Source organism: Dryobates pubescens, chromosome Z, assembly GCF_014839835.1.
Source record: "Dryobates pubescens isolate bDryPub1 chromosome Z, bDryPub1.pri, whole genome shotgun sequence".
In the NCBI taxonomy this organism is placed as follows: domain Eukaryota; kingdom Metazoa; phylum Chordata; class Aves; order Piciformes; family Picidae; genus Dryobates; species Dryobates pubescens.
In genome coordinates this window covers 97,248,987-97,310,546 of record NC_071657.1, presented here as the reverse complement: position 1 = coordinate 97,310,546, position 61,560 = coordinate 97,248,987, and the positions used below count along the sequence as shown (strand labels likewise).

Here is a 61,560-nt window from a genome sequence, read left to right as displayed (position 1 = left end):
CAGAGCACAAATGACGCAACTGGGAGTTACAGGACTGAACTCAAAGTAACCTGACTCCCGGCTTGCTTGCAAAATGGAAACATACTGTGTACTGGCATCACAATGGCTTTCCTTTTAAGGTAACATTTAAAGTCATTCTGTGAGCTTGGTCACTTGAGCCTGGTCAGGGGCCAGACAGGTTTTTGTGAGGCCAGACCTGCAGAAGCCATCCCCCAGCACTCAGTTTATTACCCTGAGCACACAATTTCGGTTCTGGGAACCAAAATCTCAAATCCCCTCAGAAAATGGTCTTCAGGATTGTGTCTGGAGCATCTCCAGGATGCATCTAAGCAGCAGGCGATGGCTAAAATAACTAGTGAGGAAGTCTGGAGCTGTGGGCAGGAGCTTGGGCATTATCTGGGGACCAAGAGCCCTGCCATCTTCAGCTCTCAGCAGCACAGCATGGCCTCTCTTGTAACATTTTTTATGAGCTTTTCTGGGCGGCCCTGGGCAGTCCAGACTACCACCAGCATCCCAGGACCCATTCAGTCCACTGGGGCCATGCCAGGAGATGGCAGCAGCATGTCACCTTTTACAGCTGGATGGACTGAGTGCTCCAGCCACAACTCCTACCCGTGGCTAAATTATTCACAGTGGGTTTTCAGGTATTTCTTTTCTGGAAGTTTAGCAAGTCCCCTTGGCTTCTCTCCGGCCTCTCCCTTTGTCAGCAAAAGCAGTGACCCTTGTTTCATGCTTCCATCACCTGCTATCCTGACTGGGACATTGCGTCCTGACCTGCGGGGTCATGTGGGTCGGCGTCCCAGCGCCCTCTGACACACTTTCATCAGTCGGAGCTGCACAACAGCCAGTCCACACAGAGCAGGCCGGGATTGTCGATTCCTTGTCCCTGCGGGCTAACTGGATAGGATTTGCTAACAGGAAGCCTTTTCTCACGCATTGCTGCGGGATGACTCACTGCGCCGCACCATTCAAGTCACTGACTTTGTTACCCCTGTGTGTTTCTGTGCACTTTGGGAACAAGCATGGGGCTTTTGAAAAGCATTTCTGAATCAGATCTGTTCAGCAAAACTCTTCCTGCTTGAACAGAAGCAGCTTTTCCCCCTGCTTTTAAGAGGTGCAGCGGCTGCCCGTCGACTGCAGGGTCACAGGGACCACCTCAGCATGTACATTTCCTCTCTCTGCCACCACTGCAGGACTCAGTTATGGGCGATGCCAGGGTTCTATATGTGTATTAAGACCAGGGGGGGTGCTGTTATAACCTGTAAACCATAACCTGACTGCCGTTTATCATGGATTATGTGATGCTTAGCCTGTGTCGAGTCAGACAGGGAGGCCTCCCTGTCTTCCTCTCCTAGACATTTGTCTAGACGAGCACTTGCTGATAGCCCCAGGACAAAAGCGGGTGCTCAGAGCACAGCTCTTTCAGCAGGTGCTTATAAGTCTTACTTTGCTGCATGCAGTTTTACATAGAATACATACATAGAATACATAGAATAAACCAGGTTGGAAGAGACCTTCAAGATCACTGCATCCAACCCATCAACCAATCACCTGTTTGCTTGGTATCTTCGTTGTTGAAGGGAAACCAGTAACACTGCTGTGTGTCTGTGTCAGAGAGACTCATCATTTTAATTATTACTATAAATTAATGCCATTTAGATAGATAATGCAAAGATACACAGCTATAAATTAAAGCAAATTGGATCTTCCACAAAGCTACTGGAGACTGAAAGAACACCTCCCTCGTTTCTACAACGACCTGAAAGGAGAATGTAGCGAGGTCAGGGTCAGTCTCTTCTCCCTACTGTCAGATGATGGAACCAGAGAAAATAGCCTGAAACTGTACCAGGGGAGGTTTAGGCTAGATAACAGTAAAAATTTCTTTCCTGAAAGTGGTCAGTCATTGGAATAGGTTGTCCATGGAGACAGTGGAGTCACTGTCCCTGGAGGTACTCGAGAAACATGTAGACATGGCACTTCAGCAAATGGTTTAATGGCCATGGCCGTCTTACACTGACAGCTAAACTTGATCTTAGAGGTCTTTTCCAACCAAAACAATTCTATGATTCTATGAATAATTACATAAGTATGAAAATTAAAAGAACTCAATTGACCCTTTAAAATGAGCCTGAATGCAGTGCAGGGAAAAGGTCAGACTGTGAGAGTGCAACATGTACAGTGATTTAAATTAAAATGTCAGCACAGAAGAACCAAAAAAAATAACAACCCCAAGCACTGCTAGCGCACCACCTTCTTTAAAGGAAGTGGAGCTGAGACTCATCCACAAAAGCTGGGGTACACAGAGATCACAGAATCACAGAATGTCAGGGGCCAGAAGGGACTTTAAAAGATCATCTAGTCCACCCGCCCTGCCCAAGCAGCATCACCTAGAGCAGGTCACACAGGAACACATCCAGGCAGGTTTTGAATGTCTCCACAACCCCCCTTGGGCAGCCTGCTCCAGTGTTCCATCACCCTCACAGTGACAAAAATTTTCCTCCTGTTTCCATGGCACTTCCTGTGCCTCAACTTCCATCCATTGCCCCTTGTTCTGTCATTGGGCACCACCAAGAAGAGCCTGGCTCCATCCTCTTGGCACTCACCCTTTACATATTTATAAACATTGATGAGGTCACCTCTCAGTCTCCTCTTCCCCAACTAAAGAGTCCAAGCTCCCTCAGTCTCTTCTTGTAAGGAAGATGTTGCCCTTCCTTAAACATTTTCGTGGCTCTGCACTGGACTCTTCAAGCAGTTCCCTGTCCTTCTTGAACTGAGGGGCCCAGAGCTGGACACAATACTCGAGATGCAGCCTCACCAGTGCAAGTAGAGGGGGAAGAGGACCTCTCTAGACCTACTAACCACACCCCTTCTACTACACCCCAGAATGGCATTGGCCTTCTTGGGCACAAGAGCACATTGCTGGCTCATGGTTAACCTTCCATCCGCCAGGAACCCTCAGGTCCTTTCCCCTTCACTTCCCAAACCTATACTGCTCCATGGGGTTGTTCTTTCCCAGGTGCAAGACCCCACACTTGCCCTTATTGAACTTCATTCAATTTCTCCCTGCCCAGCTCTCCAGCCTGTCCAAGTCTCGCTGAATGGCAGCACAACCCTCTGGTGTGCCAGGCACCCCACCCAGTTCTGTGTCATCAGCAAACTTGCTGACAGGTCGTTGATGAATGTATTGAATAGTGCTGGTCCCAGTACTGACCCCTGAGGGACTCCACTAGACACAGGCCTCCAATTAGACTGTCCCATTGACCACAGCTCTGACTGACATCACTCAACCTGTTTCTATCCAGGGAGAAACTTGATTTAACCAGCAATATCATTGAATTGAAGAAGTCAGTCCTTAGAAGGATGAACCTTAGTGGTGGCCACAAGCTGGAGACAGTGCATCCAAGAATTTATCTGAGGACATGGCAACAAAACCCACTCACCTCAAAGCAAGCAGGGATTTTCTTTGCACACCTATGCAGCACTGCCAGCTCAGTTTCACTGAATAGTGAGCTACCTTCACTCCTACCTTAAACTTGTATCACGAACCTGGACTGCAGAGCTATAAGCTAATTCAAGGCTGAGGCAATTTTGCAGCAACTTATGCAGCAGTTTTGCACTGAGATAGTTGCACAAACTAATGGCATGAGGCAATTGTGAGTACTTAGGTGCATGGGGTGGAGGAAATGGGAATGCTCACAAGAACAGTGAAGAGGGATGAGGGCAACAGATGGGGTTATCTCTATTGAAGATCATCTCCCCCCTTGTAGCCCAATGTATCAGGAGATGTAGTGCACAGATGTAGATTTAGGATCATCCTTTACTTTATAAAGAGAATACTTCTAGACAAAGAACCAGACCTATGTGCTAGAAGAAATATGAAAAGTAGCAAAATCTAAACTCCTGTGTGTCCATTGTCACCCAAGATGATTCAACACTGTGCTGCTTCCTTCTTCTCACTGCTCAGATGATGTGAAACCTTGTTAGTCTCCTAAATCGAAGATACCTTTAATCAGAATTGTCAAATCAATTAAACCCTTCTGAAAATAAAAGTAAAAGCAGAAGAGAGAAGCAAACCCCATAGCCTATTTGTCAGCCCAACTCCATTTGGAGAAGATGTAAGTTCATAGGAGAGAGAAGCAGACAGCAAAGCCAGAAAGCCATGAAGGCAGCTAGGGCATTTCTGGGCAGTATGCCAGTTATGAAAAAGTTTTACATTAAAAGCAAAGGGACTGTGTCCCACTGCTTAATTCTTCCCGTCTTCAAGGGATTTTAAAACATATTTTGTAAATAAAACCATCTGTTGCTCATAAAGTATTAATGCTAGTTTAAATTCTGCTCCTAAATGGGGGGAAAACAAAGAAAGAAACAAAACAGAAACAAAACCGAAAAAAGCAAACAGGGAAAGGAAACAGTAACTAAGACTTCTCCCAACTCAACCCCCACCACCACCACCACCCCTCCAGCTAACCCCTTGGGTTATAGACAGCAGCAGAAATAAATAAAACCATCTGTAACTCATGAACTGTTGATGCTAGCATAAATTCCTACTCCTAAACCGGGGGGGGGGGGGGGGGGGGAGGGGTTTAGAAAATAAATAAATAAATAAATAAATAAACACAAACAAACAAAAACAAAACCCAAAAAGGGAAAGGAAAAAATAACTAAGACTTCTCCCAACTCAACACCCTCCCCCTTCCCCCCAACCCAGCGAACTGCTTGAGTTATAGACAGCAGCAGAAATGCAACCTAGAGGCCATTCTCAGGCCTAGTAGATATATGTGCTGTGCTCATTTGGCAGAAGTAAGGACCAGAAGAAAATTCCCATTGCAATGTTCTAAGTGGGAGTACCAGAGTATTTGCTCTGATTATAACCTTATGCTCCTTTTTTTCTGACTTCCTATTGTGCAATCTTCCCATGATTACAAAACATGTTGCTTCTGCATGAAGATCCATTAGCCATGACAGTTACTCATGTAACAGTGAAAATTCTGCAGAAGTTACCCTTGGCTAGGTCAGCCCTGCACTCTGTGGATACCAGTGACAGACTCAGGAAATCTCAACAAGGCTGCTTTTCTGAGAAGCATGTACTCACTTCAAAGCTTCGGTTCCACCGAATTAGGCTCTGAAGTCTAGATAACACAAAACTAGCTTAGCAGGCTTTCAGCAGTGATAAAGCACTTGCAGCTCATCAGTTGGGGTCTCAGCAATGCCTGGAAATCAAGGCTGTCTGAGAGTTTGAGGAAAGTGCTGATGGCAGACATTAAAACTTGAAAGTGTTGACCTCATCACTCAACAGGAGTAGTCAATGGTTAAAAAAACCGCAAACAGCCAACCAAAAATACCCACAGCCAAACAACTTTTGAAATACAAATCACCATGTTTTAGCATACTTTCTTTGACTTGCTTGAACTGGGAAACAAAAGGGCCACTTCAGCCTTAGATGGACTGTTCTGTTACTGAGCACCCACTGGGCTGCAGGAACTCTCCCAGTATTCTCATGCCACAGCAAATCAGCAGCAGGGCAAACCCTCTACCCTGCTCTATGCTCACCCAGATAACTCAGGACCTTGGGCACAGATGTTATCAAGCTACAGTTGGGACACCTCAGGGTAGCCCGCAGGCTAAATCATCTCTCAGATAAGATGGAATACGTGACTGATTTGAACCTGCTCCCCGCCCTGGTTTGAGACTACTCCCGTTTCTGTTTGGGGAGAACATTTTCTACAAATGCTTTGTCTTTTAGGAGCTGGAGAGAGCAGAACATAGGAACGGGCAGCATGAAATAGACAGTCTGTATCCTGGTTTAAACTGAGTTCGGGTGGGAAACATACACCATAGGTACTGACATCTGTTTGGACTGTCTATTAAAATTTCTAATTCAATGGAGGAACATGTTAGCTGAACGTCTGCAGCAACTTTCCGACTGTCAGTCTTCATGTTAATTTTCTGAGTTCAAAAGACCTAGATACAACACTGGTTTGAATTGCACAGTGAAGTGGCAGTGAAGTGACTGTCTACTCTTGGGGGGAGTAAAAAAAAAACAGGCACACAGATTAATCAGAGGACAGCCCATAAAAAGGCAGGCAGATTAAATGCAAGTTCATTAGAATCATTACATTTTGTCAAATGCTTCTCCAGGTACGTTCAAGGAAGTGGTTAGATTATGTAGGAATGAAATTAGAGAGGCAAAGGCCCAGTTGGAACTGAAGCTGAACACCTCTGTGAGAGACAATAAAAAGCAATTTTACAAATATATCAATGCTAAAAAGAAGGGCAAGAAGAACCTCCACTCCTTACTGGACCTGGAGGGGAACATGGTGACCAAAGATGAGGAAAAGGCTGAGGTCCTGAACGCCTTCTTTGCCTCTATGTTTAACAGCAAGGTAAGAGTCCAGGATGAGTGGCCTCCTGAGCTGGGTAATAGGGTCAGGGAGCAGTGTAATGCCCCAGAAATCCATGAGGAGTTAGTTCAGGACCTGCTGAGCCACTTGGATGCTCACAAGTCCATGGGACTGGATGGGATCCATCCTAGGGTGCTGAGAGAGCTGGCAGATGAGCTGCCAAGCCGCTCTCCATCATTTTCCTCCAGTCCTGGCTCACTGGAGAGGTCCCAGATGACTGGAAACTGGCCAATGTGGTCCCCATCCACAAGAAGGGTCGGATGGAGGAACCTGGAAACTCCAGGCCAGTCAGCCTGACCTCAGTGCCAGGGAAAGTGATGGAGCAGATTATCCTGGCGGCAATAACTGCACCTGAAGGATGGCCAAGGGCTCAGGTCCAGCCAACATGGATTTAGGAAGGGCAGGTCCTGCCTCACCAACCTGATCTCCTTCTATGATCAGGTGACCCGCCTGGTGGATGTGGGGAGGCCTGTGGATGTAGTCTATCTGGACTTCAGCAAGGCCTTTGACACTGTCCCCCACAGAAAACTCCTGGCCAAGCTGTCAGCTCGTGGCTTGGACAGCAACACTCTGTGCTGGGTTAGGAACTGGCTGGAGGGCTGAGCCCAGAGAGTGGTGGTGAATGGTGCCACATCCAGCTGGCGGCCAGGCACCAGTGGCGTCCCCCAGGGATCAGTGTTGGGCCCCATCCTCTTTAATATCTTCATTGATGATCTGGATGAGGGGGTTGAGTCAGTCATCAGCAAGTTTGCAGATGACACCAAGTTAGGAGCAGATGTTGGTCAGTTAGAAGGTAGAAAGGCTCTGCAGAGGGACCTCGACCGACTGGACAGATGGGCAGAGTCCAATGGGATGGCATTTAACAAGTCCAAGTGCCAGGTGCTGCACTTTGGCCATGGCAACCCCATGCAGAGCTACAGGCTGGGGTCAGAGTGGCTGGAGAGCGGCCAAACAGAGAGGGACCTGGGGGTGCTGATTGACACCTGCCTAAACATGAGCCAGCAGTGTGCCCAGGTGGCCAAGAGGGCCAATAGCATCCTGGCCTGTATTAGGAATAGTGTGGCCAGCAGGAGCAGGGAGGACATTGTGCCCCTGTACTCTGCATTGGTTAGGCCACACCTTGAGTCCTGTGTCCAGTTCTGGGCCCCTCAGTTTAAGAAGGACATCGAGACACTTGAACGTGTCCAGAGAAGGGCAACAAGGCTGGGGAGAGGCCTTGAGCACAGCCCTGTGAGGAGAGGCTGAGGGAGCTGGGATTGTTTAGCCTGGAGAAGAGAAGGCTCAGAGGTGACCCCATTGCCCTCTACAACTACCTGAAGGGTGGTTGTAGACAGGAGGGGGTTGGTCTCTTCTCCCAGGCAACCAGCACCAGAACAAGGGGACACAGTCTCAAGCTGTGCCAGGGGAGGTTTAGAGTCGAGGTGAGGAGAAAGTTCTTCACTGAGCGAGTTGTTCGTCATTGGAATGTGCTGCCCAGGGAGGTGGTGGAGTCACCGTCCCTGGAGGTGTTCAAGGGGAGATTGGATGTGGCACTTGGTGCCATGGTCTAGTTGTGGGGTCTGTTGGGACAGGTTGGACTTGATGATCCTTGGGGTCTCTTCCAACCTTAGTTATACTGTGATACTGTGAAATACTGAAAAAAAATAACTTCAGATAAATAAGGAAAATAGGAAGAAAGTAAAAAAGACAACAACATCAAAAAGGCAGTATTTTGCTTGGAACCTCCCCCTAAGCTATCATGCTGGGAAGCACAACATGTACACAAAAAAGGTACGGTGAATAATCTGTAATAAATATGCCTAGTAAATGTCATGACTAAGAATGCCCCTGTACACTGCACTGGTTAGGCCACACCTCCAGTCCTGTGTCCAGTTCTGGGCCCCTCAGTTTAGGAAGGAGGTTGACTTGCTGGAGTGTGTCCAGAGAAGGGCAACAAAGTTGGTGAGTGGTTTGGAACACAAGCCCTATGAGGAGAGGCTGAGGGAGCTGGGGTTGCTTAGCCTGGAGAGGAGGAGACTCAGGGGTGACCTTATTGCTCTCTACAGCTATCTTAAGGGAGATTGTAGACAGATGGAGGTTGGTCTCTTCTCCCAGGCAACCAGCACCAGAACAAGAGGACACAGTCTCAGGCTGCGTCAGGGGAGGTTTAGGCTGGAGGTTAGGAGGAAGTTTTACACAGAGAGAGTGATTGCCCACTGGAATGGGCTGCCTGAGAAGGTGGTGGAGTCACCATCACTGGAGATGTTCAGGAGGAGTCTTCATAGGGTTCTTGGTTGCATGGTTTAGTTGATTAGGTGGTGTTGGATGATAGGTTGGACACGATGATCTTGAAGGTCTCTTCCAACCTGGTCTATTCTATTCTATTCTATTCTATTCTATTCTATTCTATTCTATTCTATTCTATTCTATTCTATTCTATTCTATTCTAATGGTTCACAAGAAGAATGCTTAATGTTGTCAGCGCCATTTACAGATGTCAACATTTGTATACAGAACAAAACAATTGCTTCAGGTATGGTCTACTTTTGAGCCAAGGGCAGCACATTTTCTGTTAAACACACCATAAGACCTCCACCCCCTGCCCTCTATTTAGGCAGTTGCAAAGGGTGTGAGGAACACAGAAGTATCGTAGGTTGCATAGTATGGAAAATATGTTACTCTGTTATATCGAAGAGTTTGTGGTATTCTTGTTCAAATAATTCAAAATTCTGTGAACATGAGGTTAAACTCAGGCAGCAAAAGACTAAAGATCTGGTTAAGTGAAAAACATGACCTAGTAATAATTCACCTACAGGTCAGAAAATAATTGTTTGCGTGATATGCAGAAGTATGACAATGCATCAACACCATCTAGGAATTATGCCACAAGCTGGTATCTATGAACCTTGCAAAGAGCCCTGCACTTGAGAAATTAAATTTTCTTTATGTAGGGGTAGAAATGGGCATTTTTCAGAGCAGTGATGGTGAAATGAAATACAGTCTAGGAAAACTGCTCTCTGGAAATAATGACAATGGGTGTTCCACTAAAACACGTGCCAAAAACTGTTAGAAGTATTGTAAAGTCCAACCTGCCATTGCCACTTGAAATGTGAAAATGGAATAACTGCCCAAATACCCAGTCTATTTGTGGATCCCTCGCAAAACAGGATGACATGACTTCAGCAAGGCTCTTGATACTGTCATCCCCAAGATGAGCGGGGTGCATTGGTAGCTGGCTCAACAACAGAATTCAGAGAGTTGTGATCACTGGCACAGAGTTCTGTTGGAAGCCGGTGGCCAGTGGTGTTCCCTGGGGATCAGTACTGGATCTGGTTTGGTTCAATATCTTCATCAATGGCCTGGATGAGAGGACTGAGAGTACCCTCAGCAAGTTTGTTGATGACACTAAACTGGGTGGAGTGGCTGAGATCCCATCAGGCTGCACTGCCATCCAATGAGATCTGGACAGGCTGGATAGCTGGGCAAAGGTGAACCGCATGAAGTTCAATAAGGACAGGTGTAGAGTCCTGCATCTGGGGAGGAACAACACTAGGCACCAGTATAGACTACAGGTTGTCCTGCTGGAAAGCAGCGCCATGGAGAAAGACCTTGGAGTCCTAGTGGATAGCAAGCTATTGCTGAGACAGCTATGTGCCCTTATGGACAAGAAAGCCAATGGTATCCTGGAGTACATCAAGAAAAGTGTGTCCAGCAGTTCTAGGGAGGTTCTCCTGCCCCTTGACTCTGCCCTGGTGAGACCACACCTGCAAAACTGTATCCAGCTTTGTCTCCCTAAGTCAAGAGAGACAGCGATCTGCTGGAAAGAGTCCAATGGAGAGCTACAAGGATGTCTGGGGGATCTGAACATCTCTTCTGTGAAGAAAGACTGAGAGAACTAGGGCTGCTTAGTCTTGAGAGAAGGCTGAGGGGAGATCCTGTTCGTCTATCTATGTATGTGACAGTTCCACCTCAACACAAGGAGACAATTCTTTACAGTGCCCAGGGGATTTGTGGAGCCTTCTCCTCTGAAGAAGTCCAAAACCTGCCTGGGTGCTTACCTGTTCAGCCTGCCCTAGATGATCCTGCTTTGGCAGGGAGGTTGGACTGGGTGATCTCTGGAGGTCCCTTCCAACCCCTCACTTTCTGTGATCCTGAGGTATTTCTAAATTAATATGAAAATCTAAAATGTCTAAATGGTGTATTTTTTAGTATTTATGTTTTGTGGGTTTTTTTTCTGCGTACTTTACACAATAAGTTTGAAAGATGAAACGTGAAACGTCAGGAGGACCAACTCTGAATGCTAAACAACCAGGTCCAAGAAGCTGGTGTTCTAAAGCACAGGTAAAAGGCAGCCCTAATATCTGAGATACGCTGAGCCCACTCATTTGCATCACCCTCTTTCAGTCAAAATAACAGACAAGGAAATCAGAAGTAGGGAGCAGAAGGCAGAATATCAATAGAGAAGGAATTAACATAAGAAAGAAAAGCGTGTTATTATTATACCTCCAGAAACATGGAGATGTTACATAGAATACATAGAATAAACCAGGTTGGAAGAGACCTTCAAGATCATCGCGTCCAACCCATCAACCAATCCAACACCACCTAAACAACTAACCCATGGCACCAAGCAGCCCATCAAGTCTCCTCCTGAACACCTCCAATGACGGCGACTCCACCACCTCCCCAGGCAGTCCATTCCAATGGGCAATCACTCTCTCTGTATAGAACTTCTTCCTAACATCCAACCTAAACCTCCCCTGGCGCAGCCTGAGACTGTGTCCTCTTGTTCTGGTACTGGCTGCCTGGGAGAAGAGACCAACATCCGTCTGTCTACAACCTCCTTTCAGGTAGTTGTAGAGAGTAATAAGGTCACCCCTGAGTCTCCTCTTCTTCAGGCTAAGCAACCCCAGCTCCCTCAGCCTCTCCTCGTAGGGCTTGTGTTCCAAACCCCTCACCAACTTTGTTGCTCTTCTCTGGACTCGTTCCAGCAAGTCAACCTCCTTCCTAAACTGAGGGGCCCAGAACTGGACACAGTACTCGAGGTGCAGCCTAACCAGTGCAGTGTACAGGGGCAGAATGACCTCCCTGCTCCTGCTGGCCACACTGTTCCTGATGCAGGCCAGGATGCCGTTGGCTCTCCTGGCTGCCTGGGCACACTGCAGGCTCATGTTCAGTCTACCGTCAACCAGCACCCCCAGGTCCCTCTCAGCCTGACTGCTCTCCAGCCACTCTGACCCCAGCCTGTAGCTCTGCATGGGGTTGCTGTGGCCAATGTGCAGAACCCGGCACTTGGATGTGTTCAATCTCATGCCGTTACAGGGAAACCCTACCCAAACCACCAAGAAAGAACTTTCCCTTTCTAATGATCCCTTAATGGCTGCATTTTTTTCCCCCCTGAATCAAGAGAGTGTATCTTTCATATGGCTAACAAACAACTGCTAACCAGGGCCCAGGATGTCTCTGTATCTATTTTCATATCTTGTGATATTAAAATAAATACCGAGATTGAAGAGCGAGGAAAACAAAAAACCAAACAAGCAAAAAACGCTGCTGTGACCACCAGTGACTTCTGAATCCTAGGAAACAGCAACACAGCTGTGTGTGAGAATTCTGGACCCAACCAAAGCTGCATCTCATGCCCATTTCAGATCATGATTTATCTCAGTAAGCAATGGCTTTTAAGAACAAACTTCCATGCATTTTGACTAATCGCAGTGGGGCTAGGAAAGTGATCCCACAAACCTAGCAAGGGGGAAATCAATGTTGCTGCACAGCGAACGTTTGCAGAAATTGTTTCCTCATCTTTATTGGAAACTAAACAAACATTGTTATAAGCAGTTTCCAAACTAGGGATGGAATGCTTAAGTGCACACTTTACACCGTCCTCCCCAACACAATGCAAGTAATGACCAATATACCCAGGCTAAGGCTCAGCCTCCTCTTTCATGCTGGGCAATGTATTAGCCATACTCCCACTCCTTTTTCTGCACAGAAAGGAAAGACTTTATTCCTATGCATATTTGTCTCTCCTTTTTCTATCCCCATGACTCCTGTAGCTTCTTCACCTTTAAAGCTAAAGGATGCAGTAGGAGTTACATGCAAACATAACTAGTTATGTGGAAACAAAATTGGTGACGTCAAGACTTTAAATGCTGTGAAAATAACCTGAAGTCTTAAGATTACTATACGCCACATGTGTCATACTGAACACCCCCTTTTAGCACTTTTTACTTCAGATTTGATTCTCTGTCACTGTTTTTTAACCCCCTCACTTAACAGACTAAATATTTCGGCAAAAAAATCCACAGGAAGTCTCTTTTCTGCTGAGGAAAAAAAAAAAAAGTGTGATGGAATTTCCTGCTCAATTGCTGCAACATTGAATAGAAACCACAAGTAGTTTTATGATTTACCAAAATCATTAAATGACAAAAGTTACAGTGTTCATGTAGAAATCTCCAACCCTAAATCAGTTACCAGAGGATATCTGGGGATATTTGATTGACTTAGTGTTTTTTCAATACCTCCCAGAAAAATAATTTCCTACATATAAGCTCTGTGCTTATTCCAACACAAGACCCTGAATTTAGTTAGTTGTTTTCTGGTTGTTTTTTTCATTTCAAAGTATCAAAACCTCATCTGGGAAACACAGTGTTAAACTGAGGGAAATTAGAGGAAAGTGAAGAGGAAGATGAGAAGATATCTTGCAGTAAAGAGTTTTTTAAAGCAACGAACAGGAGAGACAAAAGCAGCACAAAATGCAGAGGATGATTAAAAACACAAGAGAAAGGGAAGGAAACAACAAAGCCACCATGAGTCAAAATGTGCATAACTCAATATGAGATACACAACTAATACACTCTCTCTAAAGACAGGGAAACTATGAACCAAAGCACTGGTTCAAGAGTCAGGTTGTGATAACAGTTACTGAAATCTACCAAGTATTTGTGAAACAGGAGGAACACTATACATTAAGCGAGGTGTAAAACAATAAAGGGAAGTAAGAACAGGAAGGTGGCTCTAATCCATGTAGATTAAGGAAGGATTTGGCAGATCCTGGCTCTGTTCAGGTCAGACCATGCGGGAACTGGTTGCTTGGGAGAAAACAGGTGAGCTGCCTGCACTGCTGGGTTCTCCAACAGTAAAGGCCAGCTCAGTCTAGCAGACTGATATGAAAGAATTAAGAAGAAACAAGAAAAGCTTCCTTTGCCTCACTACTGGCACATCTATCTGGCAAGAAAGCAAAGACAATCAATAAAACCACACCACAGTAAAAGTGAACCTTTACAGCTATAAACACAGTGCAAAATTATCACTTATCTGTTCAAAGGTAGGGGCTTTTTTTAGCCCAAATTAACTGAAATCAACCAGCAATAGTGACAAGATCTATTTCACAGGAGGCCTTTATGAAGGAACGTCTTCTCATACTAATAACCTGTGGCTGGCCTGAACATGTCTAGTGTCACGTAGGACTGTCCTGTAACACCTTGTTGAACAGGAGGTAAGACAGTTGACTGGCTGTTGTGTCCCTTCTTACTGTGTTCAGAAATAAGAAATTCCCTTGTTTTAACAGAATTTTTAAGGTATGGATTGAATGGGGCTCTTTCATTGCAATCTTCCAGCTTTAAAACTTCTTCATTTTCATTTTCTTCATTTGTAATTGAAGTCTCTTGGAACTCACATAGATCATCTTCCAGCATTTCTGTAGGTTGGCTTTCCTTCACTGGTATCAAAGCTGAATGCATTTGACTTCTGTTATCTTGATCAGTAATTATATAAGGCATGGAAGATGAAAAACATTTAGCAACTTCATTTTCTTCATTATACAGTCTCTTTTTATCTCCAGTAACCATGCCTTTTGTATTAATATCAATATATTCAGAAGCATGGCTTTCACAATTGATAAGCAGAGCTCCTTCCTGGATTCTTTCAGGAAAACAATATTCCAAAACACTTAGGTCTTCAGAGTCCATGGGTTTATCCTCAGGTATTCCTTTCTCCAAAAATGAATTGTTCTGTCAGTATAAAGGGATAAATCAGAAAGTGATATAGGTATAATATATATATATATATATATATATATATATATATATATAATATAAAAATAATATAAGATATTGCCATTTGAGCTGTTTTGACCCTTAATTTTAAGTGTATCAATAAATAGTTCCTATGCATTTCAGCTGGGATGCAAAGATATGTGAATGAGCACTGAAAAGGGCAATGTTATTCTGCCCATTTCTTAAACAATTTCATATTAGGGTTTTCTGTGACATGTCAGTGAAGGCTCAGAATCAGCCTCAGACTGCTTCTATCTTTTCTGCTCTAACCAGCCATTTTCAAGATGAAAGTTTAAAGCCCATTCTCCACAGATTACACTTTCAGTGTAAACCTGATCAAATCTAGTTCATTCAAATAAACCTAAAGACTTTAATAAGGAATAAATATCCAATAATAAAAAGGGTGGAAATGTTTATACAATATATACCAAGTATTATTATATGTTACACTATGGTTTTTGCAGAGGAGGGAGGAGATACCCAGATGTGGGAATCTGAGCTCAACAGACTCAACAACCTGAGCAAGTTTAACTGGCTTTATTTGATAAGCCATACTTTTAACCACTCACCAATCACTTTATAACTCCAAATCGTTATGCTTAGATATCATTTAACAATTAAATTAATATATTTTATAAAGATGTATCATCTTTCATTTGAAACACAATGAAGGACATTTTATAGAATTTAAACAGAAGAACTAAGCTCAGCATTTTTTGGTGTTTTTTTAGTCATAAACTGGCTATCAGAGAAGGACTTCTCTCCACTGATCCTTTTTTTAATACACAAAATTGCAGTTATTACCATGGAATTATCAAGAGGCCATCCCACTGCAATGCTTCCCACAGGATTGGGTATATCAGGCCAGCAAACTTTTTTAAACCTATCATTGAGAAAGGAATTTTAGTGAAATGGTGAGAGAAATAGGTGATGAAAACCAAAATGAACAAATCTTCAGAAAACCCAAATATTGCTAGAATATCAAGCTTCCCCAAAAGGATATCTTTCCTATATTAGGACTGTTAGTACGTATTCATTTTTATTACAAAATATCTTAACAAGTAAATCTTAGGTTGCAGAGACATTGCAGAAGATTTACTAAAGCACAAAAGTAATTTCTCTTTTTTCAGTTGTACAGCAGGTCAAATAATGGCACACCAAAACAGGGCTGAACACAAAACCACTGGTGAGTATGTTTCAGGGCTGTTCTGTGGCAAAAAGTCACCTCAGATAACTGCTCTAGGAAAGTGTCCCTAGCACTACACTACTCTGGAGCTATGCTGAGTTCTTATGCTATCAGCACATAAAGGATGCTATCTGTGTCCTATGGTTGCCCAGTGCAGCAGTAAACAGGAAACAATATTAATCACTCTTTAATACTGGGTACATATGCCAGTGAATGAAAAATATGCCATAGCCTGACTTCTCACATTCCAACCTGACCTACTCAAGAAGATTATAAACACTTAACTATGTCTCAAAGTATTCTGTAGAAGCAAGACATAGCTTCTTATTGCTGTATAAATTCAGAATATACAACACAGATCAAGATGTAAATGAGGTGTATATTACTACTTCAGGTATACTTACTACCTGATGCTTCACATGATAAGAATCTTTGTTCTAATAACTTGTGACACCCCAAATGGTTAAGATTTTTAACCTTAATTTAGGCTTCAGCCAAACAACCTTTCACATGAAAGAAAAGCACACTTCATGACCTAAAAGCACCTTCACAGCCATCTTTGGAATGTTAGCATATCCCCATGCTCTGAGGAAGCAGTTTGCTAAGAGCTGGCAAGGAACATCTGTGACAGCAGAGGAAAGGATTGTGAACCATCTATAGATATGGATTCATACTCATGGATCAAGCATCCAAATGCTCTCACTGCTGTAATTTCCAGCTTATTCAGGACTTCTTTAGAGCACAAGGGAAGTCTCACCAATTAACAGATATTAAGCTAAGTTAAGCAATAAGGGTTACATGAAATGTGTTTTAGCAGTGCAGTAGCAGATATATTGAGAGCTCTTGAGGAGCTTTACTTTTGGGATTATGAAGTTTTCAATAACTGACTTGAAGAATGCACCTCTCACATGACAGACCATGCAACTGTAAATGGCATGTAGCATTTCCCCCCATAAACTGGCACAGGTGATAGACAAATCTGATTCCCTTATTTCTTTTGCTCTTATTTACTGCACTTCATAAAAGTAATAATTTTGTTTGTTTGTTTCGCACTACAGCTCAATAACTGCAAGTGTAAAATAACCTGTACACTTAGTTATTCATGAGTCCTGTTGCTCATTTTATTTTCTTAATGTGACATTGGTTTGGAACCCAGCAAAATGAAAGATGTATTAAAACTTGCCTTTTACAAGTTAAAAATGATTGACTGCTTTCAGTTTCAAAAGGCAGAAAATGTACTCACGTGTTTTTTTTCAAAATGCACATTATCCAAAGGCCCAACAGAGACAACATGCTTAATCCAGTGGGCAGAGCAATGAAAAGAATATCTTCTTTATCTTTAGAGGGGGAAAAAAACACAACACCACAGGTGTTTGCACTTGCTTCATGTTTTCCCTTAAGACAGCTGCACTTCAACACCCAACTCATCCATATAGCATAAAGAACGCTGTCAAAACTAGCCAGAATTACTCAAAATACTGCATGGCACTTATTGCATGATAGAATGGAATGGAATGGAATGGAATGGAATGGAATGGAATGGAATGGAATGGAATGGAATGGAATGGAATATCACAGTATCACAGTATAACTAAGGTTGGAAGAGACCCCAAGGATCATCAAGTCCAACCTGTCCCAACAGACCTCACAACTAGACCATGGCACCAAGTGCCACGTCCAATCTCCCCTTGAACACCTCCAGGGACGGTGACTCCACCACCTCCCTGGGCAGCCCATTCCAATGATGAACGACCTGCTCAGTGAAGAACTTTCTCCTCACCTCGAGTCTAAACCTCCCCTGGCACAGCTTGAGACTGTGTCCCCTTGTTCTGGTGCTGGTTGCCTGGGAGAAGAGACCAACCCCCTCCTGGCTACAACCACCTTTCAGGTAGTTGTAGAGGGCAATGGGGTCACCTCTGATCCTTCTCTTCTCCAGGCTAAACAATCCCAGCTCCCTCAGCCTCTCCTCATAGGGCTTGTGCTCAAGGCCTCTCCCCAGCCTTGTTGCCCTTCTCTGGACACGTTCAAGTGTCTCAATATCCTTCTTAAACTAAGGGGCCCAGAATTGGACACAGGACTCAAGGTGTGGCCTAACCAATGCAGAGTACAGGGGCACAATGACCTCCCTGCTCCTGCTGGCCACACTATTCCTAATGCAGGCCAGGATGCCATTGGCCCTCTTGGCCACCTGGGCACACTGCTGGCTCATGTTTAGGCGGGTGTCAATCAGCACCCCCAGGTCCCTCTCTGTTTGGCAGCTCTCAGCCACTCTGACCCCAGCCTGTAGCTCTGCATGGGGTTGCCATGGCCAAAGTGCAGCACCCGGCACTTGGACTTGTTGAATGCCATCCCATTGGACTCTGCCCATCTGTCCAGTCGGTCAAGGTCCCTCTGCAGAGCCTTTCCACCCTCTAACTGACTAACATCTGTTCCCAACTTGGTGTCACCTGCAAACTTGCTGATGACTGACTCAATCCCCTCATCCAGATCATCAGTGAAGATGTTAAAGAGGATGGGGCCCAGCACTGATCCCTGGGGGACGCCACTGGTGCCTGGCCGCCAGCCGGATGTGGCACCATTCACCACCACTCTCTGGGCTCAGCCCTCCAGCCAGTTCCTAACCCAGCACAGAGTGTTGCTGTCCAAACCACGAGCTGACAGCTTAGACAGCAGTTTACTGTGGGGGACGGTGTCAAAGGCCTTGCTGAAGTCCAGGTAGACCACATCCACAGGCCTCCCCACGTCCACCAGACGGGTCACCTGATCATAGAAGGAGATCAGGTTGGAGAGGCAGGACCTGCCCTTCCTAAATCCATGTTGGCTGGACCTGAGCCCTTGGCCATCCTTCAGGTGCGCAGTTATTGCCGCCAGGATCATCTGCTCCATCACTTTCCCTGGCACTGAGGTCAGGCTGACTGGCCTGGAGTTTCCAGGTTCCTCCATCTGACCCTTCTTGTGGATGGGCACCACCACAAGAATAGAATAGAATAGAATAGAATAGAATAGAATAGAATAGAATAGAATAGAATAGAATAGAATAGAATAGACTAGAATAGAATAGACTAGAATAGACTAGACTAGACTAGACTAGAATAGAATAGAATAGAATAGAATAGAATAGAATAGAATAGAATAGGACCAGGTTGGAAGAGACCTTCAAGATTATCAAGCCCAACCTATCATCCAACACCATCTAATCAAGTAAACCATGCAACCAAGCACCCTATCAAGTCTCCTCCTAAACACCTCCAATGATGGTGACTCCACCACCTCCCCGGGTCAAAATCCAAGTATTTTGAGTCCTACAAGACACTGCTACTCAGCCAGAAAGGCAGCTCATGGTGACACTTCTCAAGATATCTCAGGAACAGATGCACTGCAGTTCAAAATTTCCTTTACTAAGGAACACAATAATTCAGATTGGAAGGGACATCTGTAGGTCACCTCATCCAACTCTGAAATTAGAATGAGATTGCTTAGGATAATGGCCACAACAACCCATTGCAGTGTTACAGGCTGGGGTCAGAATGGCTGGAGAGCGGCCAGGCAGAAAGGGACCTGATTGCCAGCTGATTGACAGCCAGCTGAACATGAGCCAGTGGTGTGCCCAGGTGGCCAAGAAGGCCAATGGCATCCTGGCCTGAATCAGAAACAGTGTGGCCAGCAGGAGCAGACAATTCATTGTGCCCCTGTACTCAACACTGGTTAGGCCACACCGCGAGTCCTACATCCAGTTCTGTGCCCCTCAGTTTAGGAAAGATGTTGAGTTGCAGAAATGTGTCCAGAGAAGGGCAACAGGGCTGGTGAGGGGTTTGGAGCACAAGCCCTAAGAGGAGAGGCTGAGGGAGCTGGGGTTGCTTAGCCTGGAGAAGAGGAGGCTGAGGGGAGACCTTCTTGCTGTCTACAACTGCCTGAAGGGAGGTTGCAGCCAGGTGGGTGCTGGTGTCTTCTCCCAGGCAGCCACCACCAGAACAAGAGGACACAGTCTCAGGCTGTACCAGGGGAGGTTTAGGCTGGAGGTTAGGAAGAAGTTCTATACAGAGAGAGTGATTTCCCATTGGAATGGGCTGCCTGAGGAGGTGGTGGAGTCACCATCACTGGAGGTGTTTAGGAAGAGACTGGATGGGGTGCTTGGTGCCATTGTTTAGTGGATTAGATAGTGTTGGATGATAGGTTGGACTTGATGATCTCAAAGGTGTCTTTCTATTCTATTCTATTCTATTCTATTCTATTCTATTCTATTCTATCAAGCCAAACTTTGAAAGCCACCTAGAATGAAGAGTCTACCACCTCTCTGGGCACCTATTGTAGTCACCTAAAACTGCTATATAGTGCTATTTTTACCTGTTGCTACAAAATAAACAATAAATTCAACTAGGAGATAGGTTTCAAATACACAAAAAATTACACTTACTCTGACTGAAGCAGTGCTACCTCCCAAGTACCTACCAGAGGTAGGCACTAACCAACAGTGACCAGACTTCAGTATAGTCTAACTTACCTTACATTTGACTAGGAAAAATTAAATTAGCTTTGACTCCCATGACAAATTTAAGCATAGATCATGCACACTTTTTGCATTTCAGTCTGGCTACTGTGTCAATTTATGTATACATTGAAAACATTCTTACAGAACCTGAAATTAGGAAGTATCTGAACTTCTGACCTGCAGACATCTTGGTAACATCTACCTAAATCAAATAGTAAGGAAATAGGAAGAGGTACTTTCCCCACAACACAGAAGAGATGCTATACAATGCACATGTATTCTAGAGCTAGGATCTCAGATGGAAATGTGCTTTTTAGTAAGCTGTTAGGCACCCCATCCCATAATCAACAGCATACAAAGTGCTGTTCCCACAAAGATTCATAGTATCCCACAGCTTTACTGACAGCAAAATAAATGTTTTGGGGTTTTCCTGTCCAATCTTGAGGTTTTCGCCTGTGAGGTGATCAGTGAAACTGCGTTGCAACCAACTGGTTTGGGTAATTTTTCCTTCTTCTTTGGCTTAATGCTTAAAAAAGCCAACCAACCAAACAAAAAACCCCAACAACAAACAACAAACCACCACTACCAAATGCCTCATAAAAATGCCCTATGTTTCTCAGTCCTAAAGCTGGTTTTAAAATAGTAATAAGTAACACGGAATATTACTTACCAAATTTCAAAGTCTTGAAGGTTTTTGGCTCTCCACTGGTTCCACCAGCTTCATTGCTTGCCATGATGTAGACAGTATATTGTGTATCAGACTTTAAGGACTTCAGTCGGTATTGCAGAACATCAGAGTTCACTGTTTCATCTTTTTTTGGAGAAGATATTTGTCAACAAACAGAGAAAGAAATGGAATACTTACTTAGCATCTTTTATGATGGCAGACCATAAAGTATTTTAAAGAAAACTTGAAATACAAAGCCTTATCAGTGCATATGACAGGGAAAATGTAAACTACCCAACAATGCTTTTCAACGCTACTCAAAACATTTTTGGGGGAAAAAAAAAAACCAAAACCACAACAACCAAAGAAACAAAAAAACCAAACCCCCACGAAACATAACAAAATAAACCCAGCAACAAACCAAACACAACCCCATGATTTATTTGCATTTAAAAATAAATACTTTCTTTTATTTTTTTTTTTTAAGCTAGTATTACAGGTAAGCCAATTATGACCTCCTGTAGCTTATCACTAAAAACAGCGTATTGAGAATTTTATTTCCAGGAACCTAGGCCCAGAAATTACCAACTTAATGTAGTTGCAATAGATGCAATCTACCAGCACTGGGATATCGCTCCAAGAAAGTCAGAAGAAAGTAAAAAGCAGCAGGAAGTTTTTTCACAGTTTCAAAATGCTTTGCTGCACAGAATTCAGTGTTTTCAATATCTTCTGCAGTGCTGAAATGAGCATGAAGTGCTTCACTCTTGCATTATTTTAAATTATAGGTAATTTAAAATAAAAATGGCAGGTATTATAACATTCTGCCTCAACAAACAGCATTAAAAGCAAGGCTCAAAGTATGAAATTAAAGTCACTGAAGTATTTGCACACAGTAAAAGTCAAAGCATGTCATCATTCACTTTAGGCAAGAATCACTCGGGGAACAGACATACTGCAATATGCCCAGGGATTAAATTAATGTAGTTTCTCTTAAATCAAGGAAGGGAAAGTGAAATTCTAGAATTAAAAGGCCATCACTGAAGTCACCCCAGAATAAACTCCCTGTTCTGTTCTTATAAAGAAGACCTGATATCGAAGAAGCCTCAAAAAAACTCACTAATATAGTGTGGCTTTGCCATTTAAAGTTAACACCCTTGACTTGCTATTTAAAATCCATTTCCTAAAGAAACTAACCTGAACCCCTAAAATGGGCACAGTCTGCTTATACATTAGGTGCAATACATAGAATACATAGAATAGAATACATAGAATAAACCAGGTTGGAAGAGACCTTCAAGATCACCGCGTCCAACCCATCAACCAATCCAACACCGCCCAAACAACTAACCCACGGCACCAAGCACCCCATCAAGTCTCCTCCTGAAAACCTCCAGTGATGGCGACTCCACCACCTCCCCAGGCAGCCCATTCCAATGTGAAATCACTCTCTCTGTATAGAACTTCTTCCTAACATCCAACCTAAACCTCCCCTGGCGCAGCCTGAGACTGTGTCCTCTTGTTCTGGTACTGGCCGCCTGGGAGAAGAGACCAACATCCGTCTGTCTACAACCTCCCTTCAGGTAGTTGTAGAGAGTAATAAGGTCACCCCTGAGTCTCCTCTTCTCCAGGCTAAAAGAGACATAAGACTCCATAACATGAGGCAGACAGTCTCAAGGATGTTGCCACACAAAGCAGTCAGCATTAAATTGCTCAGAAACCAGCATGGCAGGGAAAACTGCATGTCGAGGACTGAATCTGACAGAAATAACAATCTCCTCTTTCTGATGTAAAATTTAACAAGAATGCTTTTGCTGTGGCTAGGAACTGGGTATCCAGAAGCAACTGAAGACATCACAAGATTTTAAAGTTTAAGGTATTTGCTAACAAAAATATTTTGTTGGGCTTCTTCCAGCGGTGATGTCTAAATTAAAGAGGGTAAAAAGAATTGCTTCTGAAGCACTGAATGATCCAACAGCACTCTCTAAAACCTATACAGGAAGAACAAATTTAGGTTGGCAAAACACTTCTTGTAATGGATTCTGCTGAAATTTAGGGTATAGAAGTTCTAAATACATAGGCTTATACCAGCACCTTGTATGAATACTACTCCTGAGGCAGAAGAATGTGCTCAAGAAGTTATGTTATCAGCCTCCAGAGCAGAAAAGCAATACCAAGCAAAAGAAAAATCAATCACATGTTAGGAAATTAATCTAAAAACTATGCCCATATAAACTATTTCTTAGCAGCTTATTTTAACTTCTTGATTATCATCTGCTGTTTTATTATAAAACTAACTGTAAAAAAAACATTTTTACCAAGAAAATTTCCACCATAGTGTTCTAGAAGCTGAAAAGGTACCCTTCCAAGGACGTGCATGCAACTTGTAAGCTCACTGAACCCTCACAAGGTTGAAACTCATGAACTGCACATAAATATTCTCCTCCAATATAGAATCATAGAATGGTCCAGGCCAGAAGGGACCTCCAAAGGTCATCTAGTCCAACCTCCCTGCAGTCAGCAGGGACATCCCCAACTAGACCAGATAGCCCGGGGCCTCATTGAGCCTCACCTTGAGTATCGCCAGGGAAGGGTCCTCAACCACTTCCCTGGGCAATCTGTTCCAGTCTTCCACTACCCTCATAGTAAAGAACTTGTTCCTGATATCCAATGTGAATCTGCTCTTCTCCAGCCTGAAGCCATCGTCCCTTGTCCTGTCACCATAGGCCCTTGTAAACAAACTCTCCCCATCCTTCCTATAGGCTGCCTTCAGGTACTGGAAGGCTGATACTAAGTCTCCCTGGAGCCTTCTCCTCTCCAGGCTGAACAACCCCAGCTCCCTCCATCTGTCCCCATAGCAGAGGTAGTCTAACCTCTTGATCATTTTCGTGGCCCTTCTCTGGACCTTCTCCATCAGGTCCCTGTCCTTTCTATGCTGAGGACTCCAGACCTGGACACAGTACTCCAGGTGAGGTCTCACCAGAGCAGAGTAAAGTGGCAGAATCACCTCTCTGGATCTGCTGGCAACACGTCTTTTCATGCAGCCCAGGATGTGATTTGCCTTTTGGGCTGAGGTACATACTTTAGTTCCTCTACTTTGTCATGACTTTTCCACTGGCTTTGGACGTATGTCACAGTTGAAGAGAGTTTTGAATATGGAGCAACACTGGTACACGTGTGAAAAGGGAAAATAGCAAGTATCTGACAAATAATACTCTAATTTGGCATAATTCTGCACATTTTGTTTTTTCACTGTTAATGGAGAACATTCTGCAAAAAGCCTCTCATATGTGAATTTCCCTTCTGGTGTAAAAAGGGAAGAGGAATGACAATGCTGCCCTGCACTAACCTAATTTATCCCCTTGAGGACTTTCAAAACCTGCCTGGACACACTCCTGTGCAGCCTGATCTAAGAAAACCAGGACTAGGTGATCTCTGGAGGTCCCTTCCAACCCCTAACATTCTGTGATTCATGACAAAGCCATCAGCTGGCTGTACTACCATGGGTATTACAATATTAATAGTTAGAAAAACGCTTAGTTGAGAGCAAGCAGTGTTGCACAACATAAATTCAGTACAAAGAAACTAGGCACAAATATATGCATAGTATTAAAGCAGGGACTGTTTACTGGAACACACCATCATTTGAATTAAACCTAAAAAAAAGTTTTTATCTTTACATAAACCACATTTTAGTACCAGTATTTTCAGTTATATTTATACCATACTACAACAAAGTGTGCTATTAACTATGAAAATAACTATCTTCAGACTGCAGATTGTCATAACCCTGTTGAAAGCGCTGACGTTTAATGTGTACTTACTCAATTCTTTTCCATCTTCAGGCTTATAAAATATTGTATAGTTACTGAGAAATCCGTTTCTTTTGTCCTTTGAAATCTCCTTCCATTTTATTGTAACTTCATTTTTCCCTGGAATGCCTGTGTCAGCTATGGGTCCTTCTGATGGTTCTACACAGAATCATTATAAATTAGAAAAAGTAGTAAAAGAGTATAAATATGGCAATGATCTCCATCTGCACTAGGTCACACATACCAGTGGCACTAGAGGCAGTAAATGTACGAGTAAAGATGTCACCTTAGTGTTCTGATACAATCCTTAACTTTTCTTACCCTCATTAATGTGTGATTTCTTCTGATCATACTTCCCCCTCATCTATTCTGGCATTTGCATAGTTTTCAGTGGTTTTGCATTTGAATACCTCAGGATCATTAAAAGGCTCTACCTGCACAACATCAGAGAGGTCAAGAGGTACAGCTTCCCTATGCACGCGTGTGGGAACTCAGGTGCTAAGCAGGTACATGCAGAACATCTCTGGCTGAGTTGAGATTCAACTAGGGTCTCCAGCACACCTAGTTTTTTCCCATTACATTAGACAAAGTCTTCCTGCTTACACGGTACAACTGCACATGCATTGCTCTTAGCTTTGAAGCCAGAGCTCTCTGTGCTTCAATTATTTATTTATAGATATTTATAAATCATTTGCATACATATTTATTCAAAGTGATTCTTTTCCTTACCATTCTCTGGCAAGCTTTAGTACACTGATAGGTCCCTATGAACAGGAAAGAACTGGAAATAAAGTTCTAATTGCTCTAGCATTACTCAGGAAATAAATACTCCTTTATCCCCCTCCTCGTGTTTAATACTGTTTAGTAGTGCATTGAATGCACTGTGCTATGTGAGCATGCACACTTACACAGACCTATATGCATATCACACACACACAAATGGATATTTTCACCTAACATCTTAAAATTACCAACAAACTACATTCCTATGGCTGGCTATATGAATCACTGAATTCACATTAACTTCTACAAATAAAGAAATCTTCCTTCCTTCCTCTCCAAAACCAAACGATTTCATCCACAATTTCTATCCAATGACAACCACCATGGCTTCTCACCATGCTTTTTATGTGCCCAGCTGTAACAATTTGGTTATCTTATCAAATTTAAATAAAGGCTAGCTTTTTGAGCCATCTATTTTATTCTGAATTTCCTTATATATAAAGACTGATAAATACAGTCAAAAAATAAAATGAAGTCTCAAGCTGTGCCAAGGGAAGCTTAGGCTCGAGGTGAGGAGAAAGTTCTTCACGGAGAGAGTGATTGGCCATTGGAATGTGCTGCCCAGGGAGGTGGTGGAGTCACCGTCCCTGGAGGTGTTCAAGAGGAGATTGGATGTGGCACTTGGAGCCATGGTTTAGTTGTCATAAGGTGTTAGGTATTAGGTAATAGGTTGGACTTAATGATCTCTAAGGTCTTTTTCAACCTGGTTGACTCTGTGATTCTGTGAAATAAGTAAGACCAAATCCTGATTTTTTTTCAGCATCTACATCTGACCTCCAAATTGCTCACAGATGTTACACTCTGAGACACAGACTATGACACACCTTACACAATATTATTAGTTTAAGATACATACTTTTTTCTTGAACATAAGTTTGTATGGAATATGGAGCCACTACTGTGTTTCCGTAGAGAGGATACACCGAGATGTTATAGCATATAAATGGTTTAAAGTTTTCTGTAAAGGAAAAAATAAAAGAAAAAAAAAAAAAAGAATATTTACATACATTTCTCTGCATACAATTCTCTATGCAATACTAGCACCATGAAAGTAAAATAATTTACAGTGCAGCTTTAAATATGCTGTTACAGATATCTATTTTCTTCAACATTTTAGCAAGCCTTAAATGCTCCAACTGCCCTAAACGCAATGAATTTTACTCAGTAGTATTCATAAGAGCACTTGGTTCTTGACTCATTTTTCACTAGAAATACTTTGAATAGATAACTACACTACAGCCTTATATAGCTGACACAGTTAAGGCTTCTGGAAAGGAAGTTCTGAACTGTGAACAATCCAGCAGCCAAGTAATTAACACTCAACTCTGAGACACCTTTGTGGCTTTACACCCCATGGGATTAAAACAGTGTAAAGGGTTTCCTTAAGATCTGTACCTTGTTCAGCAGAAATCATGCCTATCCACAGGTCCCTCCATTATCAGCTCTCTGATACTTTTTCAGCCTCTTACACCTACTGCAGCACAATAAAAGTCATGATGGCCCACATACTGTCCTTAAAAAAAGGAATGTCCTTAAAAAAAAAACAGAATCTACAAAAAGAATGCCAGAATCAGGCCTGAAAAGCAGTAAGTCTGACTTTGATTTGATATTTCTAATGTAAGTTGTGCTTAGGGTAAACAGAGACCTCCTAATAATGAAGAGGAGGAAAGATGGGGTTTTTAATATACTTGGAGAAGAGCAATAACTAGCATTTGTTTCTCATAGTCAATTGATGATGTAAGGCAATTTTCAGTGTAAAACTCATGAGCCATCTAACTCAATTCAATGCATAATAAACTGCTGCTCTTGAATTCTACTTCAAGCAGATGTTTTATTTATTTGTTTCACTGTAGCAGAGAAATAGTATTTAAAATACTGTTTTCTAAGCCAATAATATAAATGTCAAGGGCAAGCTGCCTATGCTCAACACGAATGAACCCAGCATTTCATTTCACTTTAAAAAGCACAAGGTTCTTTGTTTTCAAAACCTGGAAATTCTGTCTCTTTCATGTAGGATTCAGAAAGATGCTTGTATGCACAAAAACTGTTTTCAGATGTGATAAAATTGTAATGCATTGATAAAGAACCTGACAATTAATAATACAAAACTCACTTATCAAATAGATTACATTTATTAAATATTTTCACCATTATTCCTTTTTGTAAAAAACCAAACCAAAACACAACCTCAACAAAAACACCAAATGTGTAAAGACAGGCAAATTAATTTCATTAGCTAAAGGTTGTGTGCATGGGATATTCACATCAACATCAACAATTCCATGCCTGGAGCTCCTCTCCTATGAGAACAGGATGAGAGAGTTGGGGTTCTTCAGTTTGGAGAAGAGAGCTCCAAGGAGACCTTATTGTGGCCTTCCAGTATCTGAATGGGGCCTACAAGAAAGCTGGGGAGGGACTTTTTAGGGTATCAGGTAGTGATACAACCAGAGGGAATGGATCCAGGCTAGAGGAAGGGAGATTTAGATTAAACGTCAGTTCTTCACCCTGAGGGTGGTGAGACACTGAAACAGGTTGCCCAGGGAGGTGGTGGAAGCCCCAGCCCTGGAGGATTTTAAGGCCAGGCTGGATGTGGCTCTGGGCAACCTGATCTAGTGTGAGGTGTCTCTGCCCATAGAAGGGGGGTTGGAACTCGATGATCCTTGGGGACCCTTCCAACCCTGACAATTCTGTGATGTTTCATTCACACTGTTGTTTTCACACATATCTCTTGATCTCTGCACTTTCTTTGGGTTTTCATTGAAACTATATACAAATAACCAAAACTTTATTACTTTGAGAGACTATTTGTTAAAAAAACACAGTCAGCCTCTAAAACAAGAAAGTGAGCAAAACTTACCAGTGCCTCTCAGAGATACCTTGGGTCATTCTACAGTTGTGAATTATGTGATACTTAATAAGGCAGATTGACTAATCACTCCACTTGCTTATTTTAAAACCGAATTCTCCCTCAAAAACTCTTTCAGGTTTCTTGTGCTATCTCTAACACATATGCAAACACATCACCTTGCTCCATCTTTGAATTAAGTTGTTTAGTTCCAGATTTCTCTGCTAAAATAAAATGAAGCTGTCACAAGCCTCCTGTCCTTGGGCCATTGTTGTAGGCCAGCTGCAGTCCAGTGTTAGCACGATGCAATCGCAAGGTGATTTGCATCCAGGATTGGTATTGTCTGGGCAAGCAGCAAGTGATTTTATCTTTGTTGAGTCACACAAGGAGTTTAGACTCTCACACCTCCCTACTAAAAGATTCATGGCGTAAGAACAAGCCACAAAAGTACTTAAACAAGAAATCTGGACCCTAATTTTATATGGGAGCAAACACTGTCTTGCACTTTGTGTGAAGACTTGAGAGACCTGAATTTGATATTAAATTACAGGCAAGCATTTCAAGAAAGCATGGAGCAACACTCTTATTTTTTCAGAATGCTCTTTTGAAATCGATTCCTAAAAACAAAGGTTCAGCCTTGCTTGTCTTTTCTGGTCTGCTTATAAATTAATATACATAAATACAAATATATATGTATATCATTACAGCTGTAACTGATAAATGAACATACTTTTGTTAGCCTTCCAGACTGTAGAATTTGTTACGTATTGCCATGATCTACCAAAAGGACTGGTCTCCAGTTCCTCATACCACTCAACTATATACTCAGTTACTTCTGCTTCAGAGGCTGTCCATTCCACAAACACTGCTTCATTTGTTGTGAAGGTCCTCACTGTTTCAATAATCTGAGAAGCTAAAAGTTGAACGGGAGAAATGTTGGCAATTCTATCTCCATAAAGACCACAGCAAGCAAAATATTTGATTATAGCAAACAGATATTGCATCTTTAGAAAACCATGAAACTTAGTAAAGGTTTAAAAAAAAAGGAAGTTTAAAAAGTTACTTTATATCTATGTTCACATGCTCTAAATAATTTTACATTCAGCATATAAGAATTGTCACAATGTAAAGGGGCAGGCGTGGGGGACTGAGGAGAAAATACTCAAGGGCATTTACACATACAGAATCAAAGACCAGTCTCATAGTATCTAAATTTCACAGTTTAAGTCTGCAAAATTTGCAGTTACCAATTTACAAGCAGTTTTACAAGTAGTGCAGATAAGCAGGTTTTAACTGAGGTGATAAAAGGCAATAGGAAAACAGCAAAACAAGTGAAGCTGTGAATGACAGTAAAGCATTAACCTGCAGAATGGAGGCAATGAAAGCCTGAATGAAAACAGAATTAACCAGGTTGTAAAAGACCTTCCAGATCATCAAGTCCAACCTATCACCCAACACCATTTAAACCATGGAAATAAGTGCCTCATCCAGTCTATTTTTAAACACTTCCAGTGCTGTGTTTAACATCTTTATCGATGATCTGGATGAGGGCATTGAGTCCATCATCAGTACATCTGCAGATGACACCAAGCTGGGGGCAGATGTTGGTCTGTTAGAGGGTAGTAGAGGGACTCTCCAGAGGGATCTTCACAGGATGGGCAGATGGGCAGAGTCCAACATGATGGCATTCAACAAGTCCAAATGTCGGGTGCTGCACTTTGGTCACAACCCCATGCAGAGCTACAGGCTGGGGTCAGAGTGGCTGCAGAGCACCCAAACAGAGAGGGACCTGGGGGTAGTACTTGATCGTAGGCTGAACATGAGGCAGCTGTGTGCCCAGGTGGCAAAGAAGGCCAATGGCATCCTGGCCTGGATCAAGAACAGTGTGGCCAGCAGGAGCAGTGCTCTTGTACTCTGCATTGGTTAGGCCACACCTTGAGTACTGTGTCCAGTTCTGGGCCCCTCAGTTTAAGAAGGACATCGAGACTCTTGAACGTGTCCAGAGAAGGGCAACAAAGCTGGGGAGAGGTGTTGAGCACAGCCCTATGAGGAGAGGCTGAGGGAGCTGGGGTTGCTTAGCCTGGAGAAGAGGAGGCTCAAGGGAGACCTTCTTGCTCTCTACAACAACCTGAAGGGAGGTTGTAGCCGGGGGGGGTTGGTCTCTACTCCCAGGCAACCAGTAACAGAACAAGAGGACACAGTCCCAAGCTGCACCAGGGGAGGTTTAGGCTTGAGGTGAGGAGAAAGTTCTTCACAGAAAGAGTTAAGTGGCTATTGGAATGGGCTGCCCAGGGAAGTGGTGGAGTCACCATCCCTGGAGGTGTTCAAGAGGGGACTGGATGTGGCACTTGAAGCCATGGTTTAGTAGTCATGAGGTGTTGGGTGATAGGTTGGACTTGATGATCTTTGAGGTCTTTTCCAGCCTTACTGATTCTGTGATTCTGTGATCTGCCAGCTCTCTCAGCACCCTTTTGGGGATCCAAGTGGCTCAGCAGGTCTCTAACTACTTCCTCCTGGATTACAGGGGAACTAAACTGCTCCTTGACTCCAACTGCCAGCTCAGGAGGCCAGTTGTCCAGAAGACAACTTATACTGCTATTAAAAATTGAGGCAAAGAAGGTGTTAAGTACCTCTGCCTTTTCCTCATCTTTTGTTACAATATTCCCTTCTGTGTCCACCAAGGAGTGGAGGTTGTCCTTGCCTCTCCTCTTGCCATTAATATATTGATGAAAGCATTTTTTGTTGTCCTTCACATCAGAGGCCAGTCTAAGCTCTAAATGGGCTTTTCCTCTCTAATTTTTTTCCTACATGACCTAGCAACATCCTTAAACATTTCATGGGTAACCTCTCCTTCCTTCCAAAGATGATACACCCTCTTTTTCCCCTTAATTCACCCAGAAGTTCATTGCCCATCCAGGCTGGCCATCTGCCCCTGTGGCTCATCTTCCGGCACACTGGCACAGCCTGTTCCTGCACTTTCAAGAGTTCTTTCTTGAAGTAGGTCCAGCTCTCCTGGACCCCTTTGTCTTTAAGGGCTGTTCCCCAAGGTACCTTCTGAGTGAGTTCCTTAAGCAATCTGAAGTCTGCCCTCCAAAAGTCCAGAGTGGAGGTTTTGTTGCTGCCCCTCTTAGCTTGACTGCATATTGAAAACTCAATTATCTCATGGCCACTGGACCCCAGACAGCCTCCAACCACCACATCTCCCACCAGCCCTTCTCTATTGGCAAAAAGGAGGTCAAGCAAAGCCTTACCCCTGGTAGGCTCACACAGCAGCTGGGATAAGAAGCTGTCCTCCATACACTCTAAGAACCTTCTAGAATACCTCCTCTCTGCTCTGTTAAGTTCCCAGCAGATATCTGGCAGGTTAAAGTCACCCATAAGAACAAGGTCTGGTGATCTTGAGACAGCCTCTAGCTGCCTGCAGAATAATTCATTAACCTCTTCATCCTGGTTGGGTGGTCTATAACAGACTCCAACCAGGATGTCAGCCTTGTTGGCCTTCCATCTAATTCTCACCCACAGGCACTCAACTTGATCATCCTTAATCTCTAGTTCCATGGTATCTAGAGCCTCCCTGATGTACAGGGCCACCCCTCCACCCCTTCTCCCTCACCTGTCTCTCCTGAAGAGCCTGTAGCCATCAATGACAGTGCTCCAGTCATGTGAGCCATTCCACCACATTTCTGTGATGGCAACTACATCATAACTTTCCTGCTGTACCAAGGCTTTCAGCTCCTCTGTTACCCATACTGCATGCATTACTGTACATGCACTTCAGTTGGACTGCTGATTTCACCCCTCACTCCAGCTTACCACCCTCAGACTCCTGTCTGGGGGGACTGGTTTCAGCCCCTTCCCCTTTAAAATCTAGTTTAAAGCCCAGACAACGAGTCCTGCCAACTCCTTTCCTAGAACCCTTTTCCCTCTATGGGATAGAATATTCTCATGTGCTAGGATCTTTGTCCCGCTCTGGGACAGATGTACTCCATCTGTTGCTAGCAGACCCAGTGCCACAGCAAGTTCCCCAAGATCAAAAACCCCAAAATCTGTTGTTGGCACCAGCCTCTGAGCCAGTGAGCCACCCAGGGTGGCTAAGCAAAACGGGGGGGGGCGGGAAAAAGAGCTGGTGAAATAGAAGGAGGGAAATAGATGTATGTAGAGGAAAAAAAGAAAAAGAAGCAGGGGAAATGGCATGTCAGAGCATGGAATAATCAGGAAAACAGTTTCTTCTGGAATGCAGAAGAAGATAGAAAGGTTGTCTGCAACCTCCAGGACATGACTTCAGGTCTACATATTCAGCTTTCTGATGAGAAGTGAACGTCGAGCAGTTCCAGGGGGTCACTTCAAATTACTTCCTGAACAGCTGATACAGAAGTGATTCAGGATTGTCAAATGCAGCCTTTCTTCCAGATCACAGGTGGGCAGCAGAAAGGTGCCACACAAGTCTCACAGAGATAGCAATAGTAAAATAAGACCCAAAAACCACATCAGTTGTGCCAGAGCACACCAGCCCCCTGGGCAATTTGGGAATACATAGGAAATGTTTCCCTTGCTGCTTCCACTGACTCATCTTAGGGACACCTGTTAAACACACCTTTGAACTACATTGCAATAGTGGGCTGTGGTAACAAGACAAATTATACATAGAATACATAGAATAAACCAGGTTGGAAGAGACCTTCAAGATCATCGCGTCCAACCCATCAACCAATCCAACACCACCTAAACAACTAACCCATGGCACCAAGCACCCCATCAAGTCTTCTCCTGAAAACCTCCAATGACGGCGACTCCACCACCTCCCCAGGCAGCCCATTCCAATGGGCAATCACTCTCTCTGTATAGAACTTTTTCCTAACATCCAGCCTGAACCTCCCCTGGCGCAGCCTGAGACTGTGTCCTCTTGTTCTGGTACTGGCTGCCTGGGAGAAGAGACCAACATCCGTCTGTCTACAACCTCCCTTCAGGTAGTTGTAGAGAGCAATAAGGTCACCCCTGAGTCTCCTCCTCTCCAGGCTAAGCAACCCCAGCTCCCTCAGCCTCTCCTCATAGGGCTTATGTTCCAAACCCCTCACCAACTTTGTTGCTCTTCTCTGGACTCGTTCCAGCAAGTCAACCTCCTTCCTAAACTGAGGGGCCCAGAACTGGACACAGGACTCGAGGTGCGGCCTAACCAGTGCAGTGTACAGGGGCAGAATGACCTCCCTGCTCCTGCTGGCCACACTGTTCCTGATGCAGGCCAGGATGCCATTGGCCCTCTTGGCTGCCTGGGCACACTGCAGGCTCATGTTCAGTCTACCGTCGACCAGCACCCCCAGGTCCCCCTCTGCCTGACTGCTCTCCAGCCACTCTGACCCCAGCCTGTAGCTCTGCATGGGGTTGCTGTGGCCAATGTGCAGAACCCAGCACTTGGATGTGTTCAATCTCCTGCCCTTGGACTCTGCCCATCTGCCCAGCCTGTCGAGGTCCCTCTGCAGAGCCTCTCTGCCCTCCAGCAGATCAACTCCTGCCCCCAGCTTGGTGTCATCAGCAAATTTACTGATGATGGACTCAATGCCCTCATCCAGATCATCAATAAAGATGTTAAAGAGCATGTACCTATTTCTCAGTCCAGTAGAGAGATGAGACAGAATTGTGTGGAACTCGATAAAGTTGTAAAATAAGCCCAGAAAACCCCTCAGAAAGTAGTAACACAGAAATTCTAACACAACATCATAAAGTGCTGGTATGTATGTGAAAACAAAACCCCCCACAATAACAATTTATAACAAAAAATAAGATATGTAATAGCAAAATACATCAATCCAAGTTAAAAGTAATGAAATACACAGCTTTTGTACATAGCACAGGTATATGTAAACAGATAAGGACAGAAGTCCTAACACATTTTTGCTTCCACTCTAACAGAACACAAGCAAACATCAGGAAAGTAATTTTTTTTTTGTAATGACAAAAGTATATCATGGCACTGGGAATTCTTACTTTTTTCATGAGTAGATGGAATCCTCAAAAGAGCTTCAGGAGAATATCCAGCAGAGTTATAAGCAGTAACAGATATTATGTATGCCTCTTCATTTAGCAGTAAACTAATGTTCTTACTGATAGAGAAGTTTGTCCTTTTAAGTGACGCATCATTTTCTGGAAAATACTGTATTTTGTAACCTAGAATTCTCCCTGAAGGGGGAAAGTTTTTTAATGGCTATTAAAAAAGAAAGAAAGGGGAAAAAAGGCAGTAATAAGTATTTCACAGTCTTATTTGTACAATCAAAAGTACACACTGTATCAAAGAGTCCAGATCAAATCACAGAGTTATTGTACTCTCTTTAGAAAAGCAAAATTACTTTCTTCAGACCTGTTTTCAGGACAGTGAGCTGCAACAATTTCATTGAAAGTAAGGTTCAAAAGTCAAATACTGAGATTTGAATGCAAAGTGAGATTCAACACAGTTTTGGTAAGCTGTATCATTTAAGAGCTGTTGCCAGGACTTTCAATTGGATTTGCTAAGATCTGAGCGTAATTATACCTTTCATTTCCGCACAGGATTACAGAACTCTATTCATGGCCTGTTCAGTAAATGAAAACCTTTACAATTCTGCTTCAGTTCGGTGAGGGTTTTTTCCGATGACAGCAAAACTCTCTGGCAGCTATATATCCCACAACAGTGAAATACTTAAATGGGATATCAGCTGCAGGATACTAACATGATTATCAATTCACAAAATGCGCATATACCTTCCACAGAAGATGTACAAATCTACTTCCAGCTGAGGGTGAGGACTCAATTACCCTCCACAAATCCACTTTTTCTGAAGGAGCTATTTAAAGATACAAAAACATCTTGAAAATTTTGTTATATTCAAAAGTGTAATTATGATTAAAAACAATCAAGAGGTTTAAAATAATACAGTCAAAGAGCAGCTTGTTGTTTTCCCTTTGTAATGTGATGCCTTTTTTCCCTATGGAGTGCTATTTCTCGCTTTCTTTAAGTTTCCTTCTGTGTTCTTTTATTTGTTGAGTTCTAGAGGAGAATTTCTAGTTTTCTTTTATAAATAGAAATTCAATTCTTCTGCTTTAAAGTTATTGGACATGGTTGCTGTACTACATTTCTGCTACAGTTGTACTTTGCAATGTTCAGTCCCACCAATACCCTTTCAGTTTCCCATTATTCATTGTTTATTCAACCATTTTTTTTCCTTAGACCTATTTTGTATCCCCTATCAAATCTCCTCCACTTCTTGCTTGTCTTTCAGTTTTCCTTCTTCTACATTTAAACAGAAGGCACATGTTCTGTTTAAACAACAGAATTCCAAACTCAATGAGCTGGTAGTACTCTGAAAATACCATTTTTCCATTACTGCTTCCTAATGCCCAAAAGTATAACCAAAGCATTACTTACTGAATAGTTAGCCTACCTTTCTCTTCTGTGCTTGCATTTTCTCCTCCACTCCATTCACTCCAGAACGTTGACCCAGCGCTGATACACCGAACTGCAACTGTATACTCTGTGGAGTCCCACAGACCTGTGAGATTACACGATCCTGTTTTCTCTCCATAATTCAGTGGGACCATGACAATTTCCTGAAAGCAGATATGATAGCAAAAACTACTTGCTATAAATTTGCATGCAGATAGGACAGTGTCTAAAACACTACAAACAATGCAGTTCTTGTGGTTTTCAGCTCACTCCTCTGAAGCTGAAAATTACTAAGTTTATACTTAATTTTTCTGTGTAGCATCTTCATTCTGGGTTTGAAACTCTGGGTTTGAATCACTTGAGCCAAAACTAGGTCTGTACTGACTGGCCTGTGGCATGAACTGGGGGCAGCTCACACGTGATTCTGGGACAGCTGTGCTGACACAGGAACTGCTGGATGACTGTAGTTCCCACTGGTGGGAAGTAACTGGCTGTTGCTAAAGCTGGCATCACCATCATGTCCTGGGCACAGCCCCTCGTCACAGCAGAAGCATCCCTGGGGAAGCCATGATCACCTGCTTCTTGTGAGATTGTGGTTCTTGTTTCTTGTTTTCTTTTTCTGGGTTAAAAGGTCTTCTAGCTCTCAGCCATGTAACAGTGTGGCTGCAGTACATCTCAAAGATTATTAGCATATAATTAAAATGAAAAGACTAACAAAAACACAGGAAATTCCGTTAGCAAGAGAAAAAGGGAATATGCAGCCTTTAGATGTTAAAGGAAGATAAGAGTATGAGAAATAATTGATGCATTATCTTCTTGGAAAAGGAATGAGAAGGTAATTTCCTCATCTTAAAAGAAGCCCATTCACATCTCACTGATGGGAGTCAGAAGCTACCAGAAGCTTCTGACAAAAGATTAGAATAGAATAGAATAGAATAGACCAGGTTGGAAGAGACCTTCAAGATCATCGTGTCCAACCTATCATCCAACACCACCCAATCAACTAAACCATGCAACCAAGCATCCTGTCAAGCCTCGCCCTGAACACCCCCAGTGACGGCAACCCCACCACCTCCTCAGGCAGCCCATTCCAGTGGGCAACCACTCTCTCTGTGTAAAACTTCCTCCTAACCTCCAGCCTAAACCTCCCCTGGTGCAGCCTGAGACTGTGCCCTCTTGTTCTGGTACTGGTTGCCTGGGAGAAGAGACCAACCTCCGCCTGACTACAACCTCCCTTCAGGTAGTTGAAGAGAGCAATAAGGTCACCCCTGAGTCTCCTCTTCTCCAGGCTAAGCAACCCCAGCTCCCTCAATCTCTCCTCATAGGGCTTGTGTTCCAAGCCCCTCACCAACCTTGTTGCCCTTTTCTGGACACACTCCAGCAAGTCAACCTCCTTCCTAAACTGAGGGGCCCAGAACTGGACACAGGACTCGAGGTGCGGAAAAGGTGAAAGAAGACAGGAAAACCAGGAACTGGAACTGATGCACCAACTCAAGTGAACTGACAATGTAAAATCAAACAAAACAACAAAAAGTACAGAAAGATATAAGCATTTGTTTATAGAAGAACTGATATAATCACTACATCAGCAGTAATGTCTTCTCCTTTGAACTGAGAAAATAATAATTAAGGAAGTACTTAGAGACCTCCTTATCCACTTGGATCCCCACAAGTCCATGGGACTGGATGGGATCTATCCTAGGGTGCTGAGAGAGCTGGCTGATGAGCTGGTCAAGCTGCTCTCCATCGTTTTTCAACACTCCTGGCTCACTGGAGAGGTCCCAGATGACTGGAAAATACCCAACATGATGCCCAACCAAGAGAAGGGCCAGAAGGAGGAATGAAGGAATTCCAGGCCTGTCAGCCTGACCTCAGTGCCAGGCAAGATTATGGAACAGGTCATCTTGAGTGCAATCACACAGCACTTACAGGATGGCCAAGGGATCATAGAATACATAGAATACATAGAATACATAGAATAAACCAGGTTGGAAGAGACCTTCAAGACCATCGCGTCCAACCCATGAACCAATCCAACACCGCCCAAGCAACTAACCCACGGCACCAAGCACCCCATCAAGTCTTCTCCTGAAAACCTCCAGTGATGGCGACTCCACCACCTCCCCAGGCAGCCCATTCCAATGTGCAATCACTCTTTCTGTATAGAACTTTTTTCTAACATCCAGCCTGAATCTCCCCTGGCGCAGCCTGAGACTGTGTCCTCTTGTTCTGGTACTGGCTGCCTGGGAGAAGAGACCAACATCCGTCTGTCTACAACCTCCCTTCAGGTAGTTGTAGAGAGTAATAAGGTCACCCCTGAGTCTCCTCTTCTCCAGGCTAAGCAACCCCAGCTCCCTCAGCCTCTCCTCGTAGGGCTTGTGTTCCAAGCCCCTCACCAACTTTGTTGCTCTTCTCTGGACTCGTTCCAGCAAGTCAACCTCCTTCCTAAACTGAGGGGCCCAGAACTGGACACAGGACTCGAGGTGCGGCCTAACCAGTGCAGTGTACAGGGGCAGAATGACCTCCCTGCTCCTGCTGGCCACACTGTTCCTGATGCAGGCCAGGATGCCATTGGCCCTCTTAGCTGCCTGGGCACACTGCAGGCTCATGTTCAGTCTACCGTCGACCAGCACCCCCAGGTCCCTCTCAGCCTGACTGCTCTCAGCCACTCTGACCCCAGCCTGTAGCTCTGCATGGGGTTGTTGTGGCCAATGTGCAGAACCCGGCACTTGGATGATCGGGCCCAGCCAACATGGGTTTAGGAAGGGCAGGTCCTGCCTGACCAACTTGATCTCCTTCTATGATCAGGTGACTGCCTGATGGATGTGGGGAGGCCTGTGGATGTAGTCTACCTGGACTTCAGCAAGGCCTTTGACACTGTCCCCCACAGCAAACTCCTGGCCAAGCTGTCAGCCCATGGCTTGGACAGCAGCACTCTGTGCTGGGTTAGGAACTGGCTGGAGGGCTGAGCCCAGAGAGTGGTGGTGAATGGTGCCACATGCAGCTGGCAGCCAGGCACTAGTGGTGTGCCCCAGGGATCAGTGTTGGGCCCCATGCTCTTTAATATCTTTATTGATGATCTGGATGAGGGCATTGAGTCCATCATCAGTAAGTTTGCAGATGACACCGAGCTGGGAGCAAGTGTTGATCTTTTAGAGGGTTGGAGAGATCTGCTGAAGGACCTTGACAGGCTGGACAGATGGGCAGAATCCAAAGGCATGAGATTGAACACATCCAAGTGCCAGGTTCTACACACTGGCCACAGCAACCCCATGCAGAGCTACAGGCTGGGGTCAGAGTGGCTGGAGAGCAGCCAGGCAGGCGGGTGCTGGTTGATCGTAGGCTGAACATGAGGCAGCATTGTGCCCAGGTAGCCAAGAAGGCCAATGGCATCCTGGCCTGTATCAGGAACAGTGTGGCCAGCAGGAGCAGGGAGGTCATTCTGCCCCTGTACACTGCACTGGTTAGGCCACACCTCGAGTACTGTGTCCAGTTCTGGGCCCCTCAGTTTAGGAAGGAGGTTGACTTGCTGGAACGAGTCCAGAGAAGAGCAACAAAGTTGGTGAGGGGTTTGGAACACAAGCCCTAGGAGGAGAGGCTGAGGGAGCTGGGGTTGCTTAGCCTGGAAAAGAGGAGACTGTGGGGTGACCTTATTGCTCTCTACAACTACCTGAAGGGAGGTTGTAGCCAGGTGGGGGTTGGGCACTTCTCCCAGGCAACCAGCACTAGAGGACACAGACTCAAGCTGCACCAGGGAAGGTTTAAACTGGATGTTAGGAAGTAGTTCTTCACAGAAAGAGTGATTGGCCATTGGAATGTGCTGCCTGGGGAGGTGGTGGAGTCGCCATCACTGGAGGTGTTTAGGAAGAGACTGGATGGGGTGCTTGGTGCCATGGTTTAGTTGAGTAGATGGTGTTGGATTATAGGTTGGACTCAATGATCTCAAAGTTCTCTTCCAACCTGGTTAATTCAATTCCATTCTAACTCCTCTCAAATTTCAGATGTCTGAAACAAAAAGGTGTTAATATAAATGTTGAATTAGCTGGATTCCAACAAGGTCAGCAAAGGTAAGTTTTAGAATAAGGAAGTCATTCTTGGGAGCTAAGCTGAAGTAGTAATATCACAGAGATTTACATCAGGGCCAAAAACCTGTGCAGAATTATTATTTTCTTATTAATATTTTTACTAATATCCATTTGCCATATCTTAAGTAATTATTCAATAAATTCCTTAACACCACTCCTTTGAACACCATAATGGGAAGTACACTGAGTAATAATACTGAAAATTTAAGTCCATTCTAACCTCAAGAAACTGTCAAAAACAGAAGACTGCTTCTATGAGTGACAGACCTTTTAGCCAACCTGCAATAAAAAGGGCTTGAAAACTACTATCAGCCTCCTGCAGAACTTGACAATGAATTACAGACACTGCAAACTAGCTTTAACTTTCTCACCAAAAGGCTGTTAACTGTATTTCATAGTAATAAGAAACTTACTATATGCAAGCCCAAACTGAGGTCACCTGCTTTTCATTCAGCACAAAAAAGGCACAGAGCAAACTGTTTGGATAATTTTGGTAGGAGAGCTTAATAGATCAAGGAAGTATCTGTCCTTTACATGTATGTGCTGACAGAAGAACAGCTCCTGTATCTAACTGATGTTTCAAGGCTGTCTTAGCCACTGCCATTTGGCTGGCTGCAGACAGAAATACAAACCATCCCCATCTAAGATCCTGTAGAACTAAACTCAGGAAATTTTTGTCATTATTGACCATGACCAATATTATTTTTTTTCCAGAATGTCTGTGGAAAACTGCAGCTAAGTTCTGAGGAAGAAAATAGGTGTAGACTGCATTTGATAGTGAAAAGAGTAGATAGATTAATTCTTACGTAGATGCTGATAGACACAATACACAATAATACATAGAATACATAGAATAAACCAGGTTGGAAGAGACCTTCAAGATCATCGCGTCCAACCCATCAACCAATCCAACACCACCCAAACAACTAACCCACGGCACCAAGCACCCCATCAAGTCTCCTCCTGAAAACCTCCAGTGATGGCGACTCCACCACCTCCCCAGGCAGCCCATTCCAATGGGCAATCACTCTCTGTATAGAACTTTTTCCTAACATCTAGCCTGAACCTCCCCTGGCGCAGCCTGAGACTGTGTCCTCTTGTTCTGGTACAACTTTGCAAATGCTACAACTTTGCAAAAACTTAAATGTTTCCAACATTTAGGAAAGATCTCCTATGCATGTAAGCATCACAAGAACACCAGTGTCTTGACTTCAAAGGGATAAGCACATTGAAAAGGTCTTTTAACTATTAATTTATATTAATTTATTAATATTAAATATTAGGTCCTGGGTGGACCTGAGACAGCCTACCCATCAGATCACCAATACCAACTAACATGCCATATTTACCACAAAGATGCTTGCTGTAAGAATGTGATGAGAATGCTAGTTAGAAACACCTTCAGTATTAAGAACTCTTCTCTGCCAGCATGATGCATTTACTGTATAGAATAGTCAAGTCAGGGCAGACATCCCAGTTTAATGAACTTAAAAAGAAAAGAAAAAAAAAGCAACCTGACCCATTCTTACATCTGGAAGAAGAGACAGCAATACCACAAATAAAATCACTTCCATACTGAGGAGCATTGGAACAGGCCACCTGAAAGAAGCAAATTACTAAAACCTGTTTCTCCTCTAACAGTTCCATTGAAGTGTCAGAAAGAAACTCAGAATAGCAACTTCCTTTATTTGCCATCTCGAAAAATTTATACTTTAACTCACTTGAAAATCAGTGTATCTTTAGTGCACCCCAATCTGATTCAGCTATTCTGGTCAAGAGTAAAAGCTGGGTTTAACACCAAAATGCAATGGGAAGATGAAATATCATGATTGTGTATGTAATCCCTGAGCCTAATGTCATCCTTTAGAAATATATTCATAAGTGTGGTATGTACCAAAACAGTCACTGACTGTTTTGAGAACAACTAATCCTAGCCAACCATTATATTAATGTCATGTATACCTAATAATGCTCCACTGAAATAACAAGGTTCTAATAATTATTTCCAAATATTTGTTGCCTTTTTAAAAATTTAACCTTATATAACATTAAAAAATTAGAAACTAACACTCAGAAGAAAATATATGTAGCTTACCGAAGAGTTTGAATATAAGTTTCTGTATTGAACTTGGCAAGAAAACTTTTTTGAAGAGAGAATCTTCTCAGGCATTTTCCATGTTACTGTAAGCAACTGTTTTATATCAGTGATTCTTTTAACTGAAAGTATTTCTGGAGGGTCTAATTTCACTGGAGGGAGAAACAGAAACATTAGAAGCATTTCTCCCCTGTTACAAAAGCTCAACATTTTTCCACCTCTGTGTATTCCAATAACACACATCCTATCAGACTATTAATATGATGGTTCAGTTTATAGGCATAAGTCTATATATGGGTAGTTATCTATAAGAGAGATTGCACACACAACCTATTTAAATGCTGACAAACCTGCTCTCAAACTGATGTGCAGATTTCTTCTACCTGTGTCAGCACTGAAGAATTCTACTCAGAGAGCACAGCGAGGAAAAGAAAGAATGAGGAGCTGGGAGGCCAAACTGCACGAGGGACAAACTCACTTGAAAAGGATTAGAGGGGGATAGAAGTAGACAATAGGAGAAGAATGGACTAACACAGAGAGAAGAGATAGCTGGTACAGGGGATGTGGAAATTAACGGGAAGGCACAGCACACCGGAACACAGGGAGTAAAGAGCATACAGCTGACAAGCGGATGGAGTCCTGCAGCAAAAAAAAAAACAACTCTGAAAAAGGTTGTTGATTAACTACATTAATATGAAGCAGCAGAAAATGCAGCACAGCACAGAGGGAGAAGAGGCAGACAAAACTGTTCAAGCTCCTGAGAGTCAAAGTACAGGTGATTCTTAAACATTCCTACCCAGGAATGAAGAAAATGCAATACTCATTTACAGCCAGTCCAAGTTTCAATAAAAAGTTTCAGTGTATGACCTGTACTTATTAATAATTTAAAACTTAGTCATTTATAAAGGATATGTCAAACACTACTTACAAACAAGTTGTAGTTAGACATTTCATAGTATGAGTACAGCACACCAACAAGAAATTGCTGAAAAATGCTGTGAAAGACCGTGAAAAAAAAGACGTGCTTCAACCAAATGAGAAACATCCAGTTTTGATGAAAAAGTAACTGGGAAGGATTAAATAGTTTATCTAACCTTAAATATCTTTTAACTAAGAATTAAAATCAGATGGCACTTGAAAACTGGCACAAATTTAAAACCAAATGAAACCTGAATAATAGTTTCAAAACCATGCTACTGAAAAATTATCTTTTTCTTGGCTTATTCTATGTAAACCAACTTTTATTAGACAATTTGTTTCAGATTTCTCTAACCTGCAAGGAGGAAAAAAGAATTGGAGAGGGTGCAGTCAGCTCAGCATATGATGCTTTGTATCCGTTTAACTCTTGCTATTAATTACCTATGTTTTCCATAGGGATGGGAACACAGTCTGAGGAGGCTTCACCCAAAACATTTTCAGCTTTCACCTGAAAACAAGATGAACTACTATATGGAGTATGTGGATGATGAAATGAACATGACTCTGTTTTGCTTTCACAGCAGAATACCCCTCCTCCTGACATCCTAAAAATCAAGATAAAACAGAAGGAATTACAAATTATCACATTCTTTTGTAATAACTACAATTGATTGTTGGGTTACTATTTCATCATTATCAGTATGCTTTTGGAGTTGCAGCAAAGTCTTCCTAGTGAAGATCTCCTTACACAATATGATTGTGCAAACAAATACTCTTTCTTAATTCCACTGCTCCTGTAAATGCATATGAACAGCCTGCCCAGACTCAATTAATTGTAACAGCAATCATTAAGACAACTTTCCAGAACCAGTAATGAAGAGTAAGAAATGCCTTAATGTCCATATGCTATTATTATTGTTTTAGGTTGAAGACTCAAAAAGCAGTGAAATCATGCCACTCCAAGGAACGCCTTCTTTAAAAATACAGGCAGGTAGACACAGCTAGTAACACATGCCACAGAATTATGTGAAAACAAGCTCTTATTAATCTTTTTAATATTAAATAAATAAGGCCAAATTGTACCACTACCAAGATAATAGACTACCCAGATAATAGAAATTTGACAGATTTTCCTGAAAGAACACATTGATAATATTCTGTATTAACAGCATATACTGGCACAATAAATACAGTGGGATGCAAAGCTAACAAAATTTGTTTCAAGCCACAGAGAAATTATCAAACCAAGAAAAACTCACACATGAGCCCTGTGTTAAACATTTCATATTATGCAGTAAGCACACAGATATTTGTGCAAGTAATAAACAGTTTGAGGCTGGTATTTCATGGACACCTTTAAGCTAGGGTAAACCTGCATTGCTGCAAAGGGAAGCAGCTGATCGTTTTCAATCCACAGCTCTGCCCCCTTGTGCCAATGCTTTTGTAGTCATACAGTGAACTCTTGGGAGTTATCTAGATTAAAATTAATGGTTAGATTTTACTGAAAATAGTTTTGCAATCCACTTCACTCTGTGGTTAAGAATTTGTGCCGGTACAGGAAGAAACAATATTGACATTTACTTTTAATAGCTGTGCTAGTTTGCAGTTTCACAAACTCAGGTAGGTTATAAAATATAGAAACACTAAAACCAGTATGAATGCTCCACCTAATGAAGACAGAAGCCTAAAATGGTGATAAAACTAAAGATGTTTTCCTGCCCTATATCATATGCTAGCATATTTAGAATACAAACCCCTCTTTTAGAATGTATCACAGTATCACAGTCTCACAGTATAACTAAGGTGGGAAGAGACCCTAAGGATCATCAAGTCCAACCTGTCCCAACAGACCTCACGACTAGACTATGGCACCAAGTGCCACGTCCAATCTCCTCTTGAACACCTCCAGGGACGGTGACTCCACCACCTTCCTGGGCAGCACATTCCATGGACGAACGACTCGCTTGGTGAAGAACTTTCTCCTCACTTCAAGTCTAAACCTCCCCTGGCACAGCTTGAGACTGTGTCCCCTTGTTCTGGTGCTTTTTTACTGAATAAATTTCCTTTATACAGCATACATAAAAATGTATCAGAGTGAAACTTTTTTCAATCCCTGGCAAAAATAATTGAATGTACCAAGGAGACTGCATGACTCTGAACTCCACGCTTCCAGCGGGGCTTTTTTAAACAGAAGTCAGTATATGAGAGGAAGGGAACTGGTGGCCTCACCCCAGAAGTCCAGTTCCAAATACATCCTGTACTTACATTTTGCGGTAAAGAGTGTAGTTTGTCATAAGATATGTTTCTCTTCCTGAATTCCAGGTGCAGGTAAGTTTAGTGTTAAAGTAAAAAGTGCAGGAAATATTTGTTGGTGTATCCGGTGGAACTACAAAAACAAGGATTTAAGAAAAAAAATCCAGTAAAAATAAGTGATGTTGACATACAACTGATTCTGTTGGTCAAAGAACAGTTTACAGCTTACTTCACTAAAAAAACATGCATAGCACTTCACTTTATATTTTCTTATTGCCCTCAAAATTCCTCATAAAACCAAAATCAAATTCCCCTGGGGAGACAGAGAGATTTTCTCCATCTGCATCCCAGAAATATTTAACTGAGTGAGCCTGACAGTATTTTCAGTGCATCACTACCTTACACAAAACCACTACATGCATTGTCCTGAACCTCTAAATAGACTCCAGAGAGTAAAAGGAAAACAAAGAAACAGGGCAAAAGTTTAGGAAAAGGCATTCTCTGAAAGATAAAACTTCTTCTGGGTACTTCCCAGAATGTCTAACAACTCACCATATGAAAACCCCTAGTCTGAGGAGCCTGCAGGACCTCAGAGTACAGAAGACAACTTCCTCGCAAACATACCTATATGACCTTGAAGAGGTCACTAATTCTGAACTACCTTATAAGCAAGGTAGCAAAAAGGAAACAACTCTGCAATCTCTGCAGCCTGAAGTCACCCATAAAAAATGTAACAGCTTTACAAGACCTCTTTGTTAAAGCCAGACTTCTTCACTCTATAAGAAAAATTAGAATTGAAAGGAAAAGAATTTCAACAAATGCAAATAAAATGGTTGGAAAAGTCCCTTCTGCAAAATACTGTTTTCCTGTCAGACTTAATATAACACTCAAAGTATCTTTCTTTTACTTACAATCTTAGCATGCATTAAACTATGTGGACAGCTAATACCTTCTACTGCTTTTTATTCCATCTTTTGTTACCAGGATGGGACACACAAGCGTATCACAGTATCACAGTATAACTAACGTTGGAAGAGACCTCAGGGATCATCAAGTTCAACCTGTCACCACAGACCTCATGACTAGACCATGGCACCAAGTGCCACGTCCTATCTCCCCTTGAACACCTCCAGGGACGGTGACTCCACCACCTCCCTGGGCAGCACATTCCAATGACGAACGACTCGCTCGGTGAAGAACTTTCTCCTCACCTCAGGTCTAAACCTCCCCTGGCACAGCTTGAGACTGTGTCCCCTTGTTCTGGTGCTGGTTGCCTGGGAGAAGAGACCAACCCCTTCCTGGCTACAACCACCTTTCAGGTAGTTGTAGAGGGCAATGAGGTCACCCCTGAGCCTCCTCTTCTCCAGGCTAAACAATCCCAGCTCCCCCAGCCTCTCCTCATAGGGCTTGTGCTCAAGGCCTCTCACCAGCCTTGTTGCCCTTGATAGCATCACCTATCCATACAATAAGAGAATATGCATATGTGTACATACGCATGTATCCTGTAATGTTCTCTTTAGAGATTATAATATATTCATACAGAGATGCATTTAGAATAGAATAAGATAAAATGGAATAGAATAAGCTAGAATGGAATGGAATTGAATGGAATGGAATAGAATAGAATAGAATAGACCAGGTTGGAAGAGACCTTCGAGATCACCATGTTCAACTCATCATCCAACACTATCTAATCAACTAAACCATGGCACCAAGCACCCCATCAAGTCTCCTCCTAAACACCTCCAATGATAGCAACTCCACCACCTCCTGGGGCAGCCCATTCCAATGGGCAACCACTCCCTCTATGAAGAATTTCTTCCTTACATCCAGTCTAAACCTCCCCGGGCACAGTTTGAGACTGTGTCCTCTTGTTCTGGTGCTGGTTGCCTGGGAGAAGAGACCAACCTCTGCCTGTCTACAACCTCCCTTCAGGTAGTTGTAGACAGCAATAAGGTCTCCCCTGAGATTCCTCCTCTCCAGGCTAAGAATTTTTCAGAATTGAGGATTAGGGAGGAAATCCTCCCTGGAGAAAGCTGAAGTTTTCTAGGCTAGATAAAAGACATAGCCAAAGGGGCAAACCCAGTAATCTTTCAACTCAGTGGAAAACCTCCACTAACTTCAGCTAGCCAAAAGTCAGAGTGAGACACATTGTGTACCAGTGTCAGTAAAGAATGTCTGCAAGTTAATACTTTATTTCAGGAGGAAAAAAAAAAACCACAAAGGAGATACACGAATACAGGCGTCTTACAATGGCACAAGCTAAGGCAAGCTGTTTTAAAAGTACATCTTTGATAATAAGCTGTAAAAAGATGAGATGCTAACATTATTTTTTACAATATTCTACTTACAGCCAGATTCTACTTCAGTGTGAACCAGAAGTTGTTCCTTGTCTGGGTGCTTCATGAAACATTGCACATGAGCTTTGCTGTAAGTGAAATTATGGATGGTTACACTAGATACAGTCTCATTCACAATGTGATAGTTTTCCTGAGCAATCAACTCATGATTCAATTTCCAGATTATGTGGCTTGCATTTCTGTGAGGCGTATAGTGTTTTCCAAGAAAACAATACAGTTTCAAAGTGGATCCTCTCTCAATTTCAGGCGATGAAGGAAAGATGTCGGCACCTCTGACAGAGTTTTCGTCTAAAAACAAAATCAAGGATATCACATAACCTAATTAATTAAAATGCCAGTGGAAAACAGTAATTTGTTTTGTTCTCTACAGATCCATTTAATTAGATTTTTTTTTTTTCATATAGAGTTCAAATAAAATGCTTAGTTACTCAAATCAGACATTATAATAATAATAATAAACAGGTTGGAAGAGACCTTCAAGATCATCGCGTCCAACCCATCAACCAATCCAACCCAGCTAAACAACTAACTCATGGCACCAAGCACCCCATCAAGTCTCCTCCTGAAAACCTCCAGTGATGGCGACCCCACCACCTCCCTGGGCAGCCCATTCCAGTGGGCAATCACTCCCTCTGTGTAAAACTTCCTCCTAACCTCCAGCCTAAACCTCCCCTGGTGCAGCCTGAGACTGTGTTCTCTTGTTCTGGTACTGGCCGCCTGGGAGAAGAGACCAACCTCCACCTGTCTACAACCTCCCTTCAGGTAGTTGTAGACAGCAATAAGGTCACCCCTGAGTCTCCTCCTCTCCAGGCTAAGCAACCCCAGCTCCCTCAGCCTCTCCTCACAGGGCTGTGCTCCAGACCCCTCCCCAACTTTGTTGCCCTTCTCTGGATACCTGCCAGCATCTCAACATCTTTCCTAAACTGAGGGGCCCAGAACTGGACACAGCACTCAAGGTGTGGCCTAACCAGTGCAGTGTACAGGGGCAGAATGACCTCCCAGCTCCTGCTGGCCACACTGTTCCTGATGCAGGCCAGGATGCCATTGGCCCTCTTAGCTGCCTGGGCACACTGCAGGCTCATGTTCAGCCTACCATCGACCAGCACCCCCAGGTCCCTCTCCACCTGGCTGCTCTCCAGCCACTCTGACCCCAGCCTGTAGCTCTGCATGGGGTTGCTGTGGCCAATGTGCAGAACCCGGCACTTGGATGTGTTCAATCTCCTGCCCTTGGACTCTGCCCATCTGTCCAGCCTGTCGAGGTCCCTCTGCAGACCCTCTCTACCCTCCAGCAGATCAACTCCTGCCCCCACCTTGGTGTTGTCAGCAAATTTACTGATGATGGACTCAATCCCCTCATCCAGATCATCAATAAAGATGTTAAAGAGCACGGGGCCCAGCACTGATCCCTGGGGCACACCACTGGTGACTGGCTGCCAGCTGGATGTGGCACCATTCACCACCACTCTCTGGGCTCGGCCCTCCAGCCACTTCCTAACCCATCACAGTGTGCTCCCATCCAAGCCATGGGCTGACAGCTTGGCCAGGAGTTTGCTGTGGGGGACGGTGTGAAAGGCCTTGCTGAGGTCCAGGTAGACTACATCCACAGCCTGCCCCACATCCACCAGGCAGTCACCTGATCATAGAAGGAGATCAGGTTGGTCAGGCAGGACCTGCCCTTCCTAAACCCATGCTGGCTGGGCCTGATCCCTTGGCCATCCTCTAAGTGCTGTTAGGAAATGCAATTCGCATTGATGTTACCACAGATACTATGCAAAAATTGTATTTCTACACCTTCCCAGAAATAGTGAAAAATTTCAACTCTAATGTTTTTTTAATAGCTGAAAATGAAGAGAGCCTCTAGTCTTTTACATTTGTTTTTTTAAAGCCATTCTTACATGTAAAAGGTCTGCATACCATTTAGATGGTAACTACTGTATCAGAAAATACATTGAACTGCTTTACAGCTAAGCTGCTGTGTATTTCAATATCCCTTTAGTACTTGTACCACTTATAGGGTTTCTATTTGCAGATACAGTGCAGGAGTTGTATACAAAATGTGTGTAAATACACAGAAGCAGGCTGAATGAATTAATTCAGCAACATGGTTATCAAACAGCACCAGTATCACCAATTAAAAGTCCTGCTGGTTTTTTGTTGGCTTGGGGTTTTTTTCTGTTACTTATTACTTGATGCCAAATTTCATGAACAAATCTGTTAAATAACACCACCACCACTCTGTACTGTAGACAGCACTTCTTTGCTAGAACATAGGAATGAAAGGGAATCAAAAACAAAACTTCTTTGTTTTCCTGTAATCACCTCCTCTGGGGTATATTAATTGTAAACTGTTTTCTGTTTCTTTTTGTTTCCTTTTTGTTTCAAAGTGATTTCTCGGTGTTCCAAAGTCATAAACATTGGTTCAGAATCCAAGAAGAGCTGAACTATGATCTGTGTTCTAGATGCAGATCACTCACCTATATTGTATGCAACAGGGAAACAGGTAATAAAGTAAGTTTTGGGGTAGGTTTTTTGTTTGTTTGGTTTTTTGTTTGTTTTTTAATACTTTAAATACAAAAGAAAACAAATCCAGGCTATCATGATCACAACATTCCACAAAGAAGACATCCAAAGCTCCATAAATTAGCTATTTTTATATATGTACACTACTTAGTCAATCACCCACTAACTTCCATTTATAAAATGCTTTGCTTTTTTTTCCTTTTTAAAAAATTTTTTTATTATTATTTTTTATTATTTTTATTCTTATTTTAATCATTTATAGAAGGTCACCTTTTGGTGAGATCTACTTACGGTAAGATGGTTGCTAATAGTCAAAAAACATACCTGCTGTAGAGCTGCAGAGTAGGATAAACAGCCCAATCAAATAGTTGAACATCTCCTTTTCAGCAACTGTGGGCAGAAAATGCTGTGGTAAAATAAAAACAAAAATAGTATACTTCAAGTAGGGATACCCCTATAACACCTTGTAAGTATTTGCATTCAACTTAATAAAGGTATTCAGTGACTCTCACTTGCACTGAAGTATTGCTTTGTCTACATGTTACTTTACTGCACAGTGGGAAAAACTTGATACAGTTTTCCTATGACAAGTACGTGTGTTTCCCATAAAGAAAAGGGAGATAAGTGCACCTGAAATCCTTCTGAGGGCGATCCAATCTACCTAGATAATTTATCTTCCAAGCACCATGTAGTGAATTGGTAAGATACATACCTACATCCACTTAAAATCCCACTTGCCCTGAGCAGATTCACCTAGCAGAGTGAAAGGGAAGGCTGTTGCAAAAGGAACGATCCACATCTGTTCTGCATCACCACCTAAAAAAACAATTATACAGGAAGTGGGCAAAAGTCCCAGGTGATCATCTAGCCAGAATATGGGGTGAATTAACATTGGGTTGTCTGGGACAACTGAAAAGCAAGGAAAGGCACCTCTCTGGCTTGCTCTTTGAGGCTTGTGCAGCCTCTGCCTGTCTACAACCTCCCTTAAGGTAGTCGTAGAGAGCAATAAGGTCACCCCTGAGTCTCCTCCTCTCCAGTCTAAGCAACCCCAGCTCCCTCAGTCTCTCCTCATAGGGCTTGTGTTCCAAACCCCTCACCAACTTTGTTGCCCTTCTCTGGACACGTTCCAGCAAGTCAACCTCCTTCCTAAACTGAGGGGCCCAGATAACAAACAAAACAAAACAAAAACAAATCAACTGATTCACCAAAGTCAGATTTCTTGCAGGCAGGGTCAATCTGAAAGAAGGTTGCATTAAATGAATAAAAAAATGTTGTGCAACATAGTTGACAGCACAAAGCTTTCTCAACACCAAAACATCTCGGGGTTTACCTCTTCCATTTTGAAATCTGTGTTGTTCGCAAGAGCTGTGGTTTAAAAATTCAAGTAAGTCAGGAAAAAGAATTACCCAAAGAAACTTTATTTCTAAATAGAGTTTGAAGAAGAGTATTTCTTAATCACCATTCTTCCTCATTTTGGGACAAGAAAGCTTTTTTTCCATTCCAATCAAATTCTACCTACACAAACACGTACTTCTGTGTGCAGTGTAGTTGTTATGCTATGAATAAAGAAGCTAATCACAGGACTTCAACCTGTATAAAACAGTCCCAGTCATCTTTTGGAATTTCCAACATCTTTGCTGGAACCTGACTGGGCAGACACTTTTCTAACAGCTATGCAAGAGGAAAGAAGCTGAACAGTTACTTCTATCTTCTATTTAGTTTTCAGCAGCAATTGCTATAGCACAGCCACAACAACTACCACATGGCAAGACAGACCTTGGCCTATATAATACCAGCCAATGCTGAATGGCAGGAGCATAGCCCTGTGCTGAGCCCCACTGGACCACCCAACTGTGATGTTATGCACAGATGCAACTGGAAAAGTCATAATCATCAGTTTTCAGAGTTCCAAAATTCAAATCCATTAGTGTTGACACAAATCCTAGAGGGAAAGATGATACTATCAGGCCAATGATCCAAACAGGAACTTCAGTCTTCTTCCTGCTTCTACAAAGTGTAGAAGCATCAGATTGCAGTCTTGGTCAGGATTCTATCAAGGTTTAGTACCAGTGAGAATCAGAAGAGGAAAATGGAGGTTTTTCTATATGAGTCAGAAAAAAGATAATGACATTTAAACACGTAGTTGGAAGCAGTAAACATGGGAGACAGATAATGCCTTTTCCCAGCCCTCTAGCATTTCCCCTTGAAATTCTGTGCCAACTTTTAACCACAGAAACTTATTCTAAAAATGCCACAGCAGGCAAAACAAACAAACAAACAAACACACACCAACATCCACAAAACAACCAACTGACGGTATTCAGCAAGTTTAAAGACTTATTAATTTAAAAGCTTCAAATCAACCGGAAACGGAAAAAGCAGGAAAGCTGATTTCCCCTTTCTGTCTTTGAATTTGAAAGATAGGCACAAAAGGATAAAATACTTTTGTTCTAAAATTCTGAAGGACATAGTGACTGGGAAAGGTCAGCTCAGTTAACTGCTGATAACAGCTATTTAGTATACCCTAAAGAGGCCAAATAGGTTGATAAATCCTTTCATTATAAAACAGTATTTAACAGCATATTCAACATTAATACTTCTTCACATAAAATGCTATACATTGAAATTTAAATGCAGTGTTTACCTAAATGCATCTTTATAATAATAGTGAAAGATAATGAATCTGTATCTAGTCAATAGAATATAATTCATAGAATACATAGAATACGTAGAATAAACCAGGTTGGAAGAGACCTTCAAGATCATCGCGTCCAACCCATCAACCAATCCAACACCACCCAAGCAACTAACCCACGGCACCAAGCACCCCATCAAGTCTCCTCCTGAAAACCACCAGTGATGGCGACTCCACCACCTCCCCAGGCAGCCCATTCCAATGGGCAATCACTCTCTCTGTATAGAACTTTTTCCTAACATCTAGCCTGAACCTCCCCTGGCGCAGCCTGAGACTGTGTCCTCTTGTCCTGGTACTGCTTGCCTGGGAGAAGAGACCAACATCCGTCTGTCTACAACCTCCCTTCAGGTAGTTGTAGAGAGTAATAAGATCACCCCTGAGTCTCCTCTTCTCCAGGCTAAGCAACCCCAGCTCCCTCAGCCTCTCCTCGTAGGGCTTATGTTCCAAACCCCTCACCAACTTTGTTGCTCTTCTCTGGACATGCTCCCGCAAGTCAACCTCCTTCCTAAACTGAGGGGCCCAGAACTAATCCTCTGAAAAGCATAAGAAATAAGCTTCTAAATATATCATGTAAAAAATGCTCAACTAGATGAAAAAGCTGGAAATCTACTGTCATGGGCTGAGTTGAACCTGCTGCTGTTATTCACACCATGATGCAGCCATGCCAGCCTAAGATGAAAGTGCTAACTGGAGCAAAGTATTATGGGGTTTGAAGTTCAGATAGCAACATGGGAGTCTTCCCATTCCAGTTGCTGCATCTGGGTTCCAGATTCTTGTGTGTTGGTCTTTTCCGCTGGGATGGCAGTGGGACAAGGAGGGATGGGGTAGTTTTCTGGCTTGGGCTTTTGGCTCGCTTGCTTTTGCTTGCTGCTTCTTTGTGCCATGTTTTTGTCTGCAAATAGGCTAAGGTAATTATGCATTTTGTACTATGTTTATCTGATTTTCATCAGTCAGTCTATTATTATCTCACTTTTCTTAGTCTCAATCTCAAGTTTTTGAGTGTTACTTTTCCCTCATTTCTGTGTTGGGAAAATAGCCCACTGGTTTGGTTTGACCCATTTTGTCCCAAGTCCAACCGTAACACCAACTATTTGTTTGCTAATTAATATATTATACCACATAATAAGAACAAAATTTTCATGAAGAAAGCTTAAAATTGCAAACCCCAAACAAGATTTAATTCATTTTGACATATTGGACACTTTTAACTACATGATTATATTTCATTTGATAATGCTCACTAAAAGAAAGGCCAAGACATCAGTATCACTACAACTGAATTTTGGTGATACTACTGAAGAGAATTGCAGCACATGGAGTGGCATTGTATTCCTTGTTCTTTTTTCACTGAGAAAGAGAAAATGGTCTAGTCAGGGCATAAACAGGCTTCATGTATAGATACGGTGTTGGAGCCTTCTTTTGCCCTGTGTGTGAGAGACTACAAAGTCTGTTATTGGACACAGAAGTCCACCTGAGAGACAATCCCTCTTGAAATGTTTTTTGGGGGGGGGCATTGGTGGGGGGTTTTTGGGTGTTGGGGTTTTGTTTGGTTTGTTTGGGGGTTTTTTTTGGGGGGGAGGGTGTTGATACATTTTTTTATATTCTCTTTTGAAGGTTCTCCAGTATTTCACATCTGTCCTGGAGAGCAGACACAGTATCTAAACAGTCAGAGCTAGATTTACATAAGTGAGCTACAGCCTCTGTTGCATTAATGCAGTGAACATATAAAACAACAGGGAAGCCTTTGCACAGCTAACCTTGGGCTGTTCCTTATTACCTTTTACTGATGGATTGTAACACCTGACATACCTTGTTATAGGAACACCAGGTCACTATAAAACACTTACCTGCTCTTCCTGTACATCTAAGAAGAACATTAGCCCTTTTTTCCCCCAACAGCAGTCAGTCATCTGAAATTGAAAGTTACTACTTTCTAAGAGTCTGTTGAACATGCTCTGTATTCTTTGATCCCAAGTGTATTTATCTTGGTGCTGAATAGAATAAGATAGTTGCTATATCACCCTGCTAATTCAGATTGTCTTGTAAATGTTATATATCCTGGTTTTCTTCTGTTTACTACCTACATGGTAATTTTTATTGACAATATTTTTATGTGTTAGTCAAGATTGCCAGCTGAAACGCAGCATGGTAGTGTGAAGCCATGCTTCAAAGGACTGACTGTGAACAGCTATGTTTTGAGAGCTGTTGGTACAGCGTTCTTTAATTGCATGTGTTCCCCAAGGCACCAAATAATGCCAAAAATTTACCAGGCTTACATGATTAGAAAAATCAAGATCTTTAACATTCAATACTGCTACCTCTATGACACAGACTTAAACTTTTTAATTTTTTTGCCTGTTATTATCCCTTTTGAAACCTGTTTTGTTACTGATGAGCCTTTTGACAGAAGAATTTGAACTGGCTGCTCCCCCCTTTTGCACAATACATGAACCTTACTTCAAGCATGAAAACATTCTTTTGCATAGTTTCTTAACTCACAGATAGAACATAACACAAACATAATGCATAACACAAACATAATACAAACTTATGTTTCCCCAGGCAGTGGAAACTGTTCAAGCACAGAAGCAGCATGGGGCTAGTGTGTTTAAAGCCGATATGTCACTTCGAGAAAAACGGGATGAACACAGACAATGTAAGCAGCCAGCAGTTAGGAGAGAGCTCTCTTCGATGACTGCATACATTGCAAACGTTCTGAGAACTAACTCTTACTCCTGCACACACACACACAAAACCCCACTGTCAAGCATCTGTATTACATTCTTCCCCAAAACAAATGCAAACAGCTAAATGGGAAGTTTCAACTTTTCACATTCTCATGGACTTGAAAGAAAGAAACTGAAAGGAGATGCTTGGCCCAAACAGTCACAGAAACATGCACTGCCGCGCATTTGGGACCAAAAGATAACTGGAGTTACTGAGCAAGCATCACTGCTGGTACGATCCACCGAAGTGGATCTACGGGGGTGAATGTCACATTTAGCCATGTTCCATATTAACAAATCTGAGCAGAGGGGCTTCTGCTCAAACACACAACCCCCAAAACCAACCAACCAAAGTACTTCTCGCTTACCGCAGTTGCAGAACGGGCGTTTCGCATCACCAGGACCTCTGCCTCCCCACAACTGCCAAGAGATACAGCAAAGTATCGCAGCGCTAGCGCCTCAGCGCTGGCAACACGTTTTCCAGTGATTGTTGAGAGACAGAAACCACCACCCCTGCCTCACGGGGGGCGTTGCCAGGCTGCACAGGCTCCAGCTGCCTCCGCACCGGCGTGGAGTCCCCCTACCCGCAGGAAGCGCTGCCCGAGGGGGCACCGACGCCTCCGTGGGGTCAGCCGAGGGCGAACGCCCTGCTTTCGCAGGCTGCCGGTAGCGAGAGCTCCCTAAAAGGGGCCGGCGCCACGGGGCACGGCCACACCCGCCTCGCTAAGTCACCGCCCCGGGGACCCGCGTGGGACCAAAAGGCAAAGCCTTCCCGACCCGCCAGGCCTTTTACTGCTGCCTCCCGCTACGCCCGGACCCGCCATGGGCCGAGGCGGGGATGCGAGGCCGTCCCCTGCCGCGGCGACCCCACTTGCCAGACGGGGATGCGGCCTGGGGCGAAGGTGGGGGAAGGGCAGGGGGACGCGAGCGCTGCACCAGCCTGGCGGCAGCCTGCAAGGCGCACGATACACATGTTTAGGCACAAATCTCTTAGTGCTTTAGTCTAAGTCTGCTGTATAGTGATAGAATAGAATTAGAGACCTTCAAGATCATCACGGCCAACCTATCACCCAACACCATCTAATCAACTAAACCGTGGCACCAAGTGCCACATCCAGTCTACTCCTAAACACCACAGGGACCTCGACCGACTGGACAGATGGGCAGAGTCCAATGGGATGGCATTTAACAAGTCCAAGTGCCAGGTGCTGCACTTTGGCCACGGCAACCCCATGCAGAGCTACAGGCTGGGGGCAGAGTGGCTAGAGAGCTGCCAAACAGAGAGGGACCTGGGGGTGCTGATTGACACCCGCCTAAACATGAGCCAGCAGTGTGCCCAGGTGGCCAAGAGGGCCAATGGCATCCTGGCCTGTATTAGGAATAGTGTCGCCAGCAGGAGCAGGGAGGTCATTGTGCCCCTCTACTCTGCATTGGTTAGGCCACACCTTGAGTCCTGTGTCCAGTTCTGGGCCCCTCAGTTTAAGAAGGACATCGAGACACTTGAACGTGTCCAGAGAAGGGCAACAAGGCTGGGGAGAGGCCTTGAGCACAAACCCTATGAGGAGAGGCTGAGGGAGCTGGGATTGTTTAGCCTGGAGAAGAGAAGGCTCAGGGGTGACCTCATTGCCCTCTACAACTACCTGAAAGGTGGTTGTAGCCAGGAAGGGGTTGGTCTCTTCTCCCAGGCACCTAGCACCAGAACAAGGGGACACAGTCTCAAGCTGTGCCAGGGGAGGTTTAGACTTGAAGTGAGGAGAAAGTTCTTCACCAAGCGAGTCGTTAGTCCATGGAATGGGCTGCCCAGGGAGGTGGTGGAGTCACAGTCCCTGGAGGTGTTCAAGAGGAGATTGGACGTGGCACTTGGTGCCATGGTCTAGTCGTGAGGTCTGTCGAGACAGGTTGGACTTGATGATCCTTGGGGTCTCTTCCAACCTTAGTTATACTGTGATACCTCGATACTGTGATACCTCCAGTGATGGTGACTCCACCACCTCCTCGGGCAGCCCATTCCAATGGCCAATCACTCTTTCTGTGTAGAACTTCTTCTTAACATCCAGCCTAAGCCTCCCCTGGCACAGCTTGAGACTGTGTCCTCTTGTTCTGGTGCTGGTTGCCTGGGAGAAGAGACCAACCCCCACCTGGCTACAACCTCCCTTCAGGCAGTTGTAGACAGCAAGAAGGTCTCCTCTGAGTCTCCTCTTCTCCAGGCTAAGCAACCCCAGCTCCCTCAGCCTCTCCTCATAGGGCTTGTGCTCCAAACCCCTCACCAGCTTTGTTGCCCTTCTCTGGACATGCTCCAGCAACTTGACATCTTTTGTAAACTGAGGGGTCCAGAACTGGGCACAGGACTCAAGCTGTGGCCTAACCAGTGCTGAGTACAAGGACACAATGATTTCCCTGTTCCTGCTGGCCACACTGTTCCTGATACAGGCCAGGATGCCATTGGCCTTCTTGGCCACCTGGGCACAATGCTGCCTCATGTTCAGCCTACTATCAACCAGTACCCCCAGGTTCCTTTCTGACTGGCTGCTCTCCAGCCACTCTGACCCCAGCCTGTAGCACTGCATGGGGTCATGTGGCCAAAGGACAGCACCTGGCACTTGGATGTGTTAAATCTCATGCCCTTGGACTCTGCCCATCTGTCCAGCCTTTCAAGATCCCTCTGCAGAGCTCTCCAACCCTCTAATAGACCAACACCTGCTCCCAGCTTGGTATCATCGGGAAATTTACTGATGATGGACTAAATGCCCTCATCCAGATCATCAATAAAGATATTAAACAGGATGGGGCCCAACACTGATCCCTGGGGCACACCACTAGTGCCTGGCTGCCAGCTGGATGTGGCACCATTCACCACCACTCTCTGGGCTCAGCCCTCCAGCCAGTTCCTAACCCATCGCAGTGTGCTCCCATCCAAGCCATGGGCTGACAGTTTGGCCAGGAGTTTGCTGTGGGGAACAGTTTCAAAGGCCTTGCTGAGGTCCAGGTAGACTACATCCACAACCTGCCCCACATCCACCAGGCAGTCACCTGATCATAGAAGGAGATCAGGTTGGTCAGGCAGGACCTGCCCTTCCTAAATCCATGCTGGCTGGGCCTGAGCCCTTGGCCATCCTGTAAGTGCTGTGTGATTGCCCTCAAGATGCCCTGTTCCATGATCTTGCCTGGGACTGAGGTCAGGCTGACAGCCCAAAATTCCCTGGCTCATCCAACCGGCCCTTCTTATGGATGGGCATCACAGTGGCCAGCTTCCAGTCATCTGGCACCTCTCTGGTGAGCCAGGACTGCTGAAAAATGATGGTGAGTGGCTTGGCCAGCTCATCTGCCAGCTCTCTCAGCACCCTAGGATGGATCCCATCTGGTCCCATGGACTTTTGGGGATCCAAGTGGCTCAGCAGGTCTCTAACTACTTCCTTCTGGATTACAGGGAAACTATACTGTTCCCTGACTCCAACTGCCAGCTCAGGAGGCCAGTTGTCCAGAAGACAACCTATCTTGCCATTAAAAATTGAGGTAAAGAGGTGTTAAGTACCTCTGCCTTTTCCTCATCTTTGGTTACAATATTCCCCTCCATGATGTACATAGCAACGTTTGATACATGCAGAACAACATCTTTAAGTTGCATAAATATGCAGAGTGAAACAAGCACTTTAGGTCTTTGCCACCACTGATGGGTACTTACACTTACATACCTCTTGCATTGTTTAGAACTTCAGCACTACAAGAGAAACAACTGAAGACACAATGCCTTTTAAAGCTAACAAATTCATTCTAATTAATGGCTTAGAAGAAAACTGCAGTCATCAGCAACATGGAAAGGAATAAATGGAATGAGAAAGAATATTGCATTTAAGAGAGGTACTGTGAAGTTAGTAAGTGGGAATCCAAAGTCCCCTGTAATATGCCTCTTACTAAGCACTGACAGTCCTTTCTAAGCAGACACTCACCAAGAACGTATAGTGTATTTTAATGTCATCTAGAAGTCTTGGCCCCAATTCAGGAAGAGATCCATAACAGACAATGAATGTGTTTATCCTATGGTAGACTCACCATCACTGGAAATGTTTAAGAAGAGACTGGATGAGGCACTTGGTGCCATGGTTTAGTTGACTAGATGGTGTTGGGTGATAGGTTGGACTTCATGATCTCGAAGGTCTTTTCTAACCTGGTTAATTCTGTATTCTGTATTCTATACTTGTGGCACAGTAAAGATAAGATGTAGGTCTCAATACATGTTTATTTTGAAACCTGTGACTCTTGAGCTGTCACTGTAATCAGTTATCTCACCCATTCACCTCCCCGTGAGGGAGATGCTGCTTGTCTAGGATGGTTGTGCTGGCTCCCTGCTCCACAGCTGCTTACCATTACAGAATGATCAAATGGTTTGGATTGATACAGGCTCTAAAGGTCATCTGATTCAATCCCCCTTGCAGTAAGCAGGGCCATTCTTCACTAGATCAGGCTGCTCTGAGTGTTGTTGAGCCTGATCATCTGATGGGGCCTCAACTACCTCCCTGAGCAACCTGTTGCAGTGTTCCACCACCCGCATGGACAGAAATTTGTTCCTAGCATCCAATCTAAATCTACTCTTCTCTAATTTTAAACCATTGCCCCTCATCCTATCACTGCAAGCTTTTGTAAACTTTCCTTCTCCAGCCTTTTTGTAAGCCCCCTTTAGATGCTGTGAGGCCAGCCTTAGGTCTCCCAGGAGCCTCTTGTTCTCCAGTCTGAACAACCCCATCTCCCTCAGCCTATTCTCATAGAGAGACATTCCAGCTCCATCAGGTCCCTGTCCTTCCTGTGTTGAGGGCTCCTGAGTTGGACTCAGTATTCCAAATGAGTGGCAGCCCCAAACCCTATCAGTCAGAGTACTCACACTCCCCCAGCATTTGTCTCCATGTATCTCTCCCTTCTCCAGGATCTCTCCTCACTTCCAAGACCTTCCCCTCTGCAGGATGTTCACCTTCTTTCCCAAGCCCCAAGCCCCTGGCATGTCCATGCAAAAGCACATAGCATTATCATCCTGCTTACCAACTCATGCCTATTGATTAATGGGGAGACTCAGGAAATACCCCTTCTGTTTAGTCCAGGTAGATAGCAAGCAGCAGGTTTGTACTCAAGATTTTAAAGGTTCCATTTCAGAGCCTCACCCTGCATTTGCACCACGATTACCTGTGGCAATTAGAATGTGCATTCACAATCCTTTTCTGTTTGTTTCTGTTTGTTTGTTGGATGTGTTATTTTGGTTTTGTTGTTGCTGGTGGTGGTGGTGGGTTTGGGTGTTTTTTTTTTGCTTTGGCTTTGGCTTTGGTTGGGGGGGGGGGGGGTGTCCCTACCACAATGACCCAATCCCTGTGGATCTCAGGCTGTCTGAGGGCAAAATTCCCTAAGCCTAAGCCTTAAGTCTCAGGCCAAACTGTTGGTGGATTGATGCTCACTTCATTGGCTTGTTCCTACTGCTGTGACATCCAGATCGTGTTTTTGCATGCCTTTTTCCCTCACAGCAGCCACTCACTCCAACTTTCAGTGCACTCATTAGCCTGCACCCTCTTTAGCTAATAATGGGATTCAGCCAGGTAACCTATTAACTCCCTTTTTAAATTTTGGATGATGCTGCCACCTCTTCATCATCCATGACCTCAGTATAAGGCTGCACTGTGAAGTGCTTTGATGTTTCGATTTCCCTCTGCTATTTACAAGTATTGTGATACATTAGCACACACACTGTATTTTGAAAACTTCTACTACTACATAACACATGAAACAAAAATGTTATTCAACAGAAGCAGACCCAAACTTCAACCTAAACTCTCCTTGACATACCAGAAGGATTCTTCTTTCTTTACTGAGCATGAGAAAAGAGGGCAGAGCTAGACCCTTATGTGGGTTTTTTATTATTATTTGGATATGTGTTTTGCATCTGATCTCATAGCTGCCTGTGCCGGCAGATGGATACATTACTTTAATTGAATTACTAAAAGATGGCTGCACAATCTTTCAAAGTGATTAAAAATTGCACCAGACCTATCAAAGGAGATATGCAAGTGCTTAACTTTTAAGAACCTTGACTCATCCTTCTGATGGCCTCAGGACTACTTACACACTTAAATTAAAGCTCCAATAGTTTCAAATGTTTTTGTGTGGACTGTGCTTGTAGCACTTAGGAGATTTCAGGATGCAGAGGTTACTTAATGCAAGTGTCAGTAATTGCTCCAGCTACCACCACATAATGACTAGTAAAGGGAAAAACATCTTACTGAAAAAGGTGCTGTGAC

General features: G+C 43.6%; 1 protein-coding gene across 1 annotated transcript; it reads right to left on the bottom strand.

Moving 5' to 3' along the window:
- Positions 1-13,462: 13,462 nt before the first annotated feature.
- IL31RA (interleukin 31 receptor A) lies at positions 13,463-50,240 on the bottom strand. The gene is made up of 15 exons (XM_009896610.2): positions 50,189-50,240; positions 47,336-47,632; positions 44,997-45,117; positions 43,173-43,336; positions 41,814-41,965; positions 35,632-35,797; positions 34,952-35,034; positions 34,202-34,418; positions 28,950-29,132; positions 26,231-26,332; positions 24,604-24,750; positions 20,786-20,926; positions 16,870-16,963; positions 15,245-15,323; positions 13,463-14,395 (listed from the first exon to the last, which is right to left on the bottom strand). The coding sequence occupies exons 1-15, from the start codon at positions 50,238-50,240 to the stop codon at positions 13,808-13,810; spliced, it is 2,586 nt and encodes an 861-aa protein (XP_009894912.2). The 3' UTR covers positions 13,463-13,807.
- Between the last annotated feature and the right edge of the window lie 11,320 nt (positions 50,241-61,560).

Excerpts from the sequence above, each read along its gene's own strand:
- IL31RA (XM_009896610.2), bottom strand. The coding sequence starts at position 50,240 with ATGTTCAACTATTTGATTGGGCTGTTTATCCTACTCTGCAGCTCTACA. Across the intron at positions 43,337-44,996 it reads TACACTCTTTACCGCAAAAT|GATGTCAGGAGGAGGGGTAT; the intron begins GTAAGTACAGGA and ends CTTGATTTTTAG. Across the intron at positions 34,419-34,951 it reads TTGTACATCTTCTGTGGAAG|CCATTAAAAAACTTTCCCCC; the intron begins GTATATGCGCAT and ends CTTTTTTAATAG.